This window comes from Cupressus sempervirens, chromosome 7, assembly GCF_028749045.1.
Source record: "Cupressus sempervirens isolate cs-2001-9-10 chromosome 7, ASM2874904v1, whole genome shotgun sequence".
NCBI classification, from domain to species: domain Eukaryota; kingdom Viridiplantae; phylum Streptophyta; class Pinopsida; order Cupressales; family Cupressaceae; genus Cupressus; species Cupressus sempervirens.
The window spans coordinates 257098251-257170339 of record NC_143124.1 but is presented as its reverse complement, the minus strand read 5'-3'; the positions used below and the strand labels follow the sequence as shown (position 1 = coordinate 257170339).

Genomic DNA, 72089 nt, shown 5'->3' with positions numbered 1-72089 from the left:
TATCTCAGGGAAGTTACTCATGAGCTTATTTATTCTGTCAGCCTCTGTATTAGCATTATCTAAAGGACTATATTTATGGTCAAAACAATGAATGAATTCTAGGACCCGGGAGTAAACTCTCCATTTTTCTTTTTTAGTTTCTTGCTCCTACAATGAGAATTCATTCCTTATAATGTCCTCTAGATAATATGAATCATGTTTGACCTGTCCCAGCTTAATTCTATGCCTCAAGGTCTTATTAAAAAATCCCTCAAAATCACAAAAATGGGGATGGGAGACAACCATCATATACTGATCCAAAATTTTATGCAAAAAGAGCCAACCCCCTTTTGTAATTACAAACTAATGGGCCACTGTGTTGTTAGAATTCTTTAGAATAACTAAGAGGGGGGGTGAATCAGTTATTCAAGGTCCAATGATGTCCAATTCAAACTTTTTAATTAAACAGGAGTGAATCAGAAGTGTTGTGCTTCTTCTTACTTATTATGCATGCAATTAAACATTAAACAATCATGAAAAGTAAACATGCATCACACCATAACACTAAGGATTTTGATGACCCAGAAACCCTCCAGGATTAAGAAGGTAAAACTGGGGTGGGGATGATACCCACAAAATAACTGCACAATTGATTTCAACCACTTCTGATGGTCTGCCCTGTTAAAAGCTACAACACACTATTGAATGTGACCTTGTTAAAGGATTTAAGAACATTCAACTTGGAATGTCACCCTATTAAAGGATTTACATAGAACTATTAGGCTCACCCAAGTCCATGGGATTTTCAGTCACCTTCTCAAAAGAATCTTTCATCCCTCTCTAAGTATCTCCTATCCTCCTCCTAAGGATCTCTTTATCCTTCTTCTGAGGATCTCTTTGTCCTTCTCCTAGGGATCTCTTTATCCTTTTCCTGAGGCTTATCCACCTAGCTATTAAGCTAACCTAGCAATGCAAGGTTTCAATATCTAATACAATGGTAAGAAAGTATTAGAAGGTTTTTGACCTGATAAAGATTGCAACCCTAACTGTGCAGATTTCATATCACTCTTCAGTTTTTTTCTTTGCTTGGCTTTCCTCCCTTGCAGTGCTGACAACTTGTTCACCCTTCAAGATCTGTCTCCTTGAATTCTTCCACTCATTATGCTAATGCACTCCATGGTCATTTGATCAATTTAGAGTCTTGATGCTCTGTTCTTACTCCTCTTGGCTTCTTCGCACGATCATACTTTATGACCAACTCCCTCTCATGCATGCACACTTGATTTCTGACCTGTAGCTCCTTATAAAGAAGTTTTGTTCTCGATTTTTTACTCAAATCTTAATTTTCTCTTGAGAAAATGGTATTGTTTTCCCTCCAAATTGTTTCTTCTAGAAAATTCATGACAAATCCATTAACATTCATCTTGAAAATGGTTTGCATGGATTACATAGAATTTTGTGACATCTACTCATCATCCTTATCATCCAACTAATTCACAAAATTCGATGTAACAACCTTATCGCTGCTGATCTGGTAAATTTTTGACTTTAACAAATAATGCAGCAACTCGGCATCATTGATTTACCAGTGCTTGGCTCTTTCTTTGTTACTCGGCTTCTATTGTTATTTTACTGGTGCTCAGCACCTGTAGTATTTTTGCTTTCCTCGGCACTTGAATATTACTCAGCTCAGCTTGGCACTTGAAGTCACTTGGCACTTGATCTTTACTCAGCACCTGAAGGCTACTTGACACACACTAAAGTTGAACTTCTTCGATTTCAATTGAGAATTTGTTCGGCACTAACTGGCTAGCTCGACTCTCTCCAATGAACTTAGTTAATCCTTACATCTTTGATGTGTCTCAGTGTGTCCATCCTCTATGTCTTATAGTATGTCATCAATACACTATTTTATCAATGGCTTAGCTGATCCTTATACTTCATTATAACATCATAACTTCAACTTTTCTCTAAGTACTCTAGTTACATCTTATTGATTGCCACCTCCTTGGCAATCAACCAATTGATAGTATTTGGATCACTTAAGCAATTGTCATTCTTGTAAGTAGCAAGTTTGACATCAATGACAAAATAATGATTGAAACATTCTTTACTAATTCCATTTCTCTTCATTCATGATCTTTTCAATCATTTCCAACATGTGTAGGTAGGGAAAATTGACCCTAGTTGCCTCTTCAACAGAAACATTTCTTCTATTCCTCCTAATTGCCACAAAACTTCAGCCATTCCTACCTTCAAAGGTACTTGGTAAGGCAAGACATGAGGACTCCCTTCAAAACCATAGATTCTGAAAACTATAGAAACAGGGTAAGGAATAATATCTCCCCGATTGTGTGAAACTTTCAAGTTATGGGGTTTGTCCATAGGTCTAAGGAGGTCCATTAATACCTTAGGGATTCTGGGATTGTCTCTTAATATGAGACATCTCAATTTAGAAGCAAAATACCTATCAAATCTAACAAAACTGGCATTATTTGCATCCCAGGTAATATCTGCACTCCACAACTAGACTGGTAGTGCTTCCCCATTCTCCTCTTTGTTCAATTCCATATCATTACCAAAATATGTCACCCCCTTGAACAAGAACATGTGCATCAATAAATAATAGTGGCCAAAAGTTTTCTCCACTTTTCCCTTCGCAATTCCAACTAAGCCAGTATGAATTTCTTCAGCCAAAAAGGAGGCAAAATCAAATATAACATCTACACTGAAAGAAGCAATTTGAATTATCATATATATAAGGCCAATGGGCATGAAATCCTTCTCATCTTCACCAAAAACTCAGCACAGGGTTCTGTATATCTCTACAGCCTGGGAAGTGAAAAGACTCTTCTTCAAAGGTTCTCTAGAGGCTGCAGTAATTATCGGAAAAGTTCCTATTGTACCAATGTGTTCCCTCAGTGCACCTCCCCTAATCATATCCTTCTTTGCTTTGTATTCATTTTCTAATTCTGGCAAATTGATTGGCACATGGTAATCTGACAATGGTTCTAGGTGAAAAACCTCTCTAATTTCTTTAGGACTAATTGAGATCAGAGGCACACCATCATTTCTTCTCACCACTCTAATAGCTTGGTCATAATTCTTGGCAATGGCTTTAAGAAAACCATAATCCATGAAAACACTTGGAATTAGTAGTTTTCCCAAATCAAAATTCTAGACATTAGCATGTGGGGCAAACAAATTCCTTTCTGAAAACCACTTTTTAAACAAGACAAGACCAGTTTGCATATTTTTTGCATCCCTAGCCTAGTTCCCCTTGTCATATAAGCCATCAAAAATTTTAAGCCTAGGGTTTAAAGAAATCAATTTTTAAACTTTTGCAGGTTCAGTGGTGGATTATGGGAGTAATTCTAACAAATCGCCATGAACATTCCTATCCATATAATTAACTTGCCCAAAAAATGATTTCTTAAGAGGCATCTTGATCATAATAATAGGAACTAGAATGTTACAGAGGTTATATATGAGTACTTACTTGACTTGCCAGACTTATTCTTCTTTGAACCTCTGCAGTTGCTCTCAAACAGATGAGGAATTAGTTCATGTTCATACCAGGCTAAACACAATATGATCAAAAAGCTCTTGTGCTCAGAAAACGTGAAATCTTTGTTTGCATAGGACTGGAACTAATGAAAATCTCCTATATTATACTCTGTTTCTCCCATATGTGAAGCTTTCATTCATCATAAATGCGCAAAATAGAAAAATAGAGTGGCATCGCACTTCCTTTTAAATTTGCCCCATTGATCCTTGAAAAATCCTATGATCCAGGAATAAAAACTAGGCTGACTCACTTTTCTTCTTAGCATGCTAGCAGTTAAACCAATAAACTGCCTACATTTGTACCTTTCCTTCAATGTCAGCACTTCAAATTGGGCCCATGGATGACTAAGGACACGTGTCATCAACTCGCTACCTCACTATACATAACTTTTGAGCAGCTTTCTATAGCGAGCTAGCGATAACCACTGATTTTGTTTTGATCGTGTGGCAGATATTTGAAACAACTTTTAAGAGAACAATGGTGGGTCCCTCATTTGCTAACTCGCTATACATAATCTTCACACATCTTTTCATAGCAAGTTAATGAGTATCGTTGATCCATGCTTGATCTGACGATCAAAATTCTTTATATATTTTATACATGGGGAGTGGGTCTAGGTACTACTGTCGCTGAGCTGACTTAACATGCTTGCACACATATATATTATTTAATTTCCAATGACATCACATGACCTTGTCCCTACCATGTTTGTTACTTTCAGGTGGGTCACTACATCGCTACTGGCAAAATTACCAACTATCCGCCTAGTGATATAGCAACCTGTAATGTCCCCTTTCTAGCATTCATAGCATGATGTTGTCATTAGCCTATTTCCCCACAATCTCGTAGGCTAACTAGGACATTAAAGGGGCTTAGAGGCCATTTGGCCTAGACAGTTTCAGTTGCAGGTCTTTCTGAGGGGTTCTGGGGCAACTTTGGGCATACTTACTATTTATAGTAAGTCATCTTGGACATGGTCAGACATTCAGTCACAGTGGTATGTCGATGGTAATTGTTTAAAATTGACAGGAAAACTTATTTATCATTGATAAGATTTGTTATGCATTGATAAAGCCATTTTATAAAGTTAAATTTAAATATTTAACTTTATTAATGCATAGACTATAGTTTGTGGGAAATATTTAAATTAAAAGAGTTCCCTTTATTTTTATAACATATTGGAGACATAAGGTACATAAAGGGAGTTATGTTTTATCCCACATTGAGAAAACGAAGGATTGAGCTCTTGTGAGAACACTATAAAAGAAATGGAAGAGCTTTTTTTCTGTATGCTTGGATGAAGATTAATGTTATGTTGCTGGATATCTGATTATTGGGCTTGGAGGACGGAATCCCTCTTTGCTAGCATTCTCTTCACTGTTGGAAGACACAGTCAGGAGGATCAAGGGTGTTTTCACTTCAGGAAACACATTGGGTTTCATTTGGGGCATTCGCATAAAGAAATTTACAAGGGTTTGAGATGTAGATCTGAAGTTAGTTATTGCTATAGTGCCGCATGAACAGTATTTTGCTACAGTCGGCATGAAAAATATTTTGCTACAGTATGGCGTGAACAGTGTTGGTATCAAGTTTACTTATTTTTTCGGCTGATTAGAAGTTTGGAGGGCTGCCGACTACATTTGAAAAATACTACGGCAACTAATTCTAGGTTTCTTCTGTCAAATTTTGATATTTTGCATAATAATTGTTGAATACAAGTCTGAATAGTTGTTACAGCCTTTAAGGTAGCTGTAAGGGCACATCTACATTTAAAAATCACCCTTTATCAGCAGATTGAAAGAGTTTCCAGATTTTTCATATACTGTTGAATGTGTGCCAAGTGTTTGTGAAAATGTTATGATGTGTATTATGCATTTTAATGTCACTTCATAGTTTTTCGTAAATCTACTCATTGGAAAGCAATTTATTGAGGAAATTAGCTTTATGAGTTTGCATACAAAGTGTCTTGACAATATTCCTTAAGTTAAATTTCTACAAGTCAAATTTCAAATCAAGGGAGGATATTACAGTGGTATCAGAGCTATAAGTCCTGCCATCCTGTGGAGGTCTTATAGGAAATTTGGAACTAGCGGATAGAGGGGAAAGTGTTTGATGAAATGTCAAAACACTAAAATTAGAGCATTTATGTTTGAGCATGTGACAGGGGCCTTATAATTTCCACAATACCAGAGCAAGACAAAGTAGGAGTTCAGACCTGCAAAGCAAACAGTCTAGTTCATCCGTATAGGGGGCTATAGAATCCAGTCATACAGACACAGCGGAGGTATTCTTTGATCAAGACAGCAATATGGGTGACCGAGATGACAGGAATACAAGATTAGGTGGAGGCAGGAATGTCGGTCCAGAGCCTGGAGAGGAAAGATTCTTACAGTTATTAGAGACCTTGGTACAGGGTCAGCGAGTAGTAGAACAAAGGGCACAGGAACAGAATCAAAGATTGGATCTTATGATGCAGATGATGGCTCATCAAATGGGGTTGAATGCTAACATGGGTGGAGGAAATAATCAGAATGGTAACAATCAGAATGGAAATGATTAGGATGGGACACATAATGGAGATGAACAAGTTGGGAACAATTTTGGTCATGCACCCCAGCGAGCTAGGACAGTGAGTTTAAGGCCCATGATTCTTACATTTCCTCCTAGAGCTCCAGAGCAGCTCATACCAGAGCCCCAGATTACTGATATACAGGACCAGTTGAGGAGAGATTGGGAAGCCGGAGGGCCAAATTTTACTGTTGCAATTACCTTTAGGGAGTATATAGATGTGCGGATGAAACATATGCCACGTGGACATGATAGGAACCAAAGCTATGAGCTACGGAAGAAAGTAGGGAGACTTGAGTTACCATATATGATGGCTCAGGAAAGTCTACAGCAAAAGCTTGGGTTCAAAAGCTTGACACATACTTTCAATTGAACCCTATGCCCGAGGAAGAAGCTATTAAGTATGTAGCAATTCATCTGGATGGGTTAGCACACGAGTGGTGGCATCATGGTATGGTCACTATGGGACATGCACACATTACCTCATATGTGGAATTTACAGAGAGGCTGATTGAACGTTTTGATAGGAAGGATCCAGAACTCCATTTCAAGGAGTTAGCTCAGCTTAAACAGTGGGGATCATTGGAAACATACATTTCAGAGTTTCAAAAACTTGCAGTGTTAGTAACAGATGTATCTGAACGGAGGATACTAGTTCTATTTATGGATGGGTTAGCTGATCCGTTGAGAGGGTGGATTAAAGCTCTCAACCCTCCCACTTTGCAAGAAGCCATTAAGAAATCTTGTGACATGGATTCCTCTTCATCTTCAAAAAATAAATTCCAGGCAAAGAGTTTCCCTTCAAGGAAAGATAAGGACAGGAAACCTTTTCATAAAGAGGTTCAGCCAGCTAAGGAGGAAAGTAAGAGGTTGGGCAATGAGACACTTAATGATCTCAGGAAGAAGAAGCTTTGTTTTCATTCTAGGGATCCTTGGGATTTGTCACGTAAGTGTCCATTGAAAGCAAAAGCTAAGCAGATGGAGTACTTTTCAGCAGAAGAGTCAGTAGATGGAGATTCAGAGCAGTCATCTGAATCAGATGAAGATGATAATAGTTCTTCACAGGAGGAATCACGCGGTGATAGCATGATAGCTCAGTTGTCAAGTATACAGGAGGCCATCACTTTCAAAGTTATGGTAACCTTGGATGGACAAAGAGTTGTGGCACTCATTGATACAGGGGCGACACATAACTTCATTGATGAGAAGTTTGTGACACGCAGAGGGCTACATACAGAGGAGCATATAGGATTTAAGGTGATGGTTGCCGATGGCTTCAAAATTGAATGTACCAAGAAAATCTCCAACTTGCAGCTTCGTTTGGGAGATTATGACATGACAGGAGATTTCTTTGTGGTCAACATTGGTCATCAGGATATGGTGCTTGGGATGAACTGGATGAAGTCTCTGGTAGAGTTTACATTTAACCTTGAGAAAATGGAAATGAGATTTGAGGTAAATGGTAAGAAGATAGTGCTCAGAGGTTTGTCAGATGGGAGACTTCGAGTGGTGTCACTCAAGCGGATGCAGAGTTTCTTTAGACATGATCAGGTGCAGTGGGCAGCAGAGTTTAGAGTAATGCCTGAGATGATAGAGCAGCATAAACAAGAGTATCCACCTGATGTACAAAAAGTAATAACCAAACATACTAAGGTGTTTGGTGAGATACCTCCAGGGAGACCCCCTAATAGGGGAATCGAGCATGTTATTGAATTAGAGGAAGGGGCTAAGCCAATTATCATCACACCTTACCGCCATCCGAAGAGATGTAAGGATGAAATAGAAAAGGCAATTAAGGAGTTGATTGACATGGGGCACATACGACCAAGCAAAAGTCCTTTCGCTTCTTCAATAGTATTGGTGAAGAAGGATGGTACAATGAGGATGTGCATTGATTATAGGGAGCTAAACAAGAAGACAATCAAGAACCGATACCCTATCTTGCGCATCGATGAGCTTATTGATGAATTGCATGGTGCATGCTACTTCTCCAAGATTGATTTGAGATCCGGCTACCATCAGATACGGGTTAGAGAGGTGGATGTGGAGAAGACAGCTTTTAGATGCCACTATGGACATTTTGAGTTCTTAGTCATGCCCTTTGGGTTGACAAATGCCCCTGCCACTTTCCAGTCCTGTATGAATAGAGTGTTCAGAGATTAGTTGAGGAAGTTTGTGTTGATATTTTTTGATGATATACTGATATATAGCCGTACTTGGGAGGAACATTTGAAGCATATTGATACAGTGCTCAGTATTCTAGAGAGGGAGTCATTATATGCCAAGATGAGTAAATGTGAGTTTGGGATGACAGAGTTGCTCTATCTAGGGCATATTATTAGTGTAGGAAGTGTTCGGGTTGACCCAGACAAGATCAGGGCCATTCTAGATTGGCCACCACCGAGGAACACTTCACAACTCAAGGGATTTCTCTGGCTTTGTGGGTTCTACCGTAGATTTGTGAAGGGATTTTCACAGGTAGTAGCACCACTTACATATTTGACACGGAAAGATAGTTTCAAGTGGTCAGAGAGGGCTCAGGATTCTTTTGACAAGTTTAAGGAGCTGATGAGTACATGTCCTGTTTTAGCCATTCCAAATTTTACCAGGCCCTTTGAGCTGCAGTGTGATGCCTCGGGAGAGGGCATAGGAGCTGTTCTCGTGCAAGACAAACATCCCATCACATATGAGAGCAGAAAATTACAAGGTTTGGAGAGAACCTACAGTATCTAGGACAAAGAGATGCTAGCAATCATGCACACGCTAGCTAAGTTCAGGCAGTACTTAGTGGGAAGCCAGTTCACAGTAAAAATAGTGTTAGGATAAACCACGGACAGAAATAAAAACTACATGCAAATATAACCAATAACAAAAAATAATAGAACACACAGAAATGAACACAAGGCATCAAGATTTAACGTGGTTCACCCAATCCCTGGGCTACGTCCACCAAACAGCAAGTTTGATCTTATTACAATCCAGTGATTACAACCTGATTACAATCCGTAATCCCTTACAACTCAATACCACCGCAAGAACCAATTTCGTATCACAAAATTATGAAAAATACCCAACCCTAAGCCCTTTTATACAAGTATTAAACCGCTTTAGGGTTATAACATGTTGGCCATATGTTGGCCATAATATGTTGGCTACCATGTCAACTACTGCCCAACTATAACCAATCCACTCAACACATCTCAAAGAAGTGAATCCATGTAGTATCAAGGACATCCGCAATACATAAATTGATATCATGCAAGAACAACTCTCATAACAAGTCTCCAATGTTCTCCCAAGTTCTCCACAACCAATAGAGGAAAGAGAAAGAAATAACCATGTCATCTCTCACATGACATACATGAGCACAAACCAGTGATCACAATCTCCAACCAATCTCAAATCCAATGTAGGCAAAACTGAACAACCAAGACCAGAGAAACCATGCAAATCATAACCTGTATCATGTCCTTCTACACACACCTCTAGATGTAAACGGTGCAAGTATGATCTCCTCCATAAAACCCCAACAAGAAGCCTCAACAACACCCAAACCATACCATATAACTAATCATGGATGTAAGCCTCTCACAAGAAGATCAAACTCAATAAACCATTCCTAAACCAAGGAATATGCCCAATATAAAACCATCTCCCAAACTGAACCAGCATAACAACATATGCATATGGAGATAACCAATGCTAAACCATCTCTCAAATGAACTTTCTAGAACTAACTCATGTACCATAGCTCAAGATCCATATCCATGAAAGATAAGCATAAATATAATGCAACTGAGAGAAAATCATGGGCTATACCTCTCAAGTAGAAAATCGCCGAGTAGACCAAGAGTGGGGAATGAGAATGCTCATAAAGATACCCAAGTCTCCAACCAAGACTCATCTAAGAACAATCTCCTCTCAAGTCCATATCAGGTGACTGCCCCTTGGACTTCCTATTGAAACCATCAACCATCCCAACAAATACTTCTCTAATCCAAGAGAAATCAGTGTCACCACCGTCTCTAAGTATCCATGAGCACCTATAACCAATCAATCCATGCCAACTCCAAATGCAGCATAGCAATATCATGAATTATCCAACTTATGATTAGTGTACTCAATACCAAGAAACTAAACCAAGATCAATGTCAAAGTTCCAACCATGGCCTCAGGAACATAAACATGACAACATGATCTTACCATCTCAACTAAAGAGATAACATGCTCCATATGAACACACCATAACATGTCACAACTCTAAACGTGTATCAAGAGTAGACCATGACATAATAAAGAAACCATCCTCACGCCAAGGATAACATGCCAAATAAAAGCATAAACCACACCTTTGCCAAGAACCCTGTGAGTCCTCAAGATGCAACCATCTCCACACACCATGAAGAAAACCATCTACACATACCAGGAAGAACCATCTCCACATACCATGAAGATAACCAATAACTCCATGAGTCCTCAAGATCTAACCATCTTCATACACCATGAAGATAACAAGTGCACCATGCAAATGTCAAAGACACTTCTGCAGTAACAGGATCTAAGACAAACCTCCAACATCTGCAAACACTCAATAAATATATCAATGCCAACAACTCCCACTCAATCATGGTACCAAGTCACCTATGGCATCATAAAATCCATCTCCTACTTGAAGAAACCAAATCAGGAACTAATCCTACACTGTCACCCCATCACTATCACAAGCTCCCACTAAACCATGTATCCAAGCTATCCATGACATAATGATGAAAAAAAAACCATCCTCTAACCATGAGAATCAACCAAGGCATCAAGCCATCAAAGAACTCAAAGTGCACATCATGAGCTCCTCAAAAGAAACCAAATAACAATGATCCTCAACCAAGAAGATATACCACCATAACTAAATCAGAAATCCAAGCTAATAAACATCAAGGATGTACCTGTATATCCAATCATTTCATGCCAAAATCCATGACACCATGATCACATCCATGAACCGAGCATCTGGCTCTCAAAGTGTCCAACCTGTCAGCATAAAATAGTCACTAATTGGTGTTTTAGCCCCTTAATATGATCCATGTTAGACCCAGCTACAAGCATATCATCAACATATAAACATAAAATAATGTAGCTATCATCATCCAACCTCTTAAAATAAACACAATAATCTGAATGACACCTATTATATCCATGCTCATGCATAAAACTGTAAAATTTTAGATACCATTGCCGAGGTGCTTGCTTCAAGCCATATAAACTTTTCTTCAATTTGCACACTAAGTTCTCCTTACCTTTGACCTCGAAACCCTATGGCTAAGCCATATATATTTCTTCATCCAAATCACCATGAAGAAAGGTTGTTTTAACATCCATCTCCTTTAAATGCAAATCTTCAGTAGCCACAAGACTTAAAACAGTACGAATAGAAGTCATTTTAACAACAGGAGAAAATATCTCATCAAAATCAATTCCCTTTTTCTGTGCAAATCCTTTTACAACTAACTTGGCCTTAAATCTTTTCTTACCTCCTTCCTCTTCTTTCAACCTGTAAACCCATTTATTCTGTAAAGCCTTTTTACCTGTAGGCAACTTGCACAAATCCCATGTCTTATTTTTTAGTAAAGAGTCCATTTCATCTTTCATTGCAGACTCCCACTGAATCTTAGTATCCACCTGCACAGCTTCATCATAACTTTCAGGTTCACCAGCATCAGTAAGTAAAATAGAATACAAAGAGGGAGAAAACCTTTGTGGAGGTCTAATTTGCCTTGTTGACCATCTAACATTCACTGGTGTGTGTGGTATTTGTTGTTGCAGTTGTTGCACATCATGAGGAATGGCTGGAACATCAGCTTTTGGAGTATCATCCAGCACTACATAATCATCTTCTTTCTTCTCATGTTGCTGCAACAGATCTTTGTACAACACTTTCTCATTGAATATGACATCCCGACTTCTAATAATTTTAAGATTTTCAAAATCCCAAAGCCTATAACCAAATTCATTAATGCCATATCCAACAAAGACACATTTCTTTGATTTAGCTTCTAGCTTGGTTCTATTTTCAGAGTCTATATGAGCAAAAGCTTCACAACCGAAGGTCTTGAGAAAAGAATAACTCACCTTCTTACCAATCCATGCTTCCTCTAGAATAACACAGCCCAAAGGAGTAGAAGGACCTCTATTAATCAAATATATTGCAGTATTGACAGCCTCTGCCCACATGTGTAAGGGCAACCCAGCATGCAACCTCATGCTCCTTGCGCACTCCATTATAGTCCTGTTCATGCGTTCAGCCACTCCATTTTTCTGTGGAGTCCTTGGAACAATTTTTTGTCTATGAATACCATTAGTAGAGCAATAATCTTCAAATTCGTGACTGCAATATTCACCACCATTATCAGATCTGAGACATTTTAATTTCTTACCAGTCTCATTTTCAACCAAGCATTTCCATTTCTTAAAAGTTTGAAATACATCAAATTTTTGTCTAAGGAAATAAACCCATACTTTTCTAGTTGCGTCATCAATAAATGTAACATAATAATGAGAGCCACCAAGGGAAGATACATGGGCTGGTCCCCATACATCTGTATGCACAAGCTCTAATTTCTCCTTTTTGTTTTCCTTCCCTGTCTTTACAAAACTCACTCTCTTTTGTTTTCCATACACACAACTTTCACAAAAATCCATATTCACACATTTTAGACCTGGTAAAACTTTCCTTGAATGAAGTACTTTCATACCTTTCTCACTCATGTGCCCAAGTCTATTGTGCCACGGCACTGTATCAGAATCTACAACAGCTATTTGTTCTCCCTGCTCAACTGCAGTAATTGTTCCTGAATATTCATTTTTCTCTGAAACAATCAAAGTAGAAGGAACAATATGACCTTTACAAAGATATAAGGTGCCTACTTTCACACCTTTTTCTACTACAAGGGAACCTTTTGAAACCTTCCAATCTTTATCATTAAAAGTAACTACACAACCGTCATCACCGAGTTGCCTTGCTGAAATTAAATTTCTACTTAGTTTTGGAACATGTCTTACCTCATGTAGTAGCCAATGATTCCCATTCTGCAACTTAATCTTAATTTTTCCCTTTCCAACAATCTGACAGGGTTCATTATCCCCCAAATAAACAAGCCCAAAATCCCCTTGGACATAATCAATGAAATAACCTCTATGAGGTGTAGCATGAAATGAAGCACCAGAATCTAAAACCCATGAATCATCAACACTCTCTAAAGACAGAAGCAAAGCATCCTCTTCGGATTTGTTACTTACCACATTTAACTCCTTGTCTCCATCTGATTTATCTCCTTCATTTTTCTTTCGATTCCAGCAATCTTTCTTTTTGTGCCCTAGTTTCCCATAGTACCAGCAATCATTTGGTCCTCTCGATTGAGACCTCCTCCCCTTTGACTTTCCTCTTGATTTCCCACGATTTCCAGAGTTACTTCCTCTTTCAGTCGTTCTCCCCCTGCTTTGTGCATTTAAAGCACTTCCTGATGTAGATCCACCTGAGGATTTTCTACGAGTTTCCTCACTTAAAATAACATCGATCACATCATCATATTTTAGGGTACTAGATCCAGGAACAGAATTACTCACCGCCATTACCAAGCCATTCCAGCTTTTAGGCAAAGAACACAAAATCAAGAGAGCCCTAATTTCTTCATCAAAATTGATACCCACAGAAGATAATTGACTAGTAATAGTATTAAACTCATTTAAATGATCTGCAACAGATCCACCTTCTGCCATTTTCATATTCAATAAACGCTTCATGAGAAATACCTTATTTGAAGCGGAGGGCTTTTCATACAGTGTCGCTAGGGTTTTCATCAAATCTTCTGTCGTCTTTGCTTTTGTAATATTAAATGCCACCGATGGTGCCAAGCATAACCAAATGCTTCTGAGTGCCTTTCTATCCAAAAGATCCCATTCAGCCTCTGACATAGTTCCCTGATTCTTGGCTTTTCCTTCCAACGGCTTCCATAAATCCTTCTGATATAAATAGTCTTCCATTTGCATCTTCCATAACTGGAAGTTCTGCCCATTAAACCTGTCAACCCTCAACTTACCCTCATCTGCCATCGCTCCCACTCAACTGTGAGACTCCCACTTAACCGTGAGACTTTCCTGTAGAGGATAACTGAAAGATAACCTTGCTCTGATACCACTTGTTAGGATAAACCATGGACAGAAATAAAAACTACATGCAAATATAACCAATAATAGAAAATAATAGAACACACAGAAATGAACACAAGGCACCAAGATTTAACGTGGTTCACCCAATCCCTGGGCTACGTCCACCAAACAGCAAGTCTAATCTTATTACAATCCAGTGATTACAACCTGATTGCAATTTGTAATCCCTTACAGCTCAATACCGCCGCAAGAACCAATTTCGTATCACAACATTATGAAAAATACCAAAACCTAAGCCCTTTTATACAAGTATTAAACCACTTTAGGGTTATAACATGTCAGCCATATGTTGGCCATAATATGTCGGCTACCATGTCAGCTACTACCCAAAAAAATTTGATGCCCCGAACCCCACTATTTATGAAGTATGTACAGTACTTTCCTGATCAGTCACCACAATCTAACAATCTTCCACTTGGGGACTAATCAGGCTCCACACTAAACAACAAACACATTATAATAGCAAGAAACATTTCCTTGGACAGAAGGACCTTAATGACAGGCAACAGAAATGGGTGATTAAATTACAGGCCTATGATTTCAACATAGCCTATGTCAAAGGGAGGAAAAATATTGTTGTAGATGCTTTATCTAGAAGGCCTTATTTGCTTGTTGTTGGGATAGTCATGGATGATTGGAGAGAGATGATCTTGGCCGAATATGCTAAGGATAGTTGCGCATCTAGCATTATTGAGGGAGCTATTCAAGATAGTCGATACACTGTTGTAAATGATCTAATCATCCACAAGGAAAGGATTTATTTAGTACCTGGGTCTGCTATGAAGCAGAAGATTTTGAGGGCATTTCATGATTCACCAATGGCAGGACATCCTAGATTCTTTAAGACATATCAGCAGGTGAGAGAGCGCTTCACTTGGAAAGGACTCAAATTAGAGGTGCTTCAGTTTGTGAGGGAATGCCCTGTGTGTCAGCAGAACAAACAGGAACATTCTTTTCCGGGTGGTTTACTACAGCCCCTACCCATACCAGAGAAGAAGTGGGATAGCATTTCCATGGATTTTATCATAGGCCTCCACAAGGCACAGGGTCGGGATTGTATCTTTGTTGTGGTAGACAGATTGATGAAATTTGCACATTTCTTTGCAATTTCGTCTACATATTCAGTAGCACAAACATCAAAACTATTTTTTCGAGAGGTATTCAGACTACATGGGATACCACAGAGCATAGTCAGTGATAGAGACAACAGATTTATGAGCCACTTTTAGCAGGAGTTGTTCAGGTTATGTGGAATAGAGCTCACTCCGAGTACCAACTACCACCCCCAAACTGATGGGCAGACAGAGATAGTGAACAAATGGGTTGAGGGGTACCTTCGAAACTACATTGTAGGAGAGTAGAAGGCTTAGGTGAAGTGGCTACATCTAGGGGAGTACCGCTATAATACCTCTTTCCATATGTCTATTCAAATGTCCCCTTTTATGGCACTGTACGGGTATGATGCTCCTAATTTTTTGGATTTGTTATTTGGGGACAGCAGAGTGCCTAAGGCCAAGGATACTTTGCAGGAGTGCCAGGACATTATGCAATCCTTGAAGGAAAATTTGCAAAAAGCACAAAATCAACAGAAGCAATATGCTGATCAGCATAGGGTTGAGAGGTCTTTTGAGGTGGGAGATATGGTGTACCTCATGTTACAGCCGTATAGACAGTCCTCTCTCAAGAAGAGTGGAGCAGAGAAATTGAAACCATGCTACTATGGACCATTCAAAGTAATTAGGAGAGTGGGCGAAGTAGCTTATGAGTTGGAGTTTCCTGTAGATAGTAAAGTGCATAATGTGTTCCATGTGTCACGCCTTAAGAAGGCATTAGGTCACAATGTGGTGTCTTCAGTAGTATTGCCACCTCTTGATGATGAGGGAAAGCTTATCTTGGTTCCCGAGGCCATACTTGACTCCAGGGAGAGGGTGCTTCACAGGAGGACTATCAGGGAGTATCTAGTGAAGTGGAGGAACCTACCTGTCAAGGATGCTACTTGGGAAAATGAGCAGATATTGCAGCATCCAGAGCTGAAATTGCTTGAGGACAAGCAATTTTGGGAAGGGCAGACTGTAATGTCCCCTTTCTAGCATTCATAGCATGATGTTTTCATTAGCCTATTTCCCCACAGTCCCATAGGCTAACTAGGACATTAAAGGGGCTTAGAGGCCATTTGGCCTAGACAGTTTCAGTTGCAGGTCTTTCTGAGGGGTTCTGGGGCAACTTTGGGCATACTTACTATTTATAGTAAGTCATCTTGGACATGGCCGGACATTCAGTCACAGTGGTATGTTGATGGTAATTGTTTAAAATCGACAGGAAAACTTATTTATCATTGATAAGATTTGTTATGCATTGATAAAGCCATTTTATACAGTTAAATTTAAATATTTAACTTTATTAATGCATAGACTATAGTTTGTGGGAAATATTTAAATTAAAAGAGTTCCCTTTATTTTTATAACATATTGGAGACATAAGGTACATAAAGGGAGTTATGTTTTATCCCACATTGAGAAAACGAAGGATTGAGCTCTTGTGAGAACACTATAAAAGAAATGGAAGAGCTTTTTTTTTGTATGCTTGGATGAAGATTAATGTTATGTTGCTGGATATCTGATTATCAGGCTTGGAGGACGGAATCCCTCTTTGCTAGCATTCTCTTCGCTGTTGGAAGACGCAGTTAGGAGGATCAAGGGTGTTTTCACTTCAGGAAACACACTGGGTTTCATTTGGGGCATTCGCATAAAGAAATTTACAAGGGTTTGAGATGCAGATCTGAAGTTAGTTATTGCTATAGTGCCACATGAACAGTATTTTGCTACAGTCGGCATGAACAATATTTTGCTACAGTACGGCATGAACAGTGTTGGTATCAAGTTTACTTTTTTTTTCGGCTGATTAGAAGTTTGGAGGGCTGCCGACTACATCTGCAAAATACTATGGCAACTAATTCCAGGTTTCTTCTGTCAAATTTTGATATTTTGCATAATAATTGTTGAATACAAGTCTGAATAGTTGTTGCAGCCTTTAAGGCAGCTGTAAGTCCACATCTAAAGAGTTTCCAGATTTTTCATATACTGTTGAATGTGTGCCAAGTGTTTGTGAAAATGTTATGATGTGTATTATGCATTTTAATGTCACTTCATAGTTGTTCGTAAATCTACTCATTGGAAAGCAATTTATTGAGGAAATCAGCTTTATGAGTTTGCATACAAAGTGGCTTGACAATATTCCTTAAGTTAAATTTCTACAAGTCAAAGTTCAAATCAGGGGAGGATATTACACGACCTCCCAGTGAATTTCAAATTTTTGGCTTATAGATGCTCAGTAGGATGCCACCATGTCATTTGATCTGCACAACTCAGCTTTATTAGGTCACTCATTCGGGGCCCACCTTTGAGGATTTTCTATTACATCACAACCTTTTGACCAATCGCTACATCACTACTGGTGAAATTACCAACTATCTAGCTAGCGATATAGTGACCTCTCGGTAACCATCAAAATCGATGACGGGAAATATAACTATAAGTGACACAACTTGCACAGAAATAAAAGCAAAGCTTGCACAGTATTTTCCTCAGGATCCTCAAAATCATTCCTTATTATAAAAGAATGTTGTCTTTTGTAATGACCGGGCCCTCACTATGTCGCTACTAGAAAATTGGTATTATTCCAGCTAACGATATAGCAACCTTCAACGGATTCTCAATTCTAGTGACATAGAACAAAAACACATTGATTGAAAATTTACCAATTAATACTGGTGTCAGAGAAATTAGTCATGCACATTTATAAGATTGCATGGGAATTTCCATGGTCACATCAACCTTAAAATAGGTTATTGCCTTCTTCTAAATTTGGGCACTCACTACGTCGCTACCAGCAAGTCACATGGATTTTTCGATAGTGACTTAGCAAATTGTCGGAGAAACTTGAACTCCGGTGACACCATTTGCGATTTTTTCACATGCATTTCTTCTTAAAACTGACAAGCCTGGGACATAGCACGTGGTCATAATGTCTTCATGTTAACACATTTCTTGGCACTGGACTTCACTTTTCAGTATCGTACACAATTCTCCAATGGTCGCTACCTCGCTATGCGTAATCCTCAAGCATCTTGCTATAGCGAGCATGCGACAATTGTAGATTCAAATAAGATCCAATGACAGGATAGGACCTCTTTCAAAAGGACTCAAGAATGACCTCAAAGCAAGCGAGAAAAGAATATTCGCTTCACCCTTTTTTAAAACTTTTGTGCCAAGATAAAATAAAAATGGCAAGACCTAGGGCTTTATACAGATTTTGAAAAGATATCAAAAATACGAGACCAAAACCTAAAACCCTAGGACCTAACAAAAGAACATAAATCTAATTTTTTCACCATGATTTTTAAAAGAAACTAGTTATGTAAAAATTAGACCAACACTTGGCAAAGCTTGGATTTGCTAAAGGTATGACAAACAGTAACTTGTATCTAAAAGAAATTGAAGATGGTTTGTTGATCATTGTAATATTTGTTGATGACACCATTTTTAGAGGTAATGATGAAGCTAGTGATAAATTTTCTAAGGAAATGAAGAATGAAATTGAAATTAGCATGATAGGGGAAATAAATTTTTTCCTAGGTTTGTAGGTTGTGCATAATAATGATGGTATATTCATTTCACAAGCTAAGTACCTAAAATATTTGTTGAAAGGCTTTGGTTTGGAAAATTGTAAACCTGTCGGTACACCTATTATAACTAGTCACAAGTTATCTATCAAAGATGAGACACCTATAGTGCAGAAGAAGAAGTGTAGATCAATGATTGGAGGTTTGCAGTATCTAACTCACACCATACTAGATATAGAAAATGCACTTGGGATTGTAGCTAGATTTCAATTTGATCCTAAGGAATATCATCTTGCAATAGTAAAGAGAATATTTAGATATCTGAAAGGGACATCTAATTATGGAATTTGGTATGATAGATCAAGTGATTTCACACTTTGTGCATATGTTGATGTTGATTGGGCAGGTGGTATGGATGACAGAAAGAGCACCAATGGTGGAGCATTCTTTCTTGGAGGAAGATTGGTTTCTTGGTTAAGCAAAAAGTAAGATTGTATTTCATAGAGCACTATTAAGGCAGAGTATGTTGTAGCAACAAAGAACTACAATCAAGTTATGTAGATGAAGCAGATGTTGAAGGATGTCAGAATTGAAATTAAAGAACCTATTATCATTTATTGTGATAACACAAGTACAGTGAGTATGTATAAGAATCGTGTATTACATTCTAAGACAAAACATATATCTATTAAGTATCATGTGCTAAGAGAGAAAGCAACAAAAGTGGATAATAGATTGGAATATGAAAGTACTAAGGATCAAATTGTAGATATCTTTATGAATCCTTTTCCTAAAGATACATTTGAGTACTTGAGAGGTATGCTTGGGGTTATGCCCCTGCCTACTTATAAGTAGGTGATGTAGAGAGTGCATCAGTCCAGTAGTACAAAGCACTATTATTTGACTGGATTGAATGATGATGCTTCATGAATGGGGGAGTATCCGGTATGTATTGAGTCATTGAGGACTCTTGGTATTTGGTATTTGGTATTGAATAGTGTCTTTGGACACTCGAGCTAGTTGATGACTTGGAGTAGTTGATTAACACTTGGTATTTAACAATTGGTACATTGAGATTGAGATCTTTTGACATTGATGTCAATGGGGGAGAGAATATGCATGAAAAAATTTCCTAAAATATAGGGGAGAATATGCATGAGATGATGATAGAAGCAATAGCAGAGTTTTACTTGGTATTCTTAGAACTTAGATGTCTTTCATCTATGTTGTCATCAATGCCAAAGGGGGAGATTGTTAGCATCAATGTTGATGATACTACATTGGGGGAGTATCTTGAGCTTTGGAGAGTATTTATATGTTGCATTCATGACTGTGTTTGTCATTGATGTCAACATAACATTGTTTCTATAAAGTCTGGCAGAGTAGCAAATAGAGATCTTGATGGTACGAACAATGGTTTGATTTTTCTGGTCATGTGTAGTTATAGACATGTACATCTTAGTATCTTGATGACATGGTTAAGTGTGCAAAGTCTAAGTTGATGGCATACGGAAGTTGTACCTAATTTACAGAGAGCCATTCAGAGACAAAGTATTTGGAAAGCACTTCTTGATGAGTGTTGTCTATCTTACATCCTAGATGTAATAAAGTGATGTGCAGTCAAGCAGTGATAGAGGATAGTCAGATGATGATGTTAGCAAATGTGCAAACCTTAGTATCACATATGTGAAGTTTTGTATAGACTATGAGCCGACAGTGCTATTATAGTTGTAATTAAATTAGTTATCTTTCTGTAATTAATTGGGAAAGCCTCAAGGTTGACTCAAGGAATTATTATGAAGATATGGTATGAAGGAAAGATGTTTTCCTTGATTATAATGTGTAATGTGTGTATCTGCTATTGCAAGAAGTGTTAAGTGTGAAAAGAAGTAGAATGCTTACTGAATGTGTGCAAGCGATCCAAGGGATTATTGGATGTGAGGTTCAAGATTTTGATACAATATTTGAAGGAGTAGAGGTCTGGTTGACAAGATAGAGATAGAGGAAAGAAGTACATTTCAGTGCTATTATTCTGCAAGGAATAATACAAAGATCATTTGGACATTGGGTTCATTGTTCTTGCCCTTGAATCTTTTTGGGCAATGGGTCCAAATGTCTTCTGCAACTCCTAATAGGGTAAGCACAACTCCTAATAAGGTTGGAATCTCCTAATAGGGATTCAAAGTCTCCTAATAGGGACTCATATGTATTGAATGTTGTAACAAACTCCTAACAAGGTCTATCTACTAAAAAGGAATATTTATATTAGTACATCATCTTGTGGGTACCATCCCCACCAGGGATTTCCCTCTGATCAAGGGTTTCCCTAGTTAACATATATGGTATTATTGTGTATGAGTATCTTGATGTGGTTTTATTTTACATTACTCATATGGTTAAAGATTGTTTAAGATTGTTAATTGTGATATTAGTTGGATAACTGATTTAGTGCCCCCCCCCCCCCCTCAGTTATATCAGTGGACTATATATTCTAACATACAATTCAAATGTATGTATAAAATATGGGTTTGGGGTCTCTTTCATATGTATTATTCCAAACCCTATTCATCCATATTTTTATATCTTGCACCTAGAATTACTAGAGACATGATTTAGAGGTTGTGTTTTGCATTCATGACATAGTTTGTCATTAATGTCAACATATTGGTTATTTTGTAAAGGCTAGCAGTATAACAAACATAGTTTAGTTTCATGAGGTTTGAGGATTGAAGATGAGCTTATGCATAGTTATTATTATGTTCTACAAAGTTTTTGTGTGCTATAGTTAAGAGCACATGTAGACAGATAAAGACTGGATAGAGATACAACGAATTTAGTGGAGGTAACATTCATATAGAGTTCATGTGTAGTAGTCATTTTTGTTTGGATTGTATCTCCTAACAAAGATAAAATAGGGTCATGCAAACTTGGAAAGAGGTAGAATACATGTAGAAGATGTTTTGATCAAACAAGCACATCCAAATGAGCATCAAGTGAAGAGTTTTGAAGATTGTGAGATGATTATTGTCTATAATTATGAATAGTGTAAAGATGTAATGTAATATCTTCAGTTGCTCCTATATTATTATTGTAAATTAGGAAAGCCTCAAGGCTGACTTAATATTTTGTTTTAGGACTTGAAATCAAGGAAAGATATTTTCCTTGTGGAGAGATGTATTGTATTTTGTGTAATGTGAGTATCCAAACTTATATGACAGATCCAGTGAACCTAGTAATGATTATCTTTTGATCAAAGAAGTGTTTGGTGCAGTTGAGGCACAGTAAGTGAACAAAGAGTTGTATCTAGCAAAGAAGTTGTCATTGGATGGTATTGAGGTACAATTGTATTAATCAGTGAGGATAGTGCTAAAGTTTTTTGGATAGTGGGTCCATCTGTCTTCCCTTAATCAACTCCTAACAGGGTTGGAATCTCCTAATAGGGACTAATATGTACTGAATCTATTACATTAACTCCTAATAGGGTCCATCCTCTAATAAGGAACTTATATATTAGTAAATACTTTTGTGGATACCATCTCCACCAAGGTTTTTTCTTTGATCAAGGGTTTCCCTAGTTAACAAATCTGGTGTTTTGTGTATGGTGGCCTTTCTATGGTTGTTGCATCTATAGTTTACATGTTTTGAAATTAATAAGGATATTAAGAGTTGTTTTAATTGCATAATTGATTCACCCTCTCCCCCTCTCACTTATATTGGTAAACTATAACAAGTCTATGGAGCACAACCTTGGAAAATCAATATCATCTTAGAAGTTTATAAGTACCTGGAAAGGCTTTCAAGAGAGAATGATATTATCCTTCAAGGATTAGTACAAGTGTAAAGTATGGATAGGTGATTACTTTTTAGAATCAAACAAAATTATTTTGATAACTATAAACATAAATATTAATATTAATATGTATGTATAAATACACACACACACACACACACACACACACATATATATATATATGTATATGTATATGCATGTATTTATGTATGTATACACACACACACACACACACACACCACACGTTGTTGGTTTTTATAGACTTATGACATATATATATATATATATATATATATATATATATAAATTTAAATATATTTTCATCCATGAATCAACTTTAATATATTTACTTCAAGTTGCATATATTTTATATTATCATATATATTTCTTATGGTGCCTAAAGCCATAATTAGTTTATTTGTATGCATGAATCACACAAATCAATAATGATGCCTAGATATGATTGAGTGACCTATTTAACGATGGATCATAGACATATTGGATTATTTGAGCTACGATTTAATGGACAACTAAGTTTTAAAGGGAATCTTCTACAATTCATGACTTTTGTAAGTTGGGAAATTCATCATACCAAGAGATGAGGTTCTTTACACATACGAGATGTGGTATTTCACACTTATCACAATGTGGAGTAGCCCTTTAGAAAAAAAATTGTCTTGTATAGTTAATTGTTGTTTACATAGTATTTTAGACTTTGGGGAGTGTACATAGAAAGAAGAATCTCTTTTCAAGATAGTATTTGGAGACTACTAGAGTATATACCATAAGACCAACCTAAAGCTCAAATCAACAATAAACAACATGATGATGGATTTTTATAGTAAAATTAAACATGAGAGATGGTCTAGGGTCCTAAATTATTTGGATGACCTAGCATGTAGAGATATGAAACATATCTTAGGAGAAGAGTATAACAATTACGGACTTGAATTTTGGGTCAATTATGATATTTTATCTATATTTTTAGTCATTATGTTGCCTATGGGAATTTCAAAAAGTGAATCAAAAGAGTTTTACTATAGGTTATTTATGAAAGACCTATTGGGAAACCTCAGTAAAGTAGTCTTTAGCATGGACAAACAATACAAGATCCCTTACCCAAAGGACTATCTATATTCTAAAGGGCCAAGGGAGGGGTTGAATGCAATGCAAGGAATAGTTAAACTACTTCTTGTAATTGTAAAGAATGCAAAATATTTTGAACATAAACCTAATGTTGGGAATGTGATCTTTATTCAAAAAATTATCTACTTAAAAGAATACGAAGGTAACAACTAGTGGGTAGAATATCTCAAAAAAGGAAGGATATGATAAACAACTATTATATTAGATCTAGATGAGGAGAGGATTCAATTCTTCCCATGTGTTATTATAGGGGGTGGAAGGAACACAAACAAGGCTAAGAGGACAAAAAAGTTGCAACCCTTTCTTTAATAGAGACTGAAGAAAACTCTTTCAACTCTACCAAGGGTTGTAACTCCTCATTGATGGAGGAGGATAAATAATAAATAATATATTGTAGTGTATTGGATTAAGATGTCGGTTTAAAATAGTTTCAATCTATCTATTTAAAGCTCAATAGCCCTAATTTTATAGTATATATTATGGGGAAATAATAGACGATATGAAAACTCTAGTATGGTAAGGTTTTGAGCCTTTTATGTATAATTAGCATATTTTTGGTTATGGACACATTTTCAAGACATATGGAGCTTCCTAAATAATATGTAGTTGGATTATTATCAATAGTAATGTTAATATTATTAATATATGAAGTTTTTTTTGATCTTACCTTCAGATATGGGTGCTTCTATGCATTTAGAGAAATGCATGCTTATGGAATACATTGGGATTTAAATTTTGTCAGAATTTTCTTTGACGAGAATCATAGATGAGTTTTAGTTTTAATATAAATTATAAAATAAAATGAGTAGTTTTTTTCTAGAATTCATTGGATCCTAATATTTGTTTGTATACTTAGTGCAAGCATAAGACAATAGTCTTACCTATTATAGAAGTACATGTATGGGTAGATCTCAATATTTACTCTTTAAATTATTGTAAAATAAGATCTCATCTATAGATGTTTATAAATCAAATAATAATTCACAATTCATCTATATAGGAGAAGCTAAGATACATTAACCTTAACCTTCACTTTAGATATTGAACTAAGAAATGCTATAAATTGATGTTAAAAATGAAGCTTGTTCTTATGTAGTCTAAGAACATATAAAGTTGGAGAAAACAACTAGGAACCGAGCTAATTTTCAAACCCTTTTACTATGAACTAACTTTTGGTTTCAAGATTTTATCTATACAAAAAATTGATTTCTAAACATAATTTTTTAATGTATTGGAGGCATTGGGTGTAAATGTGTAAGGATATTCTCTAGGAAATATTATGATTTCAATGTATTATCAAATATATAAGTGATTATATTGGTTTATGCTCTTTGTGAAGGTTAATTTAACAAGAGGTTTCTTCAAGATGAAATTTTTCTCCATGTGAATCCAACATTCATATACTTTGTATTGATATATTTTCTTTATTAGAATATTAAATATATTATTTTAGTCACATGATTAATCAAATTAAATCTTTATTGTAGTAATATTTTTAATGTCTTGTTTACTTGTCAAGTAATATGAGCCTAGATACACTTCTAATATTAGGTGGAATGCAATTTGAAATTTACACAAAAAACCTAATAGTTTTATTTTATTGTAGAATAAAGGGAAACCATATTTTTAGAGATTTAAATTATGTCCATTAGGTGTATGAATATGAAAGATTTATAGATAAAGTATACAAAATGTCTTAGGTCATGCGAACTATAAGATTATAGAGATGATGAAAATAAAAGAAAAGATACTTTAACTAAGAAAGGAGAAGGAATATACTTAATTTTATAGCACCTTGGAATACAAATAAACTAGGGAAAATTATGTGATTGGGCCTACTAGTTGGTACATAGGTTATATAATTCATAATTAGACGTATTTACTTAATAGGTTATTATGTAAGGCCCCATCAAGGAAACCTTGGAGATGAAAGCTTAAAAAAAGTCATAATAATGTGTAATGTTTTTTTTGAAACCTTAAAATCAATTATATACCGCATACAAAATTATTAAGCTCAAACCTCAAGTGTAGACCAAATCATCGCTAAACAACACCACAAAAGTGAAAGACCTTACACCATGAAAATAAAAGATATAGGAAAAAAGTATTTAATGCATTATGGGTGATATAAAGGTTACTTTAAGTCACTCAAGACCCTTATTCAATCATTTGAATTTAAATAAAAATTGTTGGACCTTTTCCTAGGTCTTATGTTGATATAAGATTGTTTTGAAGAGAAGAACCTATAATGGAACAATCATTATTTTGTCATTGATGTCAAACCTGCTACCTCCTAGTGAGACAATTTCTTTTTTGGTCTAAAAGCTATCATTTAGTTGATTAATGAAGAGAATTTGAAAAGAGGAGATAACAATAACACCTAGACAAAGGCTGAGTTATTTGGTATGTAAAAGAAGCACTAAGACCAAGTAAGACAATGATACTATAGTGTATTGCTTATCTACTTAAAAGTCTAAAATGAAAGATTACTCTAGTTAAGATTGGAAGAAGATCAAGTAAGCAAAGTATCCGCCAAGCCTTGCCGAGCAATTAGTGCAAACCGAGCAAAAATTAGTGGAAGTCGAGTGAAAAACAAGAGTTGTCAAGCAAAGATGGAAAATAGTGCAAGCCAAGTGATTGTTAGTAGATGCTGAGTAAAGTTTAGTTGATGTCGAGCATTAATAAACTTTAGTGTTCATTGAGTGAACTAGTGTTGGTCAAGTGACAGAATAGTAAGGATGTCGAGTGCCAATAAATGTGTTAAATCAAAGATTTGATGAAGCTAAGCTAACTATTCAAGGAAGCTTGTAGAAGAAGTTTCTAGAGGAACCAAATGGAAAAGTGGGTTGATTCATTGTATCCTACCTAACCCTAAAATGGACGATTATGGTTAAATGGAAAAAGATCTTAATTATCTATTTATAGAGATAGTTGGTCAGAAGCAAAGGTTATCATGTGCAAGAACCTATGGAAGACAAGGAGTCTAGGGTATTGCTTCATTCGGTGGTTGAACAAAGGTGACTACAATTGGCATACAAAGCAAGAGGGCTTAAGAGTGTGAATTCTTGAAGGGTAAACAAGCTATCAGGGCTCAAGTGTATGAAAGCCAAGTAGAATGGAGGACTGAAAAAAAAATTTGTAATATGGAAGTGAGTTGTAATTTGTTATTAGATCAAGCCTTATTGTTACTTTCTAATTGTTGTATTAGTCTAGGGTAAATCCTTTGGATTAAGGTTAACCTAACAATAATTTGTAAATCCTTTAACCAAGTGACATTCTAATGGAATGGTCTAAGGTCCTCTAACAAGGCTCACTCCTAAGAGGGTGATTGAAATCCTTTAACTAGGTCACATTTAACAGTGTGTACTGTAACTTTTAACAGGGTTGGCCTTTCACAAGGCATCACTTCAGAAGAGTGAGAGTTAGTAGCATGTTACTTGTGGTTTTTTCCAAATTGGGTATCCACATAAAATCCTTGTGTCAAATTGTTTGAATGTTCTTACGTTATTTCATGTTTACATTTTTGTAAAGTTGTTTGACCTAGGACAATAACCTACAAAGTTTAAGTATTGTATGATCTAATGGATGCATGCATGATAAGATTTTATGGATGTGGGTCTACTAAGAATTTAAAATTTTTATTTGTACATCTAGACCTTGGATAAATGATTCACCCCCCACCCCCGCCTCTCAATTATTCTAAAGAATTCCAACATCTTAGACATAATTAATGGGTTCTATAAGAATTAAACTACAATTTCTCCCCTTAAATGCTAATAAAAATAACTAAAATAATATAATAAAATTCCCTCAAAAGGTTTCATGAGTCTAATAGCTTTGTAACATAGCTAAAACAGTGGCAAATAGATGCTTTGAGCTCCTGAAATCTTCTTTGGGTTGAATAGTAAGATTGGGGTGCCACATTCAACATTGATGGCTTCAATGTACATTAGTGTGATTTGAGGGAAACCATCAAAATTTTCAAATATTTTAGATAAAAGTGAGACATGTTGAGATAATGGGTGTTTCACACATTGCATAATATTGCTATATTGTATTATTTTATTTTATTATGTAATGTTGCACCTAGGAGCACCTAGATGGATGTGCAACATGTAAAGATTCCCAAGGGATAGAATTGATGAGTTATATTGTAACATTGTGATAATATTGATGTGATTATTTAATTTTGGGAAAAAAAATTAAATGAACAATATTAAAAGTGGGGTCAATGGGTTAGGTAGAACATGGTTTAAGTAATACCACTTGGTGGTTTTGTGGAACTTGCTACTGCATAAGTAGCCACAAGGGTAGTTGTAGATGCAAGAGAGAAAGACAAAAGGAAAAGAGGAAAGCTAAGCAAGACAATGATTGATAGGTTAACCAAGGTAGCATTTGTGAAGGTTGGAAGCATGTCATGTGATATGTGGATTCATGTTTATTCACATGGATTCCGTAGATTTGGCCATGGATTTGAAGGCTTCCATGATTGTATTTCAATGGTGTTTTTGTTGAATAATACATGGTGATGGATGTTTTTGGAGGCCTAGGTTTTTCTGTCAATGAGAGTTTCCCAGGGTATATCTTGTGTCACATTTTTGTGGGTATGTTGTCTATTCTCTTGCATGTGGATTTCAATTACATATTTGTTTCAAATCTATTATGGATTATGTGGAAACAATTATAAGTTTTTGTTGCAATTTTTCTTGCAATTGGTATCAAAGTTATGGTTGTGTTGTTGTAACCCTGGATTGAATCTATGATAATGCATGAGAGGATAAAAGAAAGGGAAATATCTATGAGTTGTTTATTATAGATTTGAGTATTTAGTTTGATGTTATGATGGGATGTTACTAGATTTTTGGGCATGTGAAACTATTGGTCAAAAAGGATTTTTTGGATGTTTCATTTAAATGAGGTTTTTAGGGGGAGCTTGTAGAAATGGCCTCTTGGGAAAAACCAAACCTCACCATTGGATACAGGTTGGTTTTCCCATAAATTTTGATAAATAATATGCCCTAGTTTGGCCATGTTAATAGAAAATATAAAAGGTTTTAGTTTCTGCCTATGATGACCATCAAATTTAATCACATTGGAATTTTCATCACAAAAAAAAGTTAAAAATTCACAGTGAAAATGTTAAAAAGGTTGTCTTGGTAAAATGACCATAACTTTCTCTCAAGATATCAGATTTCAGACTTCTTATAGTCATTAGAAAGATAATTCATAGCACTACAACTTGGTGTAGGTTTGATTCTATGATTTTGAAATTTTGTAAGATTTTAAGATCTTAAAATTCATGTTATTTATTTTGAGCACAATTTTAGGCATAACTTAGGCATACAGAGTCATATTTTTGACTTTGAATAGTCAATGGAAAGCTCTTGGAGAGCTCTACATATTGGTTCATATTTGATATAGTTTTGGCATGATTTATTTGGTGATATATTGATTTGAATGGTTTATGATATATATTGACTAGGGTAACATTGTGAGTTTATGACATTGTACATTTTGGAGATGTGAGATTTGATGTCATTGCATACTCAGTTTATATTTCATATTGGTCTCATGATGATATGATTATCGGTGTTTGGTTTGGATATGTATGATGACTTGTTGGATTTACAAGTTGTGTAGTGTTGTAAGCGGTCTGTACTTACAGGTTGCATTTATGGCTTGGTTATGGGCTGTCTTTGCCCATTGATCTTTCATTATTTATGCATATTTAGATTGGTGGTTTGGATCTGGGGTTGTCTATTCCCTAAGTCTCATGATTTATTGATTTTTCTTCATGTAGAAGGGATGAGATGTTATTACAAGGTACAATCATGGTGGAGGATTGTGGTTGACTATTTTATGTTGATACATTCGACACTTTGAGAGGTAGATGCTTGGTTCATTGATTTGATCATGGTGTCATGGATTTTGGCATGACATGACTAGATATACAAGTACACCCTTGATGTTCATTGGTTTGGATTCCTGATTTTAGTTATGGTGGTAGTATATCTTTTTGGTTGAGGATTATGGTTATTTGGTTTCTTTTAAGGAGCTCATGATGTGTACTTTGATTTCTTTGATGGTTTGATGCATTGCTTGATTCTCATGGTTAGAGGATGATTTTTTCATCATGATATCATGGATAGCTTGGATACATGGTTTAAAGGGAGCTTGTGATAGTGATGAGGTGACAACATAGGATTAGTTCCTGGTTTGGTTTGTATCTTTTTAGTTTGGATATATTGGTTTCACTTGGTACTAACACTTTGGTTGTGTGAGTGTAGACTTGGGGGATCTTTATGTAGGAGATGAATTTTATGATGTCATGGGTGACTCAGTACCATGGTTGAGTGGGAGTTTTTAACATTGACATATTTATTGATGTTTGTAAATGTTGGAGGCTTGTCTTAGATCCTATTGTTGCATAAGCGTCTTTGACAATTGCATGATAGGTAGTTCTAAGTACATAGGCAGTGCCGCATGGGTTTTTTACTCTGACCCCGTGACAGTTGGTGCATGGTCACGGGATCAGAGTAGAACACCCGTGCGGCACTACCTATGTACTTATAACTACCTTAAGATACAAAATAGACTATGCCTACACCATTTATGCGGAACCCAGTTTACTTAACATGACAAGAAACAACATACATTCAAGAAACATAACCAACATAATACACCAATTTGGGTCAACATGGATTCAATACTCATAAAAGATAACAATCACTTACAGTATGCCACCCCATTGTAGCAAGTCAGATACCACCAAAAATACTTGCATTACGTTACAAACCCATTTGACATCTTGCCCAGATTAAAATCTCGCAGACTATCTATCTCAATGTTGCCTTACAAAAATCACACCTGACTTAAGAAAAACTATACTACAGTATTACAACAATAAAAAACTACTCCAACGCATCCTTCTTGTCACTATTCCCATGTATGGAATGAATCTAGCATCTAGATCATATAGGCGTAGCTCAAGATCTTTGGAAGATCTAAGTGATTCGCTATTGTAGGCTAACAACCCAACAAATTGAGCGTCAGCAACCATTTAGCGAATGATCACGTTGCTCGACTGTCAAATGCGCTGCACAATGTGGATGCGGACTCCCATTGAACTTGAGCCATCCGATTGTGATCCATGTGCTGCGATTCGATCCAATTCGTGGTAAGCCTTCGATTCCATTTCAAACTAGGTGTGTTTTCTCTTGAAGCATTTCGCCTTCAAGGAAACACACTCGCGTCAAGCTCAACAGTGTGCTAGTTGTGTCATACTGCTCATGCATATCGCTATGCAACCAACCCCTTTTATAGCCAAAATAACTCGCCTCATTTCATGGACACAACATTCTCCCCCACTTAAACCAGGCGATGTCCTGACGTCGGTGCATTCTTTCCAAGATTGCAAGGAAGAACATTAAGTGCCTCATCAATCACTCTTGCTGAGAGGAATTCCTCCCAGTGAGAAATTCGAGTACCTTCTCCTCATCATGCCACAATACTTCAGATCTCACCCATACTAGATCTTCAGTCTCTATTTCTTCCCATATCACTAGAAATTCCCTTGCTGCTTTTTTCCCAATGGCGCGCACCCTTGTGCCCAAAATTTATTTCACTCGGTGAGTTGGGTTGTCTAACACGTTTGCAGGCCCATGCTCAGGAATGTTCCGAGCTAGATTTTCCAGATTGGCTTCATGAGCCCTCAACTGTGAAACATGGAATACAGGATGAACTTTCAAGTGCAGGGGTAGATTTAGCTTGTAGGCAACCTTGCCCACCTTAGTGACTATCTCAAATGGACCATCCTAGCGACGAACCAAGGAGGAGCTAATACTACGAGGAGCCTTAAACTGGTCTGGGTTCATTTTCAACAAAACCTTGTCACCAACTTTGAAATCAAGTTCTCGCCTCCTACAGTCTGCAAACTTCTTCATTCGATCACCCGCGAGTGTGAGATGATACCTTGCAGCATCAATCTAATCATTCCACCTTTTAACAACACTAATTATTGTAACATCACTTCCATGATATCCACTCAACAAAGTGTGTGGCATCAAAGGTTGCTAACCCGTTGCCAACTCAAAAGGTGAATACTAACTCGAACCACTCTTCTGCAGATTGTAGCTGAACTGTGCAATTTCTAACAACATTGGCCAATTCTTTTTATCACCATTCATAAAGTGCCTCAACTAGTCCTCTAGCAAAGCATTAACCCATTTGGTCTAACCATCCATTTGAGGATGATAGCTCGTGCTCATCAAAAGCTTAGTTCCAACTAACTTGAACAACTTTGTCCAGAACTTGGAAGTGAACCTAGGGTCCCTATCGCTTATCATACTAAGAGGTACACCCCACATCTTTATAACATTACTAAAAAACAACTGAGATGCTACTTCAGCAGTGCAGGGATACTTACAAGGAATGAATGTCCCATACTTTGTGAAACGGTCTACTACCACCATGATGCTGTCGAAACCTTCAACATGGGGTAACTAGGTGATGAAGTCGAGGGATATGCTAGCCCAAGGTCAAACTAGAATAGGCAATGGTTGGAGCAATCTGCCAGGTAGCATGGCCACAAGCTTATCTTGTTGACACACAAGACATGTTCTCACATACTGCTCTACATCATTCCTCAACTTTGACCAATAGAACCCTCTTTCCAAGAGTGCAAGAGTACTATGCTGCCCTGGGTGTCCTGCCCAGGCAGAATCATGACATTCTTGTAGCAATTCCTTCCTCAACTCTCTCCACTTTGGGATATATACTCTATCTCTAGTAAAGTATAGAATGTTGTCAACTATGTTGAACCTCCTTGTCTACCCAGCACGAACTTGAAGCATAACTTGGTGACCTTAGGTGTCAACTTCAAGACCTTCTCTAATCCAATTCAACACATCTTCACTCAACTCCTGTTGACTTCCAAACTGTTGCTCTTCTTCAACATCAGATACAACTCCTAGCTGAGTCTTTCGACTGAGCGCGTCTGCAACCACATTGTGCTGACCAGGACTATAAACCAAATCAAAGTTGAATTCGGTCATGAACTCCTACCATCTAGCCTGTTTTGGTGTGAGCTTCCCTTGGGTTTTGAAGTAGGCTGAACTCACATTGTCTGTCTTAACAAAAAAATGCACACCAAGCAAGTAGTGACGCCAAACCCTAAGACAATGGATTATGGCAGTCATCTCCTTCTCGTGTGTAGGGTAATTCTTCTCTCTGTTGTTCAGGTTTCTCGACTCATAAGCCACTGGATGACCTTCTTGCATGAGGACTCCACCTACTGCAAAAATTGATGTGTCTGTCTGCACTTCAAATGGTTCACCATATCTAGGCAACAACAGCATTGGCTCACAAGTTAACTTTTCCTTCAGCAACTCGAATGTTGCTTGCTGCTTTTGGCCCCAGTGCCAACCTCTCTCTTTCTTGAGAAAATCAGTGAGAGGATTTGCAAGTCTTGAATACCCTTCTACAAATCGCCTATAGTAATTAACTAGCCCCAGGAACTGTCGCACCTCGTGCACACTCTTCAACGGCTCCCAATCCACAATAGCTTGAAGTTTGTCTAATTCTGGCCAAATCTTACCATGTCCAATGACATGGCCCAAGAAGTTCACCTCTTGCAGTGTGAAGTAGCACTTCTCCTTCTTGGCAAATAACTGGTTGTCCCTCAGAATGGAGAACACCTCTGATAAGTGCTCTTTGTGCTCTAACAATGAACTACTATACACAAGAATATTGTCTAAGTATACAACAACACAACGATCCAACAAGTGCCTGGTCATGATCATCGTCTTGTCTTCATCACCAGGACCAATTCAGATTTGATAGCAACCTTGACGAAGATCGAGCTTTGTGAAATATCGTGCTTCTACCAAGCGGTCAAAGCTATCAGCAATTAGTGGTAAAGGGTACTTGTTCTTGATAGTGAGCTTGTCAAGGGCTCGGTAGTCCACACATAGCCTCAACAACCCATCTTTCTTCCTTTGAAACAACATAGGAGTTACATATGGAGAACTCAATAGTCTTAGATATCTTGCCGCCACAAGTTCACCTAACTATCTCTTCAACTCATCCATTTATGGGCCAGAGAGACAGTAGGGAGCTCGAGCAAGCGGCCTTACATCCGTCACGAGCTTGATTGCATGATCCACATGCCTGCAAGAAGGGAGGCCCACTGGTAAAGAACTAGGCATCACATCTGAAAACATTGAAATAACATCCTTGACAGCATCTAGGTCAGTCGAATTAGAGGATTCCCCTTCATCCCAACCACCCACAATAGCAGCCAAGAACAACTCTGTTGTCTGCTTTCTTGCTACCTTTTTCAAACTTAATGCACTTACTCTAGTGCTCTTATCATCAGCTACCACTGTCGGCACCATACAAGGTCGATCCGGATCTAACACCATGATGCATCCCAGATGGGGTGCGATCACAGCATTAGCTCTGTGGATAAACTCTTGTCCCAAGATGAGCTCATACTCAGAGATCTTTATGGCAACAAGATTCATAACACCTTGCCAAGAACCAACCCTCATGATGACATTTCTACAATTACCCTCAATTTTCATAACTGGGCTACTAACAACCTTAAAACAAGTATCAGAAGGGTCAATTTGCAAACCCAGACTTGTAACCCTATTTACTACCATATAATTGTGAGATGCACCTGAGTCTATCATTCCAAGCACCTTCTTGGATCTAAAGAATGCCTCCACATAGCAAAGTTGATGATGATTGATCTCAGTTGGCCGGCTACTAGGAGTTTCTTTGAGTGCGTTTAGTAATTGCAAAACCCCCATCTCAGGCACCTTTTCTTCTGGAACAACAGCTACTCGCACTCGTTTAGGACACTCACGTGCCTAGTGGTCTAGTTTTTTGTAGATGAAACATGCCTTTTTGTTCTCGTCCTTGCTCTTAGTCATTGGAGTCTTCTTGGATTGTTGCTTCGATCCATTCGACACAGTCTTTGTCTTTGACTTGCTCTCGTTCTTCTTGTATGGAGACCCATTTCACCTCTCTCACTATGACTTGAAGTTCTTGCGTTGATCTATTCTCGCACTACCAAATCCTTTGGCTGCATCACCTTTGTAATCAAGAAGTCTATCAGCTGCTGCAATGGTCTCCGCCAAGGTCTCCACTCGCTGTCGATGCAACTCTTCTTGTGCCCATGGTTGGAGATTGCACATGAAAAGATAGAGCTTCTCAAAATCATTGAGCTTATTGCACTCAAGATCGAGAACTTGAAATGCTCTCACATAATCACGCACCTTCCTTGTATGTTTCAGCTCATCGAATCTTGCTCGAATCACCCAATCACTGTTTCCAGGTCTGAACTGTTCTTGAAGCGCTACCTTGAGTTCACCCCAATTCTCAATCTTTTGAGTTGGTCTACCAACATGCTCATTATCGAGATGTGTCCTCCACCATAGCTTGGCACTTCCAGTAAAGCAAGCCATGGCTAGCTTCAGCTGGGCATCATCCGCCAGGCCTTTGGTGCTTGACAAGTGCTCATCGATGTCCCAAAAGAAATTGTCAAGCAATTTATCATCTCGATCACCGTCATACTTAGCAGTAAGACTTGGTGGTTTGGCACCGCTTGGGTTGCCCTGCAACAACGAACTGTGCAAGGAATGACCTTCCTTCAAGAATCAGACATCTTCTTGAAACCTCTACATGGCCTCCTCAAACTCTTTAACTTTTTCAGTCAGCTTGACATGAGTCACCTCAACAACGCCAAGACGCTCATCGAACTCACCAGCCTCCAAAGTCTCAAGCCGCGAATCCTAATCGAGCAGCCAATCTCTAGTCTTGGGCTAACTAGAGGCTGTCACTCGACCAGGTCGCGCCTGAGTGCTGTTATGTTGAGCGGTCTCACCATGATTCGATTCTGCCATGACACCCAAGTGTCACTTTCTAACGAAGGTATGCTTTGATACCACTGACGAAGGGCCACACCACCCTTACCAACTCATAACCAAGAATGCAACAATATGAAGGTAAAGAGAGAATAAAATGCTTCCCAAGAAATTTTAATTAAACTTGAAAATCCTTAGCAATTACAATAACCTTTCTACAAGATCTCTCAAGATCCAATCCAAGCCCAAGCTAGTCCAAATCCACACTCTGGTAGAAACCTCTGAGATCTCAACTTGTGCTCGCAAGCCACCAAGCAATCTCCTTGTTTCCAAACCACAGTCACTAGCTCTTCTCCAACCTTATCCAAGATCCAAGTGTAAACTGCCTCACATTTGGTGCTCTATCTACACTCACAACTCCACCATAATCCTGTTGTAAACTACCTCACATTTGGCGCTCTGTCCATAGACTCAGGAAAACTCACTCTTCAATTCCTCCTTCTCTTTCACACCTTGAAGCCTTCCAAGCTTTCCAAGCTTCAACTTCCACAACTTTCACCTTTCCAAGCTTTCCTTCCAAAGCTTCTACTTCCTGAGCTTCTCCTTCTCAAGCTTCTCCTTCTCAAGTTTCCACTTCTCAAGCTTCTCCTTCTTGAGCTTCTACTCCTCGAGCTTGATTAGAAATGTTCATATGCCTTGCTTAAATAGGCACTTACCACCCAATACATGACTTATCCACAACCTTCTAGAATTTGTCCACAACCTTCTACAACTTCCATAACCTTCTACAATATCCACAACTTTCTACATTATTCATAACTTTCTAGAATTCTTCCCACACACCTCGATAAATGGAATGACAACCATTTATTTTTTATTTTTTCTATTATGCCACCTATGCACCTCGAAAATAGAAATCCCCTTTTCCTTTCTTTTCTCCTTTTTCCCCTTTTATTATTATTATTATTTCTCCTCTAATTTTTGTCACTTTCTCTCTCCTCCAGATTTTTTTTTCCAATAATTTTCCCATGCAAGATGCTATTGCATCACTTTCCTCGGTCACAACCACGATGCACCAAACACCACCGGAGTCGATACCAACAAGTCAAACCAAGAATCAAGAATGACCGCAGCTATCAAGTTAAAATAGCTCTGATACCAACTGTCATGAGGTCAGAGTAAAAAACCTGTGCGACACTACCTATGTACTTAGAACTACCTTAAGATACAAAACAAACTATGCCTACACCATTTATGCGAAACCCAGTTTACTTAACATGACAAGAAACAACATACATTCAAGAAACATAACCAACATAATACACCAATTTGGGTCAACACGGATTCAATACTCATAAAAGATAACAATCACTTATAGTATGCCACCCCATTGTAGCAAGTTGGATACCACCAAAAATACTTGCGCTACATTACAAACCCATTTGACATCTTGCCTAGATTAAAATCTCGTAGACTATCTATCTCAGTGTTGCCTTACAAAAATCACACCAAACTTAAGCAAAACTATACTATAGTATTACAACAATAACAAACTACTCCAATGCATCCTTCTTATCACTATTCCCATGTACAGAATGAATCCAGCATCTAGATTATATAGGCATAGCTCAAGATCTTTGGAAGATCTAAGTGATTTGCTATTGTCAGCTAACAACCCAACATATCAAGCATTGACAACCATTCAGTGAATGATCACGTTGCTCGGCCGTCGAATGCACTGCACAATGCAGATGCAGTCTCCCATCGAACTCAAGCCATCCAATTGTGATCCTTGTGCTGCGATCCAATCCAATTTGTGGCAAGCCATCGATTGCATTTCGAACCAGGTGTGTTTTCTCTTGAAGCATTTCGCCTTCAAGGAAACCAACTCACGTCAAGCTCAATAGTGTGCTAGTTGTGTCATACTGCTCATGCATATCGCTATGCAACCAACCTATTTTAAAGCCAAAATAACTCGCCTCGTTTCCTTGGATCTTGAGGACTCATGGGGTTCTTGGTTATCTTCATGGTGTGTGGAGATGGTTGCATCTTGAGGACTTATAGGGTTCTTGTTAAAGGTGTGGTTTATGCTTTCATTTGATATGTTATCCTTGGTGTTAGGATGGTTTTATTATTATGTCATGGTATACTCTTGATACACATTTAGAATTTTCACATATTATGGTATGTTTACATGGAACATGTTATCTCTTTAGTTGAGATGGTTCAGATCATGTTGTCATGTTTATGTTCCTAAGGCTATGTTTGGAACTTTGACATTGATCTTGGTTTAGTTTCTTTGTACTGAGTACATTGATCATTTTTTGAATACTTCATGATATATTTCTATGTTGCATTTGGAGTTGGTACGAATTGATTGGTTATAGGTGGTCATGGATACTTAGAGATGGTGGTGATGTTGATTTCTCTTGGATTAGAGAAGCATTTGTTGGAACAATTGTTTGGTTTCAGCAAGAAGTCTGAGTGACTTAATAGGAGATTGTTCTTAGATGAGTCTTGGTTAGAGACTTCGATATCTTGATGAACATTCTCATTCCCCACCCTTGGTCTACTTGGTAGTTTACTACTTGAGAGGTATAACCCATTGTTTCTTGCATGTGCATTATGTTTATGCTTATCTTTCATGGATATGGATCTTGAGCTATGGTACATGAGTTAGTTCTAGAGTGTTCATTTGAGAGATGATTTAGCATTGGTTATCTCCGTGGGTATATGTTGTTATGCTGGTTGAGTTTGAGAAATGGTTTTATATTGGGCATATTCCTTGGATTAGGAATGGTTATTCCTTGGTTTAGGAATGGTTTATGAGTTTGATCATCTTGTGAGAGACTTGCATCCATGATTAGTTATATGGTATGGCTTGGGTGTTGTTGTGGCTTCTTGTTGGTGTTTTATGGAGGAGATCATACTTGCATAATTTACATCTAGAGGTATGTGTAGAAGGACATGATACAGGTTATCATTTGCATGATTTCTCTTTGGTCTTGGTTATCTTCCTAGATGTTCAGTTTTATTTACATTGAATTTGAGATTAGTTAGAGATTGTGATCATTGGTTTGTGCTCATGTATGTCATGTGAGAGATGACATGGTTATTCCTTTATCTATTTCCTTTGTTGGTTGTGGAGAACATGGGAGAGTGTTGGAGACTTGTTATGTGAGTTGTTTTTGCAAGTTATTGATTTTTATGTATTGTGGATGTCCTTGATACTAAATGGATTCACTTCTTTGAGATGTTGTGAGTGGATTAGTTACAAATTTGATATCATCTTTTTTAGTGGGAGATTCTTGGTATATATGTGGTAGGTATTTCTCTTGAGGCTTATGATTGTAGGTTACCGATTGTATATGTTGATGATGTGAGATTCACTTGGTATAGCTTTGGAGGTATGGATAGTTGGATGGGTTGACACTTTCTATGGGTGTTATTTTAGCTATGGAATTTTGACAACTATAGATACATATGGTTACCTTTGGATCATTTTTGTGTGCTTGATATTTCAATTGGTACATGATTTTATGATCTTCTAATTTGACAAATTGTGCAACTTTTTCTTTGGATGGCTTCTATGTATGTCCAGTGACATTGGCATAATACGAGGTGACATCATTCATGTTTGAGAAGCTGGATACTTTGATTTTGTTGTAGGTACCATGATGGAACACTTGGTGTACTTTGATTCATGAAGGTGGATGTGCTACGAGGGATTGTTTCCTTGTTTATTTATGTGGTTACAAATTGACCCTACACAATGTATACAAGTGGGAGATTGTTGAGATAATGAGTGTTGCACACATTGCATAATATTTTTATATTGTATTATTTTATTTTATTATGTAATGTTACACCTACAAGAACCTAGATGGATGTGCAACATGTAAAGATTCCCATGGAATAGACCTGATGAATTGTATTGTAACATTGTGATAATATTGATGTAATTATTTAATATTGGGGAAAATAATTAAATGACTAATATTAAAAGTGTGGTCAATGAGTTAGGTAGCACATGGTTTTAGCACATGGTTTATTTAATACCACTTGTTGGTTTTGTGGGAGTTGCTATTATATAAGAAACCACAACAATAGTTGTAGATGCAAGAGAGAAGGGCAAAAGGCAAAGAGGAAAGTCAAGCAAGACTCGAGGCTTGATAGGTTAGCCAAGGTAACATTTGTGAAGATTGGAAGTATGGCATGGGATGTGTGGATTCATGCTTTTTCACATCGATTTCTTAGTTGTGGCTATGGCTTTGAAGGCTTACATGATTGTATAGCAATGGTGCTTTTGTTGAATAATACATAGTGATGGATACTTTTGGAGGTTGGGTTTTTCCCTCAATAAGGGTTTTCCAAGGTATATCTTGTGTCACATTTTTGTGGGTATGTTGTCTATTCTCTTGCATATGGGTTTCAATTACATATTTATTTCATATCTATTATGGGTTATGTGGAAACAATTATAATTTTTTGTTGCAAGTTCCTTACAAGACATGCAAGCGTCCTTGAATCACACACACACACACCCAATTTTCATATCGATTTCCTCTAAACAAGAAAATCCTTTATCTTATTTTGAGTTGCACAATTATTGATATTGGTGTGTTTCTCCATTTCATTGAAGGAACTCTAGGGCAACAATACTTAGATTGAGAGACATCACCAAAACTATCCAAGAACAAGGGATGCAAAAGTGTTCTTAGAATGCTAGGTGACACTTGCAAGTACATGCAAGTTTAGGCAAACTCTAAACATGTCCAATACACTATAACTTCCCAAATGCATTTCAAACACTCTAATACAATTTTAAATTAACTAAAATTATATTTAGACACTTTTCAACAATTTTGAATCATACACAAATTTGCTCATATTCCATTAGGGAATAAGACACCACATGAAACCATATAGGTTCATTTTGAGCACAAAAAGGAGTTTTCCTATGAAATAAAGTAAGTTCTAACAAATGCTTGACAAACTCCCAAAATAATTTCTTTCCCACCAAAAACAAAAGTCCTAAAGATTGTTAGACAATTGGCATAAAGGGAAGTTGACTACTTGTATCATTATTTATTAAAAATTATACCCCACGTGTAATTTAAAGTGAACACTTTTCAAAGTCAAAATTTGGGCATTTGCATTATCTCCATACCTCCAAATTTAACTGCTAGAGTTACTCCACTTCTTCTCATTAAATTTACAATCCCATTTTCTATTAAGCCTTGGATTTAATTCCAAGTTTGGGAAGAGTTTTAAGTAAAAAATGTTTGTAAGAAAGCAAAAGAAGGGGATTTTGCCAAATCAAAGCTAGCCTTCTAAGACATTGTACTGTGAAGGAATGCATAAGGAAGTCTATAGGAATAAATATTTTCATAGAAGTGACAAACCAGGTTTTGACCTATTATTTGAAAATTAAAAATAATTTTGGAACTTTTCCAATTAATCCAATCAAGTCATTTAAAGTCCAAAATGTCACTAAATTGTTGCATAATTTTCTTGAATAGATAGTGAACTTGTTTGTGAAAGATAACCATGAGACATTGACAATGATATTAACTAGATTATTCTATTAAATAAAAGCAACAAAACTAAACTCATGTTTTAAGGATTCCTACCTATTTGAAAATTGGCAAACTTGTGGTCAAACCTTCAAAATAAATTTTAAAGGTACGAAATTTTGACACAACATACAAGAGCCAACAAAATCTTATCAATGCATTCAACACTTTACCATTTGTTATTGTAGCAATAAGAGAAATGTGGTAGTGAACCAAAATTTCTGAGGTTTTGTTAGAGTAATTAGATATTTCCTAATTAACTCTAGTTTTCTTAAGCTAAACTTCAGGCAATGAATAATTAATTATTATGATGCAACCTAGGTTAGACCTTTTTAGGGTTTCAATCTCCTTTATAAGGATGTTCTCTCATTATAAAAATTCATTGAGATTGATTCACTTTTGATTATAGAAATTTAGCTTTTTGCTCATCAAGAATGTCTCATCTATGGATCTAGGAATTCTAGCCTCCATAGCTTTTGCTTCTCTCTTTCTATTACAGGTGTTTGCATGCAGGTGATTCTTGGGAGCTATGGGGTTGATCTTTTATCAACTTCAACATGGTATCAGATTTTTAGATCTTCATGCCCCTATTATGTTCTTGAGAGTTTTGGCATCAATTTTCAGATCTGAGCTTTCAACAATTTTTTATTGGATCTAGGGAGTCACTAATTTTGAAGGCGCTTTGGGAAAAAATAACATCATCATCGAGTTTAGAGTGCTGAAAATCCCCATTTTCATATAAAATAAATCTAGTTTAGATGCTGTTGAAATCTAAGGCAATTTTTTTGCACGCAAGGCTTTTTGCCCAACACGCAAATTGAGGCAACAATTTTTTATATTTTTTAATTAAAAAATAAAGAGGAGATGTGCTTGTTTGGGTTGTTTCTTTGAGCACCCCTGTCAGAAGTAGTTTTTTGGAGGTTCTATTATTTTTTGGGCCTGCTACTTTCTGATTGGTGGTTTTCATGCTCTCTCCCTGGCCTAACATCTTGTTATTGACATGGGAATTTGGTGGTCCATGTGATTTGGTGGTCATCCCTATCAGTAACTTCACTCTCTACCTATGTCTTTGGGAGAATTTGACTAGGACACATTTTTGGAAGGGAGTGGTTTGTGAATTTCTGACTAGTCTGGTTTTTTGGGCCTCCATTTCTCTCATACCCTTACTCTCTATCATGAGTCGCCCTTGCTCTCTGTCGTGAGTCTCCCTATTAGTGACCTTCTTTTTGCATGTACCCTTGAGTGGAAGTACTTTGTTGCATTGCAAGGAGGGCACGTTACTTGGAGGCAAGCATGGTCTTGGTTGTTTTGGCGTACATGGTGCAACATTTTGTTGGCATACATTCTAGCTTCTCATAGCCCAATCAATGACTCTCTCAGATTTTTACTCTCCTTGACCTTCACTCCTAGATTTTGAGCATCATGCCTCATCATCATCCATTGGCTCCGTTCTTTTTTGGTACCCAGTTTATGAGGAGGTTCAACATATTAAGTCATGGGTTTTAATTGGTTTATGAGGCATTTTTTTGGCATCAATTTCGCATCCCTTAGCTCTTGTGAAATCCACCAGTCCTCACTCCATGTCAACGCATAACACCTCCAATCTTGCCTTGATGACAATGATTTTATGGGTTCTTGGCAAATTCTGAAAGTATTTTTTGGCGATTTGCATTTTTTTTGACATCTGTTGTCTCTTCTTTTTGGAGACGGTGTCTTCCATTGGAGATACTTTTTTGTGTGGAGTTCTCAATAGTGATTTGATTTGGCCCCTGCCAAAATTGATAATGATCTCTATTTTTGGCATTTTGTTTTGCGCTCAAGTTCTTTTTGGGCTTCCTACCACCACATATGTGCATGCGCTTGGGCCCTGTATGAGTTTGGATGATGAAATTGCTATCAACTTTAAAGTCGACCTCCTTCTCAACGATTTGCGACCCTTTTTTTTTATGGAAGACACATTTTTTAAAGAAGTTTGTAGGCGTTGTGTGAGTTGATAGCGAGGAGGATACATTTTTTAGTGCCACCAATCTACTTCATTAATTGCTGCCTTACACCTTAAGGAGCTTGGAGCTACTCTAAGAGAGGTATCATTTGCAAGTTTCTCTCTTGGTTTGTCAACTTATTATGTGCTAGCATCATTTGAAGTTTCTTCCAATCTAGCACACTATGATAGTTTCTACAAGGTATTATGATGCATACTACAAATGTGCCCAGGAGGTTCAGACATAAGCTATAAAGACTTTAGTAAGGCTTTGGAGGAAATGGATATCCTGATTTTGCCTGCTACACCTACAACTGCGCTTGGATTTGTGGGATTTTTTTATGAAGTCATTGGTTTTAGCATGTTTTTATGAAGCCCTATGTTTGATCATCGACCCCACCATCATTTTGGTTGGTTTTGCCTATTGAGTATGGGCGGTTTTTTGCCCATCATAGGTGTTTTTTGGAATTTTTATGGCTATTTTGTCCGTATACCATTCCTTGCTTAGTGGATTTTGATTGCAAGGTTTTATTTTACCAAACAAATCTTTATTTGGCACATGCTTTTTGGCCACTGGATTTTTTTTTGGCACCAACTCTTTGCCCAACATGTATTTCTGACAATCATAATTTTTTTCTTGTAGGGGTCAATTTTTAGGCTTTTTTTTGCCTTAATGGCCATTTGACCATCAAATTTGGACTCATCACTTGTTGACATCAGTGCCATGTTAGCACTACATCAACATATCCTGTCACCTCTTCAAGTTCTATTTGGACCTACCTTCACGTTTTTGCTCATATCTCGAGTATATAGACTCTAGTTTCCAAAAATGAGATATCGACAGAAAGATGGTTCCAAGTGTCCCTTCCACGACATTAGCCTTATGATGTAATTGAGATTGATCACCTTTATACATACATATGTACTCTTTTGTGCATCTTGATCGTGGTCTCTTGACATGTAGTTCTTTTGGCCCACTTTCCAATTGCTTGTCACCTCACCCTTGTTTGCATTGGGGGGGGGGGGGGAGGGGGTTCTTTTGTTGTTTCTCATGCTTCCTTGGTTTGATTGATCAACTCTTCAGGCTTTGGTGTTTCATGCCATCTGTATCTTTGAGTTCAATTGTTTGTCTTTGTGTGCCTCCTGATTCAATGCAGATACAATCTTCTCTACTTGGTCAAGTTCTAGTTTAGTGGAGGTTCCTCAGATCAACAGTTACTTTTGATAGAGCTTTGCAACTTCTACATGCTTCAGTGGTGTTCTTCATGATCATCTTTTGTTCCTATCTTCTAGGACATTCTCTAGTTTGGAGGCTTCTTCAGTCCTTCACTAGTTTCTTTTAGCATGTTTTCCATCTCTTTTTAGAGTAGAGTTTTTCCCATGTGGTTTTCTCTATTTCTCCTCTTTTCAAAGATTTGGTTGTGCTTGGGTACCTCATCAGGCTTTGTTGTCAGACCCTAATTCTACTTTCAGTAGTAATTTCTAAGTTTTTAGCTACTCCCTAAGTTTATCTTAAGGGGGGGTGTTAGACTAATTAGATATTTCCTAATTAACTCTAGTTTGCTTAAGCTAAACTTTAGGCATCTAATAATTAATTAATTTTTTAATTAGTATGATGCAACCTAGGTTAGACCTTTTTAGGGTTTTAATCTCCTTTATAAGGACGATTTCTCATTGTAAACATTCATTGAGATTGATTCACTTTTGATTATAGTAATTTATCTTTTTGCTCACCAAGAATGTCTCATATATGGATATGAAAATTCCAACCTCCATAACTTTTGCTTCTCTCTTTCTGTGATAAGTATTTACATGCAGGTGATTCTTGGGAGCTGTGGGGTTGATCTTTCATCAACTTCAATAGATTTCTATCTAGACACAACCTTGATTATTGTTAAACATTGCCCTTGAGTCTTAGGATCTGATAGACCCAACCCACCCTTATTTTTAAGTTGTATACAATGTAGCCAAGAGGAGTTTCTTAAACCATATTTTCCACCCCAATTAGTCCGTAAGAATTGTAAGAAAACTGTTTAAAATGTCAGACCTTTTTTGAAGGGAGTCCAACAAGAGGATAATAAGAGCAAAAAACCAAAAAAGTTTACTTCTTGTATTTTGCCAATAAGTGATAGAAATTTGTTTCCCCACTTATACATATTGTTCCTAGTTTTAGCTATGAATTATTTTCATAAATAAGATAAAGTAATTTCAAACCAAAGGGAATACCACAATATCTATTTATTTGTCCATGCCTAAATTATTTCCATTATGTGAGAGTCCAATATAGAGCCAAAATAGATTTGATCATGTGAATTTCACTTTTGTGATGAGCTAATTTTGAACCCAAAATAAAATAATACATGTTTAGATGATCTAGGACATAATTAATTTCTAATTGAAATTTCTGGATAAAGAGCATGCTTCCATCAACAAAATGGAATTTGGAACCACTATATTCTTTGGGATATCTGCGATCAAAATTCATTTGACATTTTTTTGGCAACATTTAATCAATTAAATCAACAAGAAGAACATAAATAAATGATGAAAAGAGGCAACCTTGCCATGGAACATTTTAGAGGAAAAGAATGAGTGAGAAAATTCTTAATACCCCAACAATAAGTGCAATGATCTACTCTAGCATTTTCTTCGAGACTGCTTTGTTATCTTTTCTATGATAGATTCAATCAAAACAACAAAAGTTTGAAAATGTTGCTATTGCATCTCCTTGAAAAATCCTTATAATTTCTAATTTCTAATTACAATTTATTCTTACTTACTTACCTTACATTATCCATTTTAATTTTATAAACATGGTATCTTTTATAAAATACCTTGTAGCTCTTTTTATCATACACAATCTTTTATTCTTCTCCCTTCACATGTGTTCTCCTATATATTTGACTATATTTAATAATGAAAATTAAAAAACAAGTCCAATACAAAAAAAGAAGAAGAAAAAAAAGAGAGACAAGAAAAAAAAACCTTAAAGCCTAATCTGTAATTATATTATATATATATAGGATTTTATTAGAACATCAGCAGTCGCCATAATGAGACAGCGAGCCAAGAAGCACAAAGTCCAGAAAGCTTATTGAGCAGAAACAAACTAATAAATACGAGATTCAAAATCTGGGCACAAAAATACATTTTAGCTGATTTGGCAAAGCCATTTGTTTGAAAAGCATGCTCGTTCTATTTTGATTTTTCGATTTTTCGGCAGGCTTTAACATGACCCCCGGACCTACCTGATTCACACTGAGGGATTAACGTGGGCACTCAATAGTTTTGGTTTTGTACTCTCCGTTATTGTTGAAAAAACAAATCCATGATTCATCCCGGGCCTTTGTATATCCTCTTAATAAACTACATCATTACCTTTTTTGGGATCTCCTTATTCTGGATGTATTAGCAGTTGTGAACCAATAATCTCGTTATTATCCCATTTTATCATATTAAAAAACAGGGAAGCAATGATTTTGCTGAGTGAATTCGAGTTCTTGTCTCATTGCCGGCCTCAATGGACAGGTTCTTAAACATGGTCATTTACAATTGCGGGTATTACGAGTCTCTCGTTTACCAGACTAGTTTTCTAACTGCTATTCTGTTTACAGTTGGGTCACTCTGCATTTTGATTCACATTTACAACAATTACAATTGAAGATCTCAGACCTTCCTATTTTTGGTTGGTTTTTCAACTAAATCACTGCTGGGTTCTTCAGTCATTCGAATGGTCGCGTTTATACACAAACTGTTGCTTAAAGAAGTTTCCAGAGCCCATACATTACTGCTGTAACATCTTTTAAAATTTCTGCGCCTGTCTGTATGCAGTATTTTCAGAAGGTATTGGTTGTTATGTGGGCTCTCGTGTACAGTACCTTTTTGGTGTGTAGTATGTCTGACACAAGCTGTCTGTTTCGCTCACATTCATACGAAAGGGAACCCACGAAAATTTTAAGCTTGGTTAGATCATATATTGGTGTGTTGGAGGGGGTAGATAGTCCTTTTCCTGTAGGCAGAAATTGATTTATTACTCTTTACAGAGATTGAATGATAGATCTGTCTTTGGATTTATCCAGTCATTAATATTAGCATTTGTTTATTGCCTGTTACCAAAAGTTAAGCATTTTGTGCTCCCTTAACTGAGTTTAGGAGCACATTGATTGTTCCTCTTGTTATAATAGGGTTTTTGTCTTCTTTGTTATTTCAGAGAGTTTGCGCTTTCTAATCCTAAATGCTGTTAAGTGATCATTTTTAACTCATGATAGGATTATTAGTTCGAACTATTTATTCAGCATCTTCTGGATTTTATTCGTACGCAAAAGGGTTACAATCAAGTTGAGTACTCCGAGTTTGGGTTCAGTCTCTAGAGCTCTGTTTCAGCCCTAGCGCAAATAGTTCGGATTATATACAGAATTTGGAAGTGGGTATTATGTAAGACCAAGTATTCTTGAGGCTAAGGGTAAATGACAGTATCTTCCCCAGATCTTCCTGCAAACTCCAGGTGGAGTAGAGAGCAGGAGAAAGCATTTGAGAATGCTCTTGCAGAGTTTACTGAGGAGTGTGAAGAGAGATGGGAAAAGATAGCTGCAAAAGTTAGTGGAAAAAATGCAACGGAGATAAAAAATCATTATGAACTTCTGGTTGAAGATGTCAAGTCTATTGATGCCGGCATGGTGTCTCTTCCTCGTTATATTTCTTCTGGAGAAGGAGTTGTTGCTGACCAGCAAGCCCTCGGAGCGTGTGGCACTAAGAAAGGAGCACAGTACGCATCTCTTCAGAGCGTGGATACAAATTCAACAGGAAAAGGTGGTTCTAAAGCAGATCAGGAACGCCGAAAAGGGATTGCTTGGACCGAAGAAGAACACAGGTTTTTTTGTTTTTTTCAATTCCTTTAGTTCAGTGTGTAAGTACTTCATGTTTTCTGGTAGTTGTATTGTAAATCTCTCTGGCACGCATCTTGTTTCAAGCATTATAGGGAATACATTGAGTTTATAAATATTTCTTTTGGGTTTATAGACATTCATCAATATTTCAATGTCTGAAGTAACATTAACTAACACAAATCGGGATTCTATCAAAGAAAGTAGCTTGGTTTTTTCTGATTGGCCTGAAATTTTATATGCACCATTTTTCTTTTTCCTAATTGTCTTATGGCCCATTAATTTCCTGGGAGGAAGGCTGCCCAGATACAAATTCTTACCACAGACATTATTTTTAACTATCTGAGAAGTGAGGCATCTTGCTATTCTGCTGCTATTGGCTTTATTGATGGCCAAATCTTCTGCACAACTACTGCAGCGGGAATACCACTCCGTACAGGGAGTTAAATCTGTTAAATTTTGAGCGTGGGTCATTATCGCAAGAGGAACTTGTTATTTGCATTTGTAGATTTCATATTCTTCTGAATTGTTTTTTTGTATCACAAGACATAGTAGCTTCTCCCAAGTTACAAAGCCTTTCCCAATCTTGAGCTGATCTTATAATTCATGCTTTTGATTGGGTAGGGAAATCTGAGCTTCTCTTTAGCTGAAGACCAGGGCTGAGCCAGATTTATAGTACGAATGAATTATTTACAGTAGTGCATGATATTTTTGGTTTATTGTTAGTGGTTTTCTAAGAGTTGTGCAATGAAAGCAGTGTACGTTGTTTGAACTTTTGTCTGGATATTATCCCAAGGAAGCACAAGGTAATGTAGGTTTATATACTTCATTGCACAACAGGCATGCCAACTGCATCCAAAATTTGGATTCTGAATGATTCCCTTATGGCTAGTCTGAAGAACTTATATAGTGATTCTACAACATGTTTTTGTGGGACATTAATGAGTTGGGCAAATGCTCAAACAATGCCTTAGTATCCTTTATTGCAAATTGAGGAGCAGAACTAAAAATCTCTGGACATGTGTGAATGTCATTGTGTGGATTTGGCCATGCTATAATATTAAGGATTATATACAGCAGATATAAATTTCAAAATGTTCCAAGATGAACTATCAGCTGGTCTTGCATTGCTCAGAAGCATCTCAGGGACAAGTCCACTCAAGCCTCATGTTTTAGTTTGTAAAGTTAGCGTTTTTACCTTGTTGTAGGTAGCTTTGCTTATGCAGAGAAAAAGCTTGATGTGGCTCATCTAATTGCTTTTCCCATATCACTCATGATAGCTAGCTTTGAAGAATAACTTCCTGCCATGGGATTCTGTCCAGTAAATAAGAACTCAATAGTTAATCAGTAAGTTTATGTTTTCTAAATCTTTAAACCCTCTTTTACAACTTAATATCCTGCAAATGATGTTCTCGAGTATCATAAACTTTAAATAAGCAAATCAAATTATGCTTGAGCAAGTATCTCAATTGTGCTTGGATTCAGTAGGATTTGATGTATGTGGAAGCTGCTGCCAATCACTTTCTGCTAATATTTTTTTTATCATTTTGAAATTCAAATTGAACTTGAACAGTTTGGGAAGGTGTTTTGCACACTTTATTTCAGATTGTTCAAGCAAAGGAATCTTTCTGCTTTTTGTTAGTGGTTCCAAAATAATCTGTATCTTTTCTTATTGCCAGCACACACCCTCTATTATTTTATTCATCTATGTTTATATTTTGACACCTTGTATACTCTATACCTTCATAATGCTTTTGTCTTTGACATTTTTGGTCCACTACTTGGTAATTGTGCATTTAATTCACTGTCTTCCGTCTGGTGCATACAGTTTTGCTCCTAAAGTTTAGGCTTTGATCAGTACAAAATTCTTACGTAGACGTATTAAAATGAGACTTCAAATTGTTGTAGATGCATGTGGTTGTAGTTGGGAGGGCAAGGTGGGAAAAGTCACATACACACAGATTTCTGTAAAAGTTTACAGCAAATATTCACTATGGGTTTATGGAGAGAGGTTAAATTTTCAACAGTGCTTCATATTCCTAATGATGCTAAATTTAGGTTAGCCAGGAGTAAATAATTTTTAAGCAATCTGCTATTACTTTCTGATGTATATATTAAAAAAACATAAGAAATGGATTCTGAGTAAAACTGATGGAACTGTTTAGGTGATTTTTTATGAACTTTGGTTTCAGAGTCTTCAACGACCATGCTTACATCTTTTAGGCAGCAATTCCAAATTGAAAATAGGCCAGTGTCTACATATGGAGCAAGCATAGAATAATGCAAGAACCAAGTACTCAGTGTGACTTTTCTTGATACAATGAAGTAATTGGTAGGAGACATTTGTAGTCTGTTTGTTAATGTTATTCAAGAGTTTCTTGCCATAATAAAAATCACGGAACAAAGGTTCTTTATCCTATAAATGTTTTGAAACTAAACTCATCAACAAATTGAAGAGAATTCTTAGAAGATTTTTATGAGAATTTTCAGCACTCAGAAAAAATTAAGCAAAAGTTTCTCATAAACCTTCCAAGGAACAAAGAAAAAACATTGAAAACTTAAACTGGAACTTGGTCTAGTGAATGGACTCTTTTCATCCATGTATAAAGAAACATTCAATATGTATATCTGTATTTCGCAAATAATAATTAATGATATATTAAGCAAAAGTTTCTCATAAACCTTCCAAGGAACAAAGAAAAAACATTGAAAACTTAAACTGGAACTTGGTCTAGTGAATGGACTCTTTTCATCCATGTATAAAGAAACATTCAATATGCATATCTGTATTTCACAAATAATAATTTGTGATATATCTACATTGCACTTCTTAACAGCATTTGCCTCCTGTCCTTATCTGTGTTGTTTGCAATCGTTTTTCGATTTTTCTCGCATGTCTCATGTATATATATCACAGAAAATATTCAATGTTGGGCCCTAGCCTTATCCATTACTGGAAACATATTTCCAGTCAAGTATGGTTCCTACTTGCATATTCTTGGGCAACATAAGTTATGTTTATTAATTGTCAGACAAGGAACATACTTCATTCTCATCCCGTTTGCTCTTTCTTTTTTAAAAAACTACTCATATTCTTCAGTTTAAATGCTTAGTGCTTCTCCTTACCCATATATTATTGTGAATTTCACTTAGTTTTACATCTTCAACGTCACATGATACATATGACTTGATACATGTAAGAAAGAAGAAATTGTTTAATTTTTCGTCCAAAACCAAAGTAGGCTGTCAAAATTCAAAACTATATGTTCCAATAGCTTACCAAAAGTGGCAAAAAACATAGCAAGAGGTAAAAATTATTTAAATTTCAATCAAGCGTGATATGAAAGTTTATTCTGGTAAACACTAAATAGGCCAAGATATAAGCATATGTAAGCTGTACAGTGAAAAATCAATCTTGTGAAAGAAGTCTTCCTTGCCATGTAAAACCATTGGTAGAGCCGAGAGAAGGGAGCCAAGGGAGATTGTATCTGTAACTTGCACCAGAGTTGAGAGCAGGTGGTTATCATCTCTGTCAATTTACTGCATGAGGGCCATACAGAGTCTGATAATGTTCTTAGGAGAAGGACCTGGGAAAAGAGGGCACAAGTCAACAACCATTGTGGGAAGCAGGCAAGGTAAGAATGATATTAATGAGTTCAGGAAACACACTAACTAGGTATAATTAGACAATTAACTTGCTCAAAAGAGCTATTAAAGTACAAAAATAAATGAAATAGAGCAATCAAATTCACTGCTTTTACAAATAAGCAGGGGAAGTAATAAGGTTGTGCAGTTAAATTTATGGATGTCTGACTTATATGCTTTAATGCAGCTAAATATTATCTAATTAAGTTCCATAAGATTTGCATGACAAACAGTGTTGATGTGCATCATGAATTGGACACATGTTGGAATTGATATTGTGTGATTGTGTACTGTGTAATGATGATTGGAGTAGAGTGGGCCTGTTTTGCGGTTGTATGGGCATATGGGTCTACCATTTGGTTTTTATCTGTTGCAAAATGGTGATGCAAATGCAATACATGTTGATACTCTCTCATCATTTATGTTGCCAAATTAAAACTTGGTCTTCTGTGTTGTTTTTAGGGCTAATATGTTGCAAATTTATAAGATTGCTTATTTTATCTACCAAGGATGACACTGATTAGCTTACATCATTTAACTAGTGGGCTGCTTTTGGTCCTATGGTAATGTACCCTTATCAAATGGTACCTGATTTAACTAAGGGCACATTGTCATAAGTACTCAGAAGCAAAGCACCCTACTGGTAGGGTAATACAACCTGGACAATGTCTTCCTGGGATGTACGAAACATGTAACTCCATAAATTAGTATAAATACAATTCTGTTGGTGTAATCAAATATTACTAACTATACTTTACTGAAGTTTACTTAGGATAATGCATTTGCATATTAGTTATTATGTAGGCACATAGGAGTTTGCATTTTGTTTTAACACACGGTGTTGGAGAAATCCACTTGAAGTGAGTTAGTTGTCATCTCATACCTATTTGTGTGTGAGATCCACCTATTTCTCTTATCACATATCATCCTCTCATTGCTGCACATGTTGCACATTCTTTGTTGTACAATGAAGGATGATCCACCTTTGGTGGACATGTGATTACACCTTGTCTAGTTAAGAGGTTATCTCTTGCATCAGTCCTAGTTATCATGCATTGCCTATATATTCAGGCACATCTACATTGTATCTCATTGATTGGGTATCCATTATATTTGATCAATATGGAATTAGTCATTTGATCATAGCATTTTGTCTCACATATTTGTGCTATCAATTTTGCTTCTAGATCTTGGCATTTTCATTATTTGCCTTAGACAAATTCTTACATGGTATCAGAGCCATACGAGTTTCATTGCATAGCCATTGGAGATCTACATGCTTCAATTTTGGAGGTGCAACAATTATTGGGAGCATTTAGAGCAAGATCTAACCCAACCATTGCGTTTGGGTAGTTGTTTTTGTGAATTTTGACTATAAATTTGCCTATATTGGGCAAAAGTCAAATTAGAGGCAATTTTTTTTTTGCTTTTTGCTAATCAGGCTTCGGTAGTCCGATTTGCAAGTTGGGTAATCTATTTTCGGAATTATTTTCATTTCTTTGGACTTTAAATTTTTTGATCTACTTTATTTTTCTTGTTAAGTTCTATTTTCAGATTATGTATTTTTTTGGGCGAAATATTGTCTTTGGCTGAATCGGCCTTCTGCCATTTGTTAAGGATTTTCGCATAAAGAGAACAACTTGGCATTGTACAAGACCCGATTGGTCTAATAGTGAGACAACTGTTTGCTTATAATGGAGGAAGGCAACAATTTAAATTTTTTTTTTTCTCTATCCATAATGCATGTGGGACTAATCCCACTGCGTTGTTTCCCACTGCCGCCCAAGAGTACCACTCATCACCGGCAAGCCACCAAGCCTCCACCTTGCAAGTAGGTGATCTGCACCCTTGTCCCTTTGCATTCATTCAAACTGAGCACATACAATTAAGCTAGCTCGGTCAACAATCATTCAATGTAGGTTTCAAAATTGTAGCACGAGTCAACATCAGACATTTGAGTTCATTGTTGCTAGAAGTATCCATTGCCTCACGTGTTTTCTCCCAAGCCGACTTTCCCAATTTCGACAAGTTGCTAGTGAAGGATATTGAGATCAGATTTGATCTCAACGCACTGAGAGACATTACTCGTGCCCTCCAAGCAACACTGTGACTGACCTGCACACCAACATCCCTTGCTTTGATCTTTGACAAGTCATCATATGTTGAGCTCGCAGGCATTCATTCTCTAAATGGTTAGCCCACTGTCAAAGTTGTGTCCCTTGGGCAACACACTTGGTGACAAAGACATTGCAATAGCTCCAGTGAAGCATTGACTTCCGATTTGATATACATTGTGCCGCTAGGAATTGAGCCTTCTCACATTGGATGTCTCTTTTTTGACTTGGACTTTCCATGTAGCCTCAAATGCAGCTCCTACCGACTAGGGCACCCCAAGCATCAATGACATAACACTATCAACACAGATCTCTGTCTTTGATCCAAGCTCATCAATAGTGACATTAGCCAATGCCCAGACTTTCCTGACTCCTGACTTCACCGAGATTCGACAAAGGTGTTTTGATCTCAGAGGAATTGTGGTTTATAGTGCCACGACAACATGAAAAAGGGCATTTTGTATTAATTTATTACATTTTAGAAACATTCCACTATGTAAAATTTGACGTCCATGCAGACATCATAGGGCTTATTCCTCTTTCTCATGCGAGGACCATTTGGACATCAATTTTACTCTAGTGCTTGCACCAATATTCCGTTATGACAAATTTGACCACTTGATAGACATTGCAAGTTTGTCTGTGGAGTTCTACATTGTAGATTTGGAAGACAATATTGATGAAATTCATCTTCTCTTTGGTGAAGGTGATCCTTCTCTAGTTGTTGTGAGAGATCATGTTGATCCTCATCTTTGTTCTCTACTTGATCATTCTTTTGAGGTTGACATGACGATATATACTTTGATACAATAGTTGGAGGAGGTCACTTTATCTCCAAAGGATACACTTGAGTCTTCAACACATGTTCTACATTCATCTTTAGTTGATCCTAACTTGTCTTTTTCATCAAAGTGGCCTAGTACACATGATTTGGATGAGGCGCTTTTTAGTATTGACATGGGGACATTTGCGTAGGATTTAAAGACTACATACATTTTGAGGTTTCTTCCTACAGATTGGGAGGCTTCATATGTGCCCCTTTTCTTTTGTTTCTTCCTATGGGTACGTACACCCATGGAACAATTTCTTCATCAAGTTTGGAACATCTACCACATGTTCATTCTACAATTTTTTTTTTTTGGGTGGCGGGGGGGGGGTGGCGTACTTGGTCTCTCATCCACTTCTCTCCTATATGGAGATTATATTTTGCATATACATGATGTATGTCATAACGTGGGGGTCTTGGTTACTCCATCCATGCATGCATTTTGTTTATTTTCATCTCTCTTTTTAGAGGAGGGTTTCTTCCCATGACGTTTTCCCTCATTCTCTGCTTTATAAGAGATTGCATTGTTTTTTCATATTGTACATGGGTACCTAACATGGTCTAATTGTTGGAACCCATCATGCATTGTCTTTTAGTTTTGTAAGCTTAAGTGCTTTCCCCTAAGTTGCACTCAAGGAGGGTTGTTGGTGTAACTAAATTTTACTAATTACATTTTACTTAAATTTATTTAGGATAATGCATTTGCATATTAGTTGTTATGTAGACACATTGGAGTTTACATTTCATTTTAGCACTTGGTGTTGGAGAAATTTAATTGAGGTGGGTTACTTGTCATCTCATACCTCCTTGTGTGTGAGATTCATCTATTTCTTTTATCACATTATCATCCTCTCATTGTTGCACATACTTTTTTGTACAATGGAGGATGATCCATCTTTGGTGGACATATGTTTAACCATTATCTAGTTGATAGGTTATCACTTGCATCACTCCTAGTTAACATGCATTGCTGATATATTCTGCCACATCTGCACTGTATTTCATTGATTGTGTATCCATTATTATTTGATCAATATTGAATCAATCATATCATTTTGTCTCTCATATTTGTGCTATCAACTGAGCGAGCTTCTAGATCTTGACATTTTTATTCTCTGCCTTAGGCAGATTCTTACAAATCCAGACAGTGGCACACATTCCAAGAGAGTGTCTGGAGTGCATAGAATAAATAACTTCAAAAATCAGCATCATTGAAACCCAAAAAGGAGTACATAAGGATTAATGTCTAGGTTGGCTCTATTAGCTGGTGTCAATGTGCAAGGAGGCAATATCTACATCTCTTTGTTTTGGGTACTCATTTGATATAAATTCAAATGCTAGATTGAGTGCAATATCCATATTTGAATTCTCACTTAGGCTTACCTCTGTAGGAAATAATCACCTCTAGTGACTTTATGAAAACAGGACAACACGGAAACTTGGCATTCCGCAAACAAGGTGTATTTTATAATTTAGTATCTATAGGATATCTGTGAATATGCCCACTTTGTAAATTGGCCTGCAAGTTACAATTTATATGGGCCCACCTAGAAAAATAAAAGTGAACCTCTATTCTCAAATCATCTTTTTGAGTTTTGGAAGGTTGTCACATGTGGAGCATTTTTTGGTGTAAAGTTTTGTTTGAGCAAAGACTTGAGAAAAACTCTTTTTCTGCCGGAGAAGCAGGTTGTATGTTAAAAATTGTCACAATCTCTTTCAAATCATCTATGTTGCAGAAAATCACTAGCTACAATGGCCGTTGTTGCCTCCAAATATGTCTCTACTGTATGAACACAACTTTTTTGGAATGGAAAACTATATTAAGTTGTGCATTTTGGACATAGCATACACTTATGGATGATGTATGCTTCTTTATTTTCCTAGCTATGCCTACCCTACGATCTCTTTTGTTCTCACTGTTGTAAGGAGAGTGGAAAGAAATATGAAGAAAATAATTTTATTTGTATGGATGGTTATAGAAGCCATTTGTGTTCCAACCATTTTAATTTACCTTCCTTCTTGACCATTGCTGGACATGGAAAGATGAAGTGCCAGTTATTATGCAGACCCCATGTTTTGTTCTGTAGTGCTGATGTGCTGGTGCTGTTCACGGGATTCTTGGGATTAGATGCGAGGTTCATATTTGGAGGAAAGTTACAAATCTAATCCTCTAAAGGACAAGGCAATGGCATTTGCTTGAATTGTGTCTGGATAATCTACCCAGATCAACAATGACCAAGTGTTTTACCTCCCTAAAAGATCCCTCTCTTCTCCAAACATCATGATCTAGAAGAGTTTATGAGAACAGTCATAGAATTAGCACATGTCTTTGCTTTGAAAGATACCCACATGCTAGAATAAGCAGGGAAGTTACTAAAATGTATTGGCCATTCTAACATAAGGGGAAAGCTTATCTAAGATTGTGATGGTAGCCCCACACATGTCAGTCCGGTGGTATCAAAGAATATATAAGCATGCTTTTGTGTGTAGCTTTGTGTCTTGATGGAACAAACTCGCAACATGGATGAGTGTGTTTGATAATATATACTTATGTAATGGATGGGTAGCCTACATAACTTGTAGGTGATTGTTTTTACACTCCATTTGGGTAATTCTTCATGTCTTTGCATTCTGTACTTGTCTGCAGTAATGCAACTTTCTAATTGTACTGTAGGTTTTGTCGATTCTTGCTCTTTCAACTATGCATGCTCATGGAATCTTATTGGATTCTTTACTTTCTATTTATCTAAACCTTCGATGCGTGACTATATTTTGATTGCTTACTGGGGGTTTGGGGTCGGATCTTGGGGTACAGGGACAGGTAGGCCATTTTAATTAAGAGTAAAAGATTAAGGTTGCAATTATATTATATAAACATAGTCCCCATAAGATGATGATTTGGGACGAGGTTATCATACGTATGTTGGCCTTTTCTGGTTGAATTTGAGAGCACTAGGTCTCATTTTGGTAATCCTATTCATATATTATAATATGTGCTCTTGGGAATTATTGTTTGTTTGCATACTATTGGTGATATTGTACCAAGTATTATCCCTCATTGGGATCATCTTGCTTCATTGTAGCATGTACCCTTCAGAATTATGTTGTTATCCCCTAATTTTGTAGCATGTGCCCTTCAGAACTATATTGTATCCCCTAATTTTGGATGTTCTACTTCTGGGGTGTTATGTAAATAACAGTACTGGAATAAGTCTGATTTTAATTGAGGTCAATTCATGTGCTTTTGGCACTGAGTGGTGCTTGCACTCAAGTCTTATGGATAAAATGGTGTGAGATGTTGTTGTACCTGGTCAAAAACTAATATGCCTAGATACATGCTTACATATTCTATTGTAAATTTGTATCAATTTAAAGAATCTCATAAGAGTTATAGTTTAAACAAAAGTGAACAATTCCTAACCAACTAATTAACGAGAGCATGCATTATCTGTCTGTTTTGTCCTATCTATTCTTGTAGTATCTTTGTATCTTGGCTGGTCTTCCATTGTAAAAGTGCTATTTTGTGGAACATTCCAATGCGCTTGGCATCTGTACATCTAGACATGGAACACATTTCCATGTTAATTGAACTCCTAAATCATGATTGATTATAATATATGCTCGTGTTTTCAATGCTATTATGTTTTGAATCATCCATTACTGACGGGCTCTGATTCTTTAAGGTTGGCAGGTTATTGCCTTATGAACTATTGTTTCATTTTTTTTCATCTTTCTAGGCATTTACTCAGATAGCAAGTGCCAAATTGTTTTTGACTAATAAAGCAGCATTACCAGGGTACTGACCCTTACTAAACAACAACCCAAGGGTATACAGACTCAGCAAGCCAGTTACATCAAATACATTAGCAGCCAAAAAAAGAACATTCAACCAACCAGTGAAGGAGTGGTGATAAACAACCGACTGACAGCCCACGCAGGGGCAATTAACAGCAGAGAATAACAGCAAAACAAATAAAACACAAACTCCTCAAAAGAGTACATCCAAAGGATTGGGCAATGCCGGGGTCTAGGACCACTTTTAGTACTGTGCAGAACACTATTCCAGTCCTCCCTGAGGAAGTTGAGGAGCTTGTGCTTATCCCGTTCATCATTCTCATGAACATTCCACTGTACTAGACATAACGTAGTGGTAGTGCCATACAATGATACATCAGTCTGCAACCAAACCTAGCCACACTCCTTATTGATCCTTTCAAATTAGAAAACTGGTTCAACAGGAAATCCACCTTATTCTTCAACATCTTGACCTCCTCAGAAAGTGCAAGACACCTTGGACAACTCTTAAAGATAGCATCATCTTGTTCCTGGGTCTCCTCATTAACAACCTTTAGACTGTCTGAAATGTATTAAGTGCCGTCACTACCTCCATCCTGGACCTCATCTGTAGAATCTTTTAACATTATGGGTTTTTCCTTCCCTCGTCATCCGTCCAAAGAATAGTCGTCTTCTTTTTCTCTTTGATAGAACCTCTAACAGCTAAATTGGCTGTAAGTTATCTGGCATGTTTTGGTGGTCCCATGTTTTCCAGGGGGGACACTTTCATCTATAGATCCCTTTGTCATTTGTCAAAATTGCCAGCAAATCCCTGTACTTTCTCTAGTCTCCTTTTTCTGTGGCCCATCACTTTTGTCAGTTTTTTCCTTAAGCACTAAGTTGCTGATTCGGGTCCTGGTTCGGGTATAGATACGGGGTTCGGGTACGTGGGTACGACCATTTTTTCCCCCCTTGCGGATTTGGGTTTGTCCATATATGTATGTATTTATGTCCAAACATCAAAGTTACAAATACAAAAAGAACAGTGATACTCAAATCCATATTCTCCACAAAATTATAAATAAATAATTGTATTACTAATATAGTTTCAGATTACATGATTACAAATTGACATATATCCGAACATGATCAACAAACATAACTATTGGCTGGGTTATACAAATCTATCAACAGTAATATACTCAGATCTTCAAATAAAAATAAAATCAATTCCTGACCTTCAAAATGAATCGAAGTAGGTTGCTGTTCACTACTGTCATAAACTAAGGGCATTACGTAGACCAATTTTAACTTGAATAATATTAGCAGGCTGTTGCAAGACACTATCTAAAGCTGATACAAAGAGCATGCTGATGAACAAATCAGAAATACATACATAAACTGACCTACGATTTGAGGTACTTCTTGGGTGCCCATGTTCACAGTGTGTCCTTATATGAAGGACCCACAGAGAACCCATGAAGTACCCCGGAAGAACCAGTACCAAAACTGTACCAGTACCAGGACCCTAGCCTAAACAGCAGTACCCGGTAACTGAGCTTAAGCACATTGCTATCCCTATTGGGATCGGTCAATCCAATTTTAGCCTCCTGATTGAAGGTGTTCCCCCCATTCTGACAATGCTGCCACCTAGGCCTGTTATATGATAGCAAATTGTTGTTTGCCAGTTTTACCTTTTATGCAAGGACTTTATATTGTAAATGTTTGCAAAGCGATTATCGCTTTACATTGTGTATTAGCTGCTACACCCCATCATACATTTGTATACATTAGAGGGACAACAATAAATTACATGGCAACTGTTGGGGTTTTTATGGTGAAGTATCTACCGTATTGGATGCTTCTCCATTTCATGGGTATCCAGAATCACATATGCCCAGAAAGGCATGCAGGGTTGTTGAGGTGGGTTCCTCTTCCAGTGGGTTCTCGGTCTGACCACTTTCTGAGTCAAATCGATCCCTCCTTCTGGAGAAATTTTCCATCTCAACCAAAGCTTGATCATGTCTTTGAGCCCCCCTGTATTTTGGATGCAGTTAGAACTCTACAGTTTGACTGTGACACTCAAATCATGGTTGGGCAGATTAAAGGGCATGTCTACATTGACCACCTCTGCCCGCTTACCCCTCCTATCCCACTATACAATTATTTTCCACTTTGCCGCAAGCATTGCAAGAATAAACTGCTGGCGGCCAGCACAGAGCATCAACACCATAGGACATTGTTGTATGTGTACTCATACCCATGCCCCTGGGATGCACACCAGGTACTGCTACACGTTTTCTGTATCGTGTACCTATTGGGCTACTCAGTGGAGAGCATCATAGCTAAGGACCCTGATTAAGATTTCTGATTTTTGTTTGCTTATTAGCTTTCTGTTTATCAAGCTCATTTCAATATGTAGTCACTAATCAATGAGAAACTTCGATAGGCTGATTCTATGGCATTTCAATTTGCGTACTTAATCTTCAATGGTCGTACCTGTCTCTGAAGTACCCAAGTACCCCTGTCTCCGTGCAACTTTAGTATAGGATATCTATTCCTAAGCAGATTGTCATCAAGGATTTCATTCAATGCCTGTTTCTTTGAGTTATCCAAGAAAGCAATCCAGGATTGCCACCTCCCAAGTGACAGGCATTCTCTGGTTAAGAATATTGTGGAGTGGCTCACCATGTTTGTCTAGTTAGTCTTGTTGGCCTGAAAATGGACCTAGTGTTGGCCACACTTCCCACTGTATCAACCATGCATGACCACAAGTTATGCTCAGGTCTATCAGCACTAGGACTGCATCTGGATTGGCAATTCTTTGTTTTCCTCTGCAATGGAAGTTGTTTAAAGGATCTCTATAAATGAATATAATCTTTTGAGTGAGGAATAGCATTTATATTGCTTACAGTTCACTGTAATAGCTTTCTGAATGTTTTTTCTCTTATGTTGCTTCTTTGGGTTTGGAGTCGGGGGGTCCCATCTTTTTCCATTGGGTTGTTGAGAATTGTGTCTCAACCTTGCAAGCTTTTTCCGGAAAACTCTAGAATTTTTTTAGAAAATCCTAGAATTTGTTTGTGGTAGTTTTCCACATGTTTATGAGTTGGAAAAAGGTGTACGAGTTGTTAAAAATGTGTCTCGTCTCTAGAACAATATAGAAGGACTATTTGTAGAGTACAAACAATATGACTTTTATGGGAGTCTAAACTAGAGGACAAAATTATGGGCGAAAATGCTATTCTTGGAGTTACAAATGACAAGTGGGTAACATGTGGCATGGTTGTTTTGCCCATGGTTTGGCCCATGGTTTTGTACACAAATGGTTTCCAAGTGGCAAATACTATAAAAGGAGGGCTTGGGGAGGTGTTTGAATCATCGAGTTCAATTTGCAAGACTGGTGCTAGAAGGAGTCTCTTTGAGTTCGAGTTTGAGTTCGAGTTGTGGTGATGCATTTTTATAAGAACTTGCATTGAATACATTGTGTGGGTTTTGGAGGGTGGGGTTTTTCTCTCGGAAGGGTTTCCCCACGATAATTATTGTGTTATGAGTTCATTGTTATTTTGATTATCTCATTTTTCTTGAGATCTCTGCAATAGTTAGTTGAATTTGCATAATCGTCTTCTCAAAGATTAGTGTAGGAAGCGATTCCGTGCACCTTTTCTTCCTTACAAGTGGTATCAGAGCCTGGCTAGTTTTGGTTCTATTTGTTGGGTACAACGTTTTTTGAGCTAATCAAGGTTTGAGTGGGAGCTTGTGCAGAGGTTTTTATTTCTGTTTTGCAAGATTGCAAAGATGGCAAGCACATCAGGGAGGATTGATGTAGAGAAGTTTTCTGGCACAAACTTTGAAATGTGGAAGTTGAAGATGAAAGATCTATTGATTGATCGACATCCATGGGATGTAGTCGATGAAAAGAAATTGAGGCCCACAGATCCAACTTTAGCCACAAAGTATGATGTGAGAGACAAAAAAGCTAAAAGTCTCATCAGATCGTATCTTGCAGACTCTAAATTGATTAATGTCCATGAAGAATCTACCGCGAAGAAGCTTTGGAAGAAGCTAAGTGAGATCTATCAAGCAAAATCACTTGTGAACAAGATTTTCTTGAGGAAGAAGTTGTATTCGTTGAGAATGGAAGAAGGTGGACAGGTTTTTGAGCATCTAGAAAGTTTTGATAAGTTGGTGACCCAGTTGACCTCAGTTGAGGTGTGGATGGATGAAGAAGAAAGGTGCCAAATATTGCTATGTACGTTGCTAGACTCATGGGACAGCCTTGTTATGGCCATAGGGACGACTTCAAATGTCTTGAAAATGGAGGACATTGTTGGTTCTCTACTTTCTAAGGAGATGAGAAGGAATGTCTCTCTGAATGCCAAAGAGGCTTTGAGTGTTTGAGGAAGACCAAAAGAAAGAGGCAAGAGTGAAAAGCAGCATGGCCATTCTAAGTCCAAGAATAAGGGGAGATCAAAATCTCCTGATAAGTTCAAGGTGATTCTAAGTCCAAGAATAAGGGGAGATCAAAATCTCCTGATAAGTTCAAGGTGATTTGCTTGAATTGTGGCAAACCTGGACACTTCCGAAAGGACTACAAAGAGGAAAAGAAAAAGAAGCAAGATTCTAATTTTGAGTCTAAGAAGGAAGATGGAGATGCTTGCATCACAGCCTTGGCCATTCATGCAGGTGACATTGCATGGTTGATAGACTCTAGTGCATCTTTTCACATGACCCCTAATAGAATTTGGTTTAGTAAGTATGAAAAGTTTGATGGTGGTAAGGTTTATTTGGGTGATAACTCAGTTCTTGATATTGTTGGTTGTGGAAGTATTTGTGTGAAATTTTCTAATGGTTGAATTAGAAGATTTGATGGTTTCTTGTATATCTCGGGACTAGCGAGGAATTTGTTATTTGTTAGCAAACTAATAGATGTGGGTGTGCATGTACAGTTTTTTGAAATAGGTATGAAAATGGTGAGAGGTGCTATGGTAATAGCAAGAGGAAGCAGATTGGGTACATTGTACCGGCTTGATGCATGCACGGTTGAGTGCAATAGTGCTTCTGATAAGATTGTGATGAGGACTACTTTGTTGGAGAAGGAGAGGGTTCCTCTTTCAACAGATGGTCATGGTTTTTGGGTACCCAAGGGTGCTCTATCTACTAAATCAAAGTTACCTGCAGAGAAGACTATGTTATGGCACCAGAGACTTGGCCGCATAGGTGAGAAAGGTCTACGAACCTTAATTGATGGGTTGAATGACTGCAATCTTGATTTTGATTTTTATGAGCATTGTATCTATGGTAAACAAAACCGCGTTTAGTTTTACTCAAGTTCTCATAAGCCTTCATGCATTCAGATGTATTTGGGATCTAATCCATTCGGATGTATTTGGTCCAATTGATGTTCCTTCTATTGGTAGATCAGTTTATTATGTTTCATTCATTGATGATTTCAGTAGAAGAACATGGGTTTATTTTCTTAGAAGTAAAGCTGAAGTTTTCAGTCGTTTCAAAGAATTTAAAGCAATAGTTGAGTTGCAGACTGGAAAGAAGATAAAGTGTTTGAGAATTGATAATGGCGGTGAATATTGCTCCAATGATTTTGACACATTTTGTAAAGATTGTGGTATTAAAAGAGAGAAGACAACTCCGTATTCTCTAAGTAGAATGGAGTTGTAGAAAGAATGAACAGGACCTTGATGGAGAAGGCTAGGAGTATGCTGAGTGGAGTTGGACTGGAACAAAAGTTTTGGGCTGAAGCTGTAGCCACTGCCTGCGACCTAATAAATAGGTCTCCTACATCAGCTTTTGTTGATAAGACATCAATGGAAGCATGGTCGGGCCACAAGCCTTCACTTAGACATCTGAGAGTTTTTGGTTGTGAGGCATATGCTCATGTGCCAAAGGAGAAGCGGACAAAATTGGACAACAAAGCTGTCAAATGTATCTTCATTGGATATAGTTATGGTGTGAAAGGATACAAGCTTTGGGATCCTGTTGCACAAAAGTTATTTTATTTCAGAAGTGTTATAGTTAGAGAAACTAAGCCTTCTTCTGTTACAGTGCAGCCGGAACAGATAGAAGAAAAGAAAGATATGATTCAACTTCCTGCTACACCTGAGAAAGTTGAATCGAGGCCTTTAGAAAGACAAGTTGTTAAGAGAGCTCTACAAGTTCTGAATCATCAGAGGAAGAGGGAGAACTTGATCATGAACCTGAACCAGATCTTGTTCGAAGCTCTAGTAGACAGAGGAAAGCACCAGAAAGGTATGGATATTCTCGTGATGATTGGAGGTGTATATTTGCATTGAATGCTAATATTGATGAACTGAAATTTGTAGAAGAGGCTCTTGGTATGAATGATTTAGAGTCCTGGAAAATAGCCATTGAAGAAGAAATGACAGCTCTTAAGAGGAATGACACGTGGGACCTTGTACCATTGCCTGAAGGACGTAACCCTGTTGGTTGTAAATGGGTGTTCAAAAGGAAGATGGATTCAGATGGAAGCATTGAGAAGCATAAAGCATGATTGGTTGCAAAAGGTTACTCCCAGGTTGCAGGAATTGATTATGGTGAAATTTTTTCTCCTGTAGCAAAAATGACATCTATTCGTTTTTTACTTTCTATTTCAGCAGCTTATGATCTAGAAGTTGAGCAAATGGATGTGAAGACAACTTTCCTTCATGGAGATTTGGAGGAAGAAATTTATATGACACAGCCAGAGCACTTTGTGGTGAAAGGTAAAAATCATTTGGTTTGTAAATTGAAGAAATCCTTGTATGGTTTAAAACGAAGTCCTAGAATGTGGTACCAAAAGTTTGATACATATGTATTGAGTTTGGGATTTGTGCGATCCAAATCTGATCATTGTATATACTACAAGTCTGATGGTGATTATTTCCTGGTTATTGCCTTATATGTTGATGACATGTTGTTTATAGGCAAAGGAAAAGGTTTGATTGTAGAATTAAAATCTCAGCTCTCAGCAAAGTTTGAAATGAAAAATCTTGGTGCAACAAGGTACATTCTGGGAATGGAGATTATAAGAGAGACAAAATAGAAAGCTTTGGCTAGGTCAGAGTATGAGAAGATTCAATATGTAGGATTCTAGACCATTTAGTGCTCTTGTTACTATGGGAACAAAGCTTTCTAGCTCACAGTGTCCTTCATCCCCCATTGGAGATGGAAGAAATGAGTCGAGTACCGTATCAGAGTGTTGTTGGAAGTTTGATGTATGCTATGGTTTGCACAAGACCAGGCATTGCCCAAGTAGTGGTAGTACTTTCCCATTACATGTCTAATCCAGGAAGAGCACATTGGGATGTAGTAAAAAGAGTTTTCAGATGCTTGCGGGGTGCCTCAGAGTACTCAATATGTTTTCATGGAACAAGAAATGAGCATTCCCTGGATATTTAAGGCTATGTGGATTCAGATTGGGTTGACGATGTTGATAGAAAAAGATCCACCACTGCATATGTGTTTACATTATTTGTTGGTGCAATCAATTGGATGAGCAAGCGACAAGCTGTGGTCGCTTTGTCCACTATTGAGGTAGAGTATATGGTAACTACTCATGCATGCAAGGAAGATATCTGGCTTAAGAGACTATTTTCTAATATAGAATTCAAACAAGGTACAGTGACAATTTATAGTGATAGTCAGAGTGCAATCAGCCTAGCGAAGAACTCGACATTTCATGCTAGGACCAAGCACATTGATGTACAATATCATTTTGTGAGAGATATGGTCGAGGATGGCAAGGTGAAGTTGGAAAAGGTGGAGACTTTGGTGAATGTTGCTAATGCATTAACTAAGCCCGTGAGCATAGAGAAGTTCAGATGGTGTTTGGAGTCTATGGGCCTCTCGGCTCCTAGCAATTAAGTCCATGACACTGTGGATCCCTTGACTCGTGCAAGGTGTCCGACAAGTGGGAAAATGTTGAGAATTGTGTCTCAACCTTGCAAGCTTTTTCCGGAAAACTCTAGAAATTTTTAGAAAATCTTAGAATTTGTTTGTGGTAGTTTACCACATGTTTATGAGTTGGAAAAAGGTGTATGAGTTGTTAAAAATGTGTCTTGTCTCTAGAGCAATATAGAAGGACTATTTTTAGAGTATAAACAACTCATTATATGACTTTTATGGGGGTCTAAACTAGAGGACAAAATTATGGACGAAAATGCTATTCTTGGAGTTACAAATGACAAGTGGATAACATGTGGCATGGTTGTTTTGCCCATGGTTTTGTAAAACCACAAATGGTTTCCAAGTGGCAAATCACTATAAAAGGAGGGTTTGGGGAGGTGTTTGAATCATCGAGTTTAATTTGCAAGATTGGTGCTAGAAGGAGTCTCTCTAAGTCCGAGTCCGAGTTCGAGTTGTGGTGATGCGCTCCTGTAAGAACTTGCATTGCAAGTGTATTGTAATCTTCCAGATTTGAGGATACATTGTGCGGGTTTTGGAGGGTGGGGTTTTTCTCCTGGAAGGGTTTCCCCATGGTAATCATTGTGTTATGAGTTCATTGTTATTTTGATTATCTCGTTATGCATTTCTTGAGATCTCTGCAATAGTTAGTTGAATTTGCATAATCGTCCTCTCAAAGATTAGTGTAGGAAGCGATTCTGTGCACGTTTGCTTCCTTACATGGATTTGGTTCAGCTGGGTTTGTGCATGTATATCTAGAGGATGGCTTCATTGATCTCTACCATTTGGTCCTCTTCATTGGTTCAACAAAGTCCCCTTTAGAGATGATCATCAACAGCAGATTTTAACTTTTTCTTATAACAGAATTTTTTCTCTCATAATCTACATCTTTTCAAACATTTATAGTTACCTTCTTACAAAAAATATAATGTTAAGCAATATAAAACTGCAATATGAATATAATGACAGAGTTATAAACTTGTAATGGGATATGCTATTATACTTTTTACCAAGTGAATTATACCATGCTAATTCACCTTATGATATTTATTGGGAAAATAACAGAACATCTATCAAATCCTGAAAAGATAACTTCTGGTTCTAAAGATGGTGATAATCATGCAAAATATAATATATATTTTAAAAACAAATTTCTTGACTCCACACAATAAACGTGAATAATTGCCCGCCTTCTTAAACATATGAATTTGCCAAAATATAAAATTTGAGCAAGAAACTTTGTCTGGCCTCTAGGGCCCTTGTTATCTATATCTTGACAAACTCATACAGCATAGGGCTGACAATAAATAGCTTTGAGGGACTTCACCATGATACCTTCACCCAGGGTCACAGTTTAGAAGATAAATCTAATATCAATGAGAGATAACTGCGAGAAATTTGAAAAAAAAAACAAAAATCTTGCATGTATATTTGTTGAAAATCTACACTAACCATTTGAAATGAAGTCACTTTATGAGGTCCTCTGTAGATCAAAATCCATAGCAATTCAAACACTTAGAAATCTGTTAGGCTTTGTCAGGCAATGCATTCATGTATGTATATAGCAGTAACTGCAAGTATGTTGTAAATTCCCATGCCTTGGGTTCTCTTTGTGATTTCTTAACTAAATAGTCTAAACGTAAGCTTAACTAGAAGACTTTATTCCATTTTAATATATCTTCTCTCAGTTCTCTGTATTGTAATGTCACACAGAGTGGATAATATAATTGTGGCTTTGAAACAGCTTATCCATTTTGCCCCCTTCCAGGTTCAATTGGAAGATGCAACATTCCCGTTGGGTTGTTCTCTTTGTGATTTCTTAACTAAATAGTCTAAATGTAAGCTTAACTAGAAGATCTTATTCCATTTTAATATGTCTTCTCTCAGTTCTCTGGATTGTAATGTCACACAGAGTGGATGATAAAATTGTGGCTTTGAAACAGCTTATCCATAGTGCCCCCTTCCAGGTTCAATTGGAAGATGCAACACTCCCATTGGGTTGTTCTCTTTGTGATTTCTTAACTAAATAGTCTAAATGTAAGCTTAACTAGAGGATTTTATTCCATTTTAATATGTCTTCTCTCAGTTCTCTGTATTGTAATGTCACACAGAGTGGATAATATAATTGTGGCTTTGAAACAGCTTATCCATATTGCCCCCTTCCAGGTTCAATTGGAAAATGCAACATTCCCGTCTCTTATTCCTAGGGTTACATTGAGTGGGAAATTCGATTTGCCTAAACCACGAAGAGGGTGGGATGAAAGAAAATTGATTAGGTTTTAGTTGGAAGACATTTCGAAAAAATCATTGAAAAACTTTTCAAAAGTAATTCTTGAAAGGTAAACTTGATAGTTGTGGGTATTTCTTTTTCTCTAAGTTTACATCTAAAATATAAAAGATCCTGCATCAGAATATCTTGAACTAGGGTTTGTCTTTATATGTTTGTAATAGACATGATGCAAAAAGGAAATTTAAGCATGCTGTGTGCCACAGGACAGTTACTTCTTTACCACATCTGAACTTGCACTATCTATGATGTTATATGTCTTTATCTTCACGTAATAGACATGATGCAAAGAGCAAGGCTAAGCATGCTATGTGCTACAGGAAAGTTATTTTTAAATTTTTTTACCAAATTAGAACCATGATTCCTTCTAACATTTTATCTGTCCTGTTTCCATTTGGAAAAGTTATGCTTAAGTATTGACAGTTTACTTGTTCCCAGTTTTCTTTGATGAATGCCTTTTTGTCTTTGACCGGTAGTTGCACATGCAGTGTCACCATTTTTGGGAGTAACAGTTGAGCCATTAAATAAAAATAAATAGATATTGATAGATTAAAGATTTTGATTCTATTCTGGGCTGGAATTAGGCTTTTCTTGACTTGTGTTTCATCTAATATTTAAGGGTTGCTATTGGATCCTTGCTCATAGTTTCTATCCTAATATAATTGTAAGATTTAGTTTATATTTTCTTTTCCTAGATATTTGTTCTAATTGCTAGTCAATAGCTATCCAACTGGTTATTATGCTTTTACCATGTATTGCTTCTTTACGAACTACTGTATGTTGTGTATACGGTCTTGGCAAATAAAGCTTTTGCTATGATTTGATTTGGCATAACAATTGTTTGATTTAACACTGACAAGTCAATGCGAAATTAAATTTACATGCTCTCTGGACAATTATAGTCTTCCCTGGACAGGATTTATCATGCATAGATTGTGTAGGGTGGCTGGATCCATACAGTTAATGTAGACAATTATCCATATTTATTTTGCTCTTTGTTCAGAGCACTTTGAAATAAGATGTAAAAGGAATATTAAAATATTGGAATGGAAGTTATAAAATAAGAATGGGGAAGCAAATTGCTAGATTATAAGAAGCCTTCAAGTATACCATTTTCTCATAACATGAGTTCTGGATGCTTTCTTAAGCAGGTTATTTCTGCTTGGACTGGACAAATTTGGGAAAGGTGATTGGCGAAGTATTTCCAGGAATTTTGTTATATCCAGAACTCCTACTCAGGTGGCTAGTCATGCTCAGAAATACTTCATTCGTTTGAATTCAATTAATAAGGACAGGAGGAGGTCTAGTATTCATGATATTACTAGTGTGGACAAGGGAGACACTTCAACACCACCAGGACCTATCACAGGTCAACCTAATGGATCTGCAGGAGCCACAGGAAAATCTGCCAAGAGTTCTCCTCAACCAGCCTTGCCAAATGTTGGTGTATATGGACCTCCCATTGGCCAACCTATTTCTGGATCTGGTGTTTCTGCTGTTGGTACTCCTGTTATGCTTCCTTCTGGACATGTACCATATGTAGCAAGGGGAGCTCTTCCTGGACAAGTGGTTCCTGGTACTCCAATGAATGTTGTGCCTGTTGCTTATCCTGTTTCACAGCCAACCATGCATCAATAACTACCGTGCCATTGCTCAAGAGCTATTGCGGTGTTGAAGATGCTTTGGACAATTGAGGCCATAGATAATATAGTAGGAGAGGAGCTCTGCTTTGTTGAAATTTATGAACATGCTTTTCAACTTGAGTCTTCTTGTGAAAATGGGATGCATGTCACAGATGGCACTTCAGTTGGTTCTTCTGTGCAATGATTATTTTGACTTGGACCTGTCTATAGCTCTTTCAGGTGTTAGTACATTTGGTGGCCATGATCTTATTTTGCCTCTCAAACAGACGGAGATAAAAGAGATGAGGTAAGTCTTAGTGAAGACTGGTAATCTCAAATATGTAAGCAACTTTGATATGCTTGGTTTTGACGATGCATTGAAATGATGTTTCAATTGATGATTTCTGTTGTATTTGTTGGGCAATGAAATTGACCTTTGTAACATGAGGGAAGATCTGGCATTACCTATATAAATCAAGGCATCCTGTTTTGTTCTGCATGTGACTCATCTTTGTGTTGTTTCATGTGTTGAAAGGCAAAGCTGATGTTCAGTCCTATGTTTCATAAGCGGTTAAATATTGTATTCGTTTATTCACATAATTATCTGTTTTCATTTGCCCGGGGCTTTCCTTTGATGGTATATGACAGTGAAGTGACAACAGATGTGCTCAATAGCAATACACACAGGTGAAAATGAACTGAGACAAGGTTAGTGCTCATCTAGAATGAAATGTGATGTGAAACTGACTTTATTGTATGCTAAAATGAAGTGGTTGATTGCCTTTAAAATATCCATTGGCCTCTATTCATATTTAATTCGTATGATTTACATGATTTGTCATGCAGTAATAATGAATATCAATCTTTGGTGGCGTGAGTTTTCCAGTCCCTGAAGTAATGCAAGAGTGCTTTTTGATTCAACTTGTATATTTCTCTGTTCACTCACACTGCAGATCACACTTAGTGATCCATCATCAGGAAGGGAGAGTTGGATCTCTGAGTGCAGTTGGAATGTCGACAGAAAAATACAGTTGAGTCCAAAAGCATTTTTACATAAATATGAATTAGATATTCAAATTACTTAATAAGTAGATTCTATCTGAGCTGGAACACCTTATCAGCTATGCTTTTGAATGCCATGGTACCTAACATACAGTTTTGATCTAGTGATTCAATTTCTAGCAAATTTCAGATGGTTACATCGTTGTTCTTACTTTCAAATAGGCTTTTAATTTGAGAAATACAAATGTTAGAAATGTCAAAAGTTGACACATTAGAAGAATACTATTTTGCCATGTTTTTAAATTTTTTTTGAGAAAGCTTCAAGTGGTACAAACCTAGTATTCACATTGAGATCTTCACCCACAGATCAGCATATCAATTACTTTTTCTAGTTTGTAAACCTGTTATCAACTGCACTAAGAAAATCTGGTTCAATCATTTAGTTCTCATAAATGTAGATTAGATGGTTGTTGACTTGCATGTTTGGTGTGACAAGAAAATAACAATTAGTCAAAAATAGGCTAAATGTTGTTGCCTTTCTCACTTCTTTGTTTACCCATGGGGACCAAAAGAAAATAGGAGTACATTCATGTGTAACCCAATCTGTTGACAAGTATGAGAATGGAGCTTGAGGAAATGATGAGCTAATAGATTGGTAATTTGTGATCCTATGAGTTGGCTTGTGTTGATACATAGT

The 72089-nt window shown here is 37.0% G+C and overlaps 1 protein-coding gene across 1 annotated transcript; it reads left to right on the top strand.

Moving 5' to 3' along the window:
• Nucleotides 1-46464: 46464 nt before the first annotated feature.
• LOC149546427 (Duplicated homeodomain-like superfamily protein) lies at nt 46465-70885 on the top strand. Its single transcript, XM_089791204.1, has 2 exons — nt 46465-48192; nt 69920-70885. Exons 1-2 carry the CDS (start codon nt 47789-47791, stop codon nt 70404-70406), a joined length of 891 nt encoding a protein of 296 aa, XP_089647330.1. The 5' UTR covers nt 46465-47788; the 3' UTR covers nt 70407-70885.
• The last annotated feature ends 1204 nt before the right edge of the window (nt 70886-72089 follow it).

Coding starts and splice junctions, on each gene's coding strand:
- LOC149546427 (XM_089791204.1), top strand. CDS start 47,789: ATGACAGTATCTTCCCCAGATCTTCCTGCAAACTCCAGGTGGAGTAGA. Junction 48,193..69,919: donor TGGACCGAAGAAGAACACAG/GTTTTTTTGTTT, acceptor TTTCTTAAGCAG/GTTATTTCTGCTTGGACTGG.